This window comes from Hordeum vulgare, chromosome 5H (genome assembly GCF_904849725.1).
Source record: "Hordeum vulgare subsp. vulgare chromosome 5H, MorexV3_pseudomolecules_assembly, whole genome shotgun sequence".
NCBI classification, from domain to species: domain Eukaryota; kingdom Viridiplantae; phylum Streptophyta; class Magnoliopsida; order Poales; family Poaceae; genus Hordeum; species Hordeum vulgare.
Window position 1 is genome coordinate 123,445,391 of NC_058522.1, and position 72,089 is coordinate 123,517,479.

General features: G+C 43.7%; 1 long non-coding RNA gene across 4 annotated transcripts; it reads left to right on the forward strand.

The window, feature by feature from the left end:
• The first annotated feature begins 45,643 nt into the window (after positions 1–45,643).
• LOC123397205 lies at positions 45,644–48,347 on the forward strand. Of its 4 annotated transcripts, none has more exons than XR_006609941.1 (7): positions 45,645–46,029; positions 46,103–47,118; positions 47,208–47,372; positions 47,479–47,519; positions 47,598–47,841; positions 47,949–48,098; positions 48,240–48,347. It is a non-coding gene; the product is annotated as an uncharacterized LOC123397205 (long non-coding RNA). The 4 variants fall into 4 exon arrangements; XR_006609939.1 differs by having other exon boundaries at positions 45,650–46,029; positions 46,103–46,216; positions 47,036–47,118; positions 47,949–48,347; XR_006609940.1 differs by having other exon boundaries at positions 45,651–46,029; positions 46,103–46,192; positions 47,036–47,118; positions 47,949–48,347.
• Positions 48,348–72,089: the final 23,742 nt, after the last annotated feature.

Genomic DNA, 72,089 nt, shown 5'->3' on the forward strand with positions numbered 1-72,089 from the left:
TCAAGAGTAATTAACACATGCTTGAAGAGCATGGCTGACAAAGGCATAGGATACAACTTATCAGAAGGAGAAGACACAATTTACCAATGGCATTATGTATTAGGGGAACAATATCACAATAATTTTTTGAATGTAAAGGATGCCGTCGGATAATAACCCAGCAATGGGTCTATCAGTGCACAAAGGACCCGATGTGAGTATCGGTACTCAATCAGAGGGAGACAGGATGCAATGCATCGGGTTATAGAACATCTAAAAAATACCGATACTTAATTACCAAAGGAATTAGGATTTCCAGGTTGGTGTATCATAATCAGATGCTCCTAGCAAATACAAGTAATTTGAATGGACTTAGATGGACAACCAACCAAAGTTGATTTGTCGAGAACCAGCTCTGTCTAGAAGGATGTCTAAGCCGGAAAGATAATTTATGAGTATCAACAGCTGATTGTGTGCATTCACACAAAGGTAGAATCAATAAGATCACATGAAAATCACAAAGGATTTTAATGAATGCGGCTAAACATATGGATTTAACCATAATGCAAGCGGGTGGGGAAGGTCAACAGCAATAGGTTACCGGGAATTCCGAAAGATCGAATAGCAATTCGAAGAACTTTCGAAACCCATGACAATTGATGATGGGCGAATCCCCAATAAGATAATTCGTTGCATCTCATAAAACAAGAGCAATTGGAAAAGAAAGTATGAACGACATTTGTATGCACTCATCCATAAGGTTTGACGGAGGAAGGGAAATCACAGAAGCAATGAGCACCAGCTCTCGAGAGAACATCGGAGAGTATATTCGGAGTCTTCTGAGGAATCAAGCCATCGTCTGTAATTGTGGGGTTCTCCAGGAGGAAGTATTTACGAGAACCTAGAGTTAGAGTTAGCAAAATCTTTAACCCAAAAGAAAAGAGAGAGTAGAACCCAGAGTATAGAAAAGGAGTAAAAGATACTAATACCACCCAATTCAGATGTGGGCCCGTAACACACAACATCAAAGTTAGTAAGTTTTTCAAGTACTACACTCAACTTCGGCCAAAGAGTTGGAAAGTGGGCTACCTACAGGCAGACGACTCTGATACCAACTTGTGACGCCATCGGTTTGATCGTATGCTAATCATACACGCAAATGCGTACGACCAAGCTCAAGGACTCACGGGAAGATATCACAACACAAGTCTAGACACAAATAAAACAAACAAGCTTTATATTACAAGCCAAGGGCCTCGAGGGCTAGAATACAGAAGCCCGGTATACACACGAGTCAGCGGAAGCAACAAATATCTGAGTACATACATTAAACATGGGGTGCCTTAGAGAAGGCTAGCACAAAAGATACAACGATCGAACGAGGCGAGGCCTCCTGCCAGGGAGCCTCCTAACTACTCCTGGTCTTCGGCGGCCTCCACGTAGTAGCAGGCCCCGTCGGGGTAGCAGTCGTTGTCGGCGGGATACTCCATCTCCTAGGCTCCATCATCTGGTTGCAGCAACGGATCAAGGGGACAAAGGGGGAGCAAAGCATTGGTGAGTACTCATCCAAAGTACTCACAAGACTGACATTAGAACTATGCTAATTATGCATCAGTATCAAAGTAAGAGTTTACATGTGGACTGACTGCAACAATGCGTGAATAGAGAGAGAAGGCCTAGTCTTATCGAAGACTAGCATCTTGAGGGGTCTTGCAGCAATAGATGAGAGTAGAACAGGTAACACAATTAATAGTCCTATTGTTGCAACAATAATTAACATGACGTCACGCCCAGAGATTCTCCCTCGACTCCCTGCAGGAAGCAATCCCGGAGCAACTATTCTAGCTAAGTAACAGATGTAGTTGTATAAGATCAGGGCACAACTCCAAGTCGTCCTGTAACCGTCGACACGGCTATTTGAATAGTTAATTTTCATCCCTGCAGGGGTGCACCAAGTTTCCCACCATGCTCAATAACATTTTTCTGGGTCATGCCTGGCCTCGGAATATCGAAACGTCGCAGCCCCACCTAGACTCAACAGAGAGGCCAGCCCGCCGGTTTAAATCCTAAGCACGCAAGGGTCATTGGCCCATCACCCATTGCACTCCTGCATGATGCGTGGGCGGCGGAGGTCAGTCCTAGCACCCCTTATTACAAGCGCGATACATATCCTGACCACTCGGGCGCGCGCCGCTCCATTGCTGACGTCTGAAGAGCTTTGGCCGATACCACGACGCCGAGTACCCATAGCTTCTCCCGCATAGCCGGTTAGTGCGGAAAGGCTCCGACCAACCCAGATCAAATACCCAAATCCATTAACATTTTAATTAACTCATCGACACATCCATGCGGGAATCCACCCGCCTAACATTTATTCATCAACGTTCCCAGTATCATGGTCAAGTAACTGTGTGGTTGTAACATCGGGGGGATCTGAGGTATCATCCTCGTTGGATCCCGAACTATGTAATCGTCAAGGTGGACTTAGAGGAATCACCCTCGAGGGTCTCACACTTGAGGGGTTGCACGACAGAGTCAGCGTCGGGAGTGGTGAAGGAGGAATCACCCTCGATAACCACGACCGACTAGCTACACTACAAAGGTAACATCATGAATACTTCGCGAGGTGTCACCCTTGGTACCCGATAGTAGCTCCCCAGCGTCGTACAAGTAAGGGGTGTGTGAGTGCTCTGTCGGGTCTTCGCTCGTCGATCAGAGATCGAGACTCGATAATAAAGCGGGGCAACTGGACTAAGGGGTCAGAGGGGATGACTGCTCCACCTATACTAAGCAGTTTAAAAGTACGGTACTGAAAGTAGCAGTTCATCAAAAACAGGCTATGTATCAGATATAGGAGCTAACTACAACAGTAGCAAAATTCTGATGCAAGCATGAGGGAGAAAGAAATGGGCGATATAGTAATGATCAAGGGGGGTTTGCTTGCCTTGTTGCTGTGCAGCAAAAGGGTTGGTCATTAGGAGGGTAGATGTACCCGGCAACAACATCAGTCTCGAGGTCTACCGGTAAGAAGAGGGGGAAGAAACAATAAATAATAGCAACGATGCAACACTAATCATGACATGGCAAAATGCAGGCTAGGCATGAGCTAACGCGGTGCTATCCATCATAGACGGGTCACAAGAATATCTAATGATATTTTCCGCGTCTCTAGCTACTACCGGTCAGATGAAAACGATGGTAAAGTTCCACGTTTGCCATGATAGGGACGCGTGAGAGACGAACGGATAGCGTATCCGGGTTCGTCTCGTTTTTCTAATCAACTATCATGTACACAATATTTTCATCTGAGCTACGGTCTAATTTAAATTAACTTTTAAAGTTTTGTTCAATATACATAAATTCAAACATAATATATTAATTCAATTAAATATAATTATGACATCAACATGATGCCATGCTCACATCAACATGATGCCATGCTGACATCAGCATTCAACACGGTTTGACTGGTCAAATATGACCAGTGGGTCCCAAGTGTCATAGGCACAATTATTATTATGGTTAAATAATTATTTAATCAAATTAATTAGTGGGGGGGCCACTTGTCATACACAGTTTAGGCTGATTTATCTATCTTAATTAACATAATTCTTAATTTATCTATTTACTCTTAATCATATTAATAATACCTAATTACATAATTAATTAATTAACTTAACTAATTATTTATTTATTTACTATTAAACATTTTATTCCCAAAGGGGGGTTGTGGGGCCTCCCTGTCAGTGGGAGTGGGGGGGGTGGCCCCACATGGAAGTGGCCCATCGGCATCACCACAACACAACACACACACACACTGTGTACACCAAAACACACACATGCACCTATACACATTTTTACACACATCCATGTATACACAAGATACATTCATACGTATTTATACACAAATACATACATCACACTATGCACACATACATACATCTCTCACTATGTTTTATTTCCCTTCTTCTAACAACTCACAGGAGGCAACTCCTCCTCCTCCTCCTGGTTAGCTGGAGGGAAATGGTGTCGGGGCGAGGTGGAGGTCACTCGGAGGAAAGGAGGAAGGGGGGAGTCTCATCCTGCGTGTAGTCGAGCAGCGGCTAGGGGAAGTCCGTTGGGGGGGTCAACGTCGTGGTGGTCGGGGCCGGTGTCAGGCAGGTCCGGCCGGCGGTGGGGAATGACGAGGCAGGGCGGCCCGTCGGCGGACGGTTGCTGGGCGGTGCGGCCGGCCGATGGTGGTGCCGGTGGAGGGCCGGCCGGATCCGGCCGGCGCACGGCGGGGGGAAGGAGGGGTCCCTGGCATGATGGCGGCGCTGGCGATGCGGGGCTTGCCTGAGGAGGACCGGTCGTGGTGCGGTGAAGAGGAGAAGGCCAGAAAGCGTGGTGAGATGCCGGCAGCGGCCTGAGGTGGCGCAGGGCCAGCCGGTGCGGCGCCAGGGGGAGCTCGAGCGAGATGGACGGTGGTGGCGTGACAACGGCGTTGGAGCTCCGGGAAACATGGGGCGGGGCGATGGGCTCGAGGGTGGCCGTCGCAAGGGCGCCGCAGGGGAAGCACCGACCTGTGCCGGCGAGGGCGGAGAGGGAACCGACGAGGCAGGGCCAGGGAGAGGCGAGCGAGGTTCCAGGGGGCGAGCGAGGGGCTCGGTCCGCTGGGACTCGATGGGATCCAGCGCTGGGGGTCAGGAGGGAGCGGAGAGCGAGGGAGAACGAGGAGGCTCGTTGGGATCGAGGGGTGAGATCGATGGGAGTGGGTGGCTGGCGGCGCTAGGTGGGAGGAGTGGGAGGGAGAGGGGTAGCGGGTTAGGGTTTGGGGGCTTTTATACCACGAGGGCACGTGGGCCGGTTGGGGCTGGGGTGGGCTGGCCGGCTGGGCTAGATTAGGTGGAGGGTTTTCCTTTTTTTAGTTTTATTTTTTTATTTATTTAATTTTCTTTTAGCAGTTTCTGTTTTATTTTTGTTTTAGAAAATATATAACTAGTTCCTAATTTAGTTTTAATAATTATGCCACTGTCCCAAAAAGTTTGGCACAACAATAAATAAGTTTGTTTTTGTTTTGTTAATTAAAAGCATTTAGTTAATTGTTTTAGCTGTTGTTTTATTCATTTTAGGGTTTTTAACCACTTAATAAAAATGTGGTTTCAGCATGACAAATATCCAGAGAATATTTGCCAGACTTTGAACATTTTTTATTACATGTTTGAGAAAGTTGAATCTTGACTATTAAACTTGAATTTGAATTTGAATAGGGATGGATTAACGCGTGATTATCAACACTAACAATGGTGACATGGCATCATTAGCACATGATTACTGTAGCTTAATTACATACATTACTGTAGCAAAAGCTGGGGATGTCACAATCATGCATATCTAATTCCTCATATTATATGTCAAATGCATGCATGAATTGGAAGATACAAGGGGGGATCTCCATGATACAAATCGTCAGTGTGCATTTGCTGCTGAAAGCAAATTCCTCAAAATGTGCACATCTTCAGGGGGAGTTTCTCTGTATCTTCATTTCAAATTCCTCAAACTCAGTACTTACATTCCACATTATTATCCCCGTTGAAAACTTAACCTAATTGTCATCAACCACCAAAAAGGGGGAGATTGTAAGTGCATCTAGTGCCCCTTAGTGATTTTGGTGGTTTGAAGACTTATAGGTTAAGGGACTAATATGTTTGTGAGTGTACACATGCTCTATAAGTCGCTGAGGAGTTTGAGTTATTCAATGAATATCGACCCCTAGAAATGAATGTCTTTGGGTGAAGACTTTGGTCCTTTCTTGTAAAGAGGGCTTAGTGGAAGCAGAAAGAGGCATTTTCCTATAAAGAGGGCTACCAAAGGCACACAACTAGGTGTCGAATCCCACACATAGCAATGCAAGTCACACATACACACAACATGCATGATATGCATAGATTCAACATGACATCACAACAAAACTCTATGACTCAAGTGTTTATTAAAGACTCAAAAGAGCCAACATGGTGTGATATTATGAACAAAGGTCACGTGACGCAACACTCAAAGTCACACAAGCAACAAGCGGAAGCACAACATGCCTCCGTATAAACATCTACTAAAAGTGGTTGGAGGAGCGTGAAAAACTACAACGACCCTCCCAAAGGAGCGAGACCTCAGTATGAGATTCCCAAGATAATTCAGCCAATGTCGAACTTCACATAAAAATCATCAGTGGGACTAGGGTCTCCTCTGCAAAAACATAGTTAAGAAACCGGGAGTACAAACGTATCATTGTCAACAAAGGGGGTTGTGGAGTTTATTACAGCAAGCCAACTTTGACTCTTGGATAACCTTTACTATGACTACAAATACTCTCTTTGGGGTGAGAGAACTCACATGAGTCCACATATTTACCACATCAATACACTACTATGGATCCTCTCCCGTCTCCCTTCCATAGGGACATTCATAACACCCACATTTACCTAGCATATTTTAGAGTAGCCATTTCAAATCGTATATCAACCATGCAAGTCTCCAAGTAGTCCATATCCAAGGATGCAACAAATAGATAGTTTACCTGCACGGGTGTACTTCACCACACATGCTCCCACGTCATACCACCATATACATGTCATGTATTGTGGCAACCTTCAAGTGTAAGCCTGGCGTGGGCGTTGGCCACGTATGTTAACTTACAACAAAGTCACCTATGTGAGATGGAACCCATATTGGAAGTCCGGCCGAGGTTTCCAACATGGCCTCCAACGATGTGAGGAGGGACCCAAGATGATCTTGATTGGGCCATTCATCCACTTCGCAGGACTCTCCACAACCTATAAACATTTCTAACTACTACGACTCCAAGACCGAGAACATGGAAGTTAATAAGCCAAGAGAGGTCGAGTCACCGGAACCCAGTGTGTGGTAGTATCTTGTCTTGGAACACAAACACAAGATCTTAGTTCTTAAGGACGGTCTCAATGTGACAACCCACCATGTACTCCTACATGGCCTCTCATCGCTACCTTTACCACATCGGATTCACACACTTAGCTCTCACACAACAAGACATGAACACATCCATTCCAATTCATCGCGCAGATGGATCACACTCGACACGACGCTAAGCATAGGAGGCACAATAAGAAAGCATGGATGAGTAAGCACAATAGGGCTGAAGAAGTTCTTACTCATGCTAAGTTGTTTCAACTATTTACTATGAAAACAATAGGCCATGCATGGGAATGTGTTCAACTACCGATAACATGTAACAGTTAAATCAGTATTGTCCTAATGTAGTAATAGAGAGTAGGAGCGAGAGAGTGGGTTTATATCAGTATGCTCAAGGGTGGTTTCTTGCGTGGCACTTCTGAATATAGTATTGGTTCTTCATCAATGACATTGATCTCAACGTTGAAACAACGTCTACCGAGAGGGAACAACACCGATAAATAGGAAAAGAACAACATTTACTTCATGGAAATGCAACACTATGATGCATGGTCATGTCATGGCAATATGCTGCTCATTGAGCTAATGCATCTAGAAACGAGATTAAATAGAGTTGGTTTGAACCAAAGGTTCAAACTCAAACTCCATATAAGGCATTTTAAATGCCATTTATTTGAATTTTCATATACAACAACTTTAAGTATTCAAACATGCATGAAAATGTTACAAATGGGTTCTTCAAATTTTTCTCATCATCTTTCATATATAAATTATTTTCATCTGAGTTATAGATTATTTTATATGAATTTTAGAAGTTTTAAACATTTTTGTGAATTAATAAATCATATTCGATTTATTTTAATTATAGAAACTAATTACTACGTCAGTGTGACATCAACACTTCATCATTAGTTATCATCGTCAAAACTAAGAGTGGGGCCCGTATGTCATTGACTCGGGGCTAAATAGAATTAGTTTAAACTAAATTTGTTATTAACCCAAAGTTAATTAGAAGGTGGGACCTGATGTCAGTGGGTCAGGGGTTGATTAGTGGGCTTTAGCCAGGCCATGTCAGCACGGCCAGAGAGAAGTCGTCGGCGACCATCCGGCGTGGCAGAGACAAGGGATAGAGGAGAGGGGGAGAGGAGAGTGGCGGGAAAGGATGAGGGTGGTTCAACGCGTTTTATGGCATGGAGAAGATGAGCACGGTTAAACACACATAGGAGGTCGTTGTGTCATGCGTGCGCGCGGGACACACACTTGCTCCTACTCTCCGGAGGTGGGAGAAGACTAGTTCACCCGTGGTGGGCTGGGTTGGCTTCTTCCTTGTCCATGTAAGCGCAGGTTAGTTTCTTTCCATTTTTTCTGTTGTTTGTTTGGTTTAGTTTAAATATCAAACCATTTTTTGTAAACCTGAAAATATTTTTGGGTGCTAAATAAAATACTGCAAAGGACCTCAATAATTTTCAGGATTATTGGAACTATAAAATATATCTATAAAATCTATTTGCTCCAATACAAATACAATAGGGATTAATTCAAAAATCTAGAAATGTCCTAGAAACATGTGCATTATTTTTGGAAGAAGTGTTCACGTGTTTAAAAAATCTTGGACTTTTGTGATCGCCATTTTGGGTTCATTAAAAAGATTTTATTTGAACGTAATTCAATTTCATTTGGTGGTCGTTTTTATCAATCCCCATTTCAAATTATTTTGAATTTACCATGATGCATGAATGATCATGCAACTAATTACAAACAAAATCTAGGGTTGTGACAGGTTGCTTGAATTGCTTTGTCTTTTTAATGTCTTTCATGAAAATGATGGTTCAGAATTTTTTTCTTAATTGTTAGAGGAAGAATTTAAAAAAATACTTAATGTGAATTCCTTGAATGATGATCATGATAGTAACATTGTTAGTATGAATTCTGTGAATATCCATGATGCTAATGATATGCAAAGCCACAAGCTTGGGGATGGTATATTTGATTAAGATGATACTTTTAGTCCCGCAAGTTATGATTAACAAATTTATTATGATTATAGTATGCCTCCTATTTATGATGATTATATTGATGAAAGCGGGTTTGGATGAGTGTCAACTCTAGGAAGTAGTTATCCCACTATTTGGGAGGGTGTTTAATCTTATTATAATGATAAAAGTTGATTTGGATAGGTCATGATTTTATTTAGTAATGAGTCCACTATTTTTTAAGAGGTTTCAATTGACTATGACAACAAAGTTATTCTCTATGACGATTATTGTGATGACATGTATGCTATAAAGAATAATGATAACCATGAAACTTGTCATCATGATTTTAATTTTCATTTGGATTATATCAATCAAATATCTCATGATAGTTATTTTGGTTATTTTACTCCCAATATTATTAATGAGAAGAAATTTGGTTATGTGGAGAGTGACAAAATTTCTATGCTTGTTGATTATGAAAGGAATGCTTTATGTGATAGTTATATTGTTGAATTCCTTCATGAAGATACTGATAATTATTCTCACAGAGGAACATATGCTTGTCGATATTGCAATAATATCAAGTTTCCTCTCTATGTGTTGTTATAATTGTTTTGCCTTCCTATGCAAGTTGTTTCATGCTTTAATAAATTGTCTGCTTGCAAAATCCCCATGCATAGAAAGTGGGTTAGGCTTAAATGTGCTTCTCATGTGATCCATGATGATCTTTTGCATGTTTCAACTATTATTCCTATACGAGCATCATTGAAATCATAATGCCTAGCTAAAAGGCATAAAATAAAAATGCTTGTTAGGAGATAAACCAACACTTTCACTTTATGTGTTTGAGTGTTCACATGATTAAGCTACTGTATTAATCATGATTTGTGTCTTTTATTTCAATAGTGTGCCAAGTAAAGAATTTGGGATAGTGTGCACAGTTGTTGATTTGATTCTGTGCAAAAACAGAAACTTTTGCGTCCAGTATATGAATTATTCAATTTTACTGGAGAGTCAACAAATTCTAAAATTATTACATAGTTTTTCTACGAAAATTACATGCATTTTCCTTATTTTTTGGAATTTTCATAGATAGGGAAGTATGGTGTTCATTCACATCTTCACACACTAATCTGTTTTTGATGGATTCTGTTTTGCATGCATAGTTTGCTTGTTTTAATGTTTACATAGCTTATATTGAGTGATATATAATTATGTGAACAGTAGAGTATACTAGGTATTACGTGAGAACAATCATGAATCTTGTCCTCATAGTACCTAAGTTAATTATCTATCTTTATTACACTAACCCATCTCACGAAGTTCCTTTAAGTTTTATGTGATTCAAGTTTTCAAGTTTTGGGTGAGATATTGATATGAGGAGAATAAGGAGAACAAAGAACCTAATATTGGGGATTCCCAAGGAACCCCAACATAATATCCAAGGAAGACTCAAGTGTCTAAGCTTGGGCATGCCCCGGAAGGCATCCCCTCTTTCGTATTCCACATTATGAGTATATCTTACTTGGAGCTATATTTTATCCATCACATAATATGAGTTTTTCTTGGAGCATCATTTTATTTTTTGTTATCTAATATATTTTATTTATAATATTTTTTCCAATAAAAATTTCCAAGAATTGCCTTTAGAATGCTTAAATTGCATGTGTGATGTGTGTTGTACAAAAACATAAACTTATAATGTAGTACTGAAATTATGATATTTTACTTGAGCATTTAAAGTTTCTGAATATTTTGTAGAGTACTTTCATACAAATTATTTAGCCTCTCCTCAATTTTTAGAATATGTTGAGTTACATAAGTACACTATTTAAATAGATTTCCATAGATTGTTCTATTTCCACAAATTGTTGTCATAATTTTCTTATCTACTATCCTAGAGTTTTCATGGCTTATATTGATGGATATAAATTGTGTAATTTATAGTATGCTGTAACCAATGCTTGAACATTATGCAACTTGCCTTGGCAGTACATGAAGTGTTGATTTATCTTATGTGTACTAATCGATCTCACGAGTTCTTTTCACGTTTTGTGTGGATAAAGTTTTTGAGACTTAGGGGAAACTGGGATACGAGAGGTTTGAATAAGATACAAAAGCTCAAGCCTGGGCATACCCAAGGCACCCCAAGTCAATATTACGAGAAGTCTCAAGCATCTAAGCCTAGGGATGATATGCATCCCACCTCTCTTTATCAACAAATAACGGTTAGCCTATGTTGATCCTAAGTTTTATTTCGTTTACATGACATGTTCTACTCTTGGGATGTATTTTTGTTTTCACTAATGTTTGAAATAAATTGTAGATTTGAAAATATTTATTGAGAGAGAGTCCTCCCATAGCTACTTTATTGTTTGACTACTCATTGATCTTCACTTATATCTTTCGAGAGTCGTTTGATGTTTACTCCTGTGAGTCACTTATATCGTTAGTAAATTGTGAATGAATGAAATATAATATATCTGAAATTATCCATGTGCTTTATGCTTAGTAATAGTTTCACATTACGTTTAGATCGTAAAATCTATTAAAGTATGACAATCACAATATCGTTCATACAAGCAATTCATGAATGAGTAGTATAAGAAAGAGAAATTTCACATACAAATATATTATCTTGGACACCTCTTATTAATGTGAGTACCCATTAACTATTTTAAACATGATCAAATTATTGAAGTTTGATAAGGAAGACAGCATAATGGTTATCTTTGGGTATATTTGCATAGAAGTTATATTGGTATGGATCCTCCAACATATGGTGCTTGTTTGGAACCTTTTGCTAGACAAAACTTCGTACTAAGTAGAGATACTACTTGTAAATCCAAATCCCTGTGCCAAGTTTCTTACATGAGAGTCCACGGTACCTGCCTATATACAGTATTTCATTGCCATTCCAAGTAAATTTGCATGTGCCACCTCTAAAACCTTCAAATAAACGTTTGTTTTGTGTGCCAGAACCTCCCATGGAGCGATCGAGGCGGTCAATATCTTCCATGATAAGCTGGTTATTATTATGATGAGTGGTTATTCACTTGTCGTTGCACGAGACAAGCTGGTAAAATGATTCATAGTCCTGTATAACTCAAAAATAAATAAACAAGAACCCCCCCCCCCTAGAAAGTTGATTGTTTGGAGTGCACCCGTGGACACGACTAGCCATGGAAAGTGTTTGAATGGTTGAGGGGGAGTAAAATTTTAATTCTGTTTGGGAACAACAAATAATGTGATTAGCATGGAATATATTGAAATCCCTTGTTGTAATATTGACATGAAAGACACACCATCAAAAACATATTCATCTCTGTTTTAAATAATGAGCTCTGGTACCTCTCCAAATCCATGCTTCCCTCTGTGAAGTGACAATCTATTTACTTTCATGTTATTTACTTTAAATGTTGAGTCAACTTCCTATTCTAACCTCAATCTATTAGTTGGCAAGCATCATGTGGTGGGGAAAGATTGAAACACATATGTCCAGTCAAATATACTTGATCATGATTCATTATTGTTGACAATTATCTTCATGATAAGTACGTTGGGAGGAGAAACACTATACCCCTATATTTATCTGTGTTTGATGGATGTTGTTTGTTCTAAAAATATACATTGAGTATCAGCAATCATAAAATACTATATCATAATTGAGTATGTGGAGCTCTTACTTAGACTTGCTGATGCATTGAAATTGTTTGATGACTAACAACATATGTTGTTAAGTTTCAAGAGAATGGATTGTTTCAACCATGACATCTGAATTGATTGATACTCCATCATAATGAGTTTCATGAGAAAAATTTGATGGTTGTGATGCTAGAAAAGTGACTTAAATCATCAATGATCAAAACTATTCACTATACTAGCACTCACACTTCATAAATTACTTCTTCTATCATTTACCTTCTCGAGGACGAGTAGGAATTAGGCTTGGTGATGCTGATACGTCTCCAACGTATCGATAACTTATGAAGAATTCATGCCATATTTTCCTATGTTTAAAATACTTCTATATGGTTTTAACGCACTTTGTATGATTTCTTTAGAACAAACCCGAAGTGACGTTGTTTTCAGCAAAATTACGGTGGTGTTGCTTTTGTGCAGAAAATGAAAGTTCTCGAAATCGCCTGATTTTTTTATGATTTTTCTAGATAAAATAAGAAATAACAGAGTGAAGAACCACCGAAGGGGAGCCATTTATGGGCCACAAGGAAATAGAGCGTGCCCACCCAACCAGGGTGTGCCTTGTTAGCTTGTGGAGCCCACGTGGCCCCGTCTCATGTGATTCTAATGCTGAAAAATCCTATAAATCTAGAAACTCCCAAAAGTTAACCTAGAAATTCTACTCCACTGCCGCAAGCCTGTGTACCAAAGAAAACTCATCCAGCGCCATGTTTTGGAACCCTGCTGGAGTGGGCAATCGTCAACGGAGGCCATCTTTATCATCCAAGTGGTGTCCATGACGAGGACGGAGTAGTTCACCCTCGGGGCTGAGGGTATGTACCAGTAGCTATATGCTTGATCTCTCTCTGTCTCGTGTTCTTGAGATGTCATGATCTTGATGTATAACGGGCTTTGTTAATATAGTTGGATCATACTCCCTCCGCCCCAAAATAAGTGACTCAAAAATGACTCAACTTTACACTATTTTAGTGCAAAATTGAATCAGTTTTGAGTCACTTATTTTGGGACGGAGGAAGTATGATGTTGTTCCCTTGCTACCTTGTTGTGATGAATTAAATCTTTCTCTTTGGGATTTTTTTATGTGATATTGAATATTGGATTTGAGATCACTTGATCTATGTCTTGCATGTGACACCCGCAGTGACAATGGGGTGTTCTATTGATTCGCTAGATATATGTTTTGGTACTCAACTTGTGGATTCCTGTGGTGACAATTGGGCAATCTATGCATAGGGGTTGATACACGTTCTTGTCCAACTTTCTATGATAGATATCTTGGGGTACTCTTTGGAGTTCTATATATTGGATTGAATATGGTGAATCTGAAATTGTTTGATGCATGTCAAATAATTAACCCATGGATACTTGTGGTGACATTGTAGTATCTAGGTGAAATTACGGATGATTGTTGTGTATCATAGGTGTTATTCTAGTGCGAACTCTAGGGCTGTTTGTGACATTTATAGGAATAGCCCGATAGATTGACCAGAAAGGATAAATTTGAGGTGGTTCTACTACCTAATTTGTTTTCATCTTATTGTTCTCCGTTAGATAGGAACTTTGGAGTGGTTCTTTGTTGCACGTTGAGGGATGATCATATGATTATACTATGTTAGCATTGTTGAGAGATTGCACTAGTCAAAGTACGAAACCTAGGCCTTATTAACAAGCAGTTATATAATGTTTTGCTTGTTGTTTACCACTTTCCACCTTGCTGTTTTTATATTTTCAGATTAGAAAAACTTATATCTACTATCCATACTACATTTCTATCACCATCTCTTTGCCGAACTAGTGCACCTATACAATTTTCCATTGTATTGGGTGTGTTGGGGACACAAAAGATTTCTTTTATTTGATTGCAGGGTTGTTTGAGAGAGACCATCTCCATCCAACACCTGCCATTGATTGATAAACCTTAGACCATCCACTTGAGGGAAATTTGTTGTTGTCCTACAAAACTCTACCCTTGGAGGCCCAATAACGTCTAGAAGAATAAAGTTGCATAGTAGACATCAGTTCTCTAGTGGATTCTTTTTCGAAGAAGGCATAGGGTGGGTAAATAAATTAATGTTGGGCAATTGATAGAAAAGCTCATAGTTATGCAATATTTATTCACGACAATGATTGTGTTTATATAGGTATCACGCCCATAAGCTAGTAAACCACCTCCTGCCGGCATCTACTACTATTACTCCACCCATCTACCGTTGTCCAGCATGGATCTAATGTATTAAGTAAGACAAAGTAATGCTTGGGGAACAATGACATGATGTAGACAAAGTAAACTCAATTAATATGAATGAACCCCGTCGTTTTATCCTTAGTGGCAGCAATACAAATACGTGTCTTGTTCCTACTTTGTCACTAGGATATAGAGCACCACAAGATTCAAACCACTACAACTCACCCCTCTCATTGAAGATGGATCAATCTAGTTGGACAAACCAAATCAATAGATTAGAGAGATTTTCAAATCTATTATAATCATGCAAATAAGAATCATAATAAACTTTAGAGAAGACTCAAATATTTTTCAAGAATAATCTGAACATAAACCCAAAATTCATCGGATCCTAACAAATGCACTCCACAAATTGATTACATCGAATAGATCATTGAGAAGATGTGATGAACTTTGTATTGAAGAGCAGAGAGAGAGAGAGAGAGAGAGGGCAATCTAGGTACTAGATATGGACTCGTATATCTGTGGTAGACTACTCACACATCACCATGGGAGCAACAAGGATAATGTAGAGGCCCTCCATGATCAACCCCCTCCCACAGGGCACTGGAACAGGGCTCCAGATGGGCACAAGATGGAATAAAAGCTTGCGGCGGCAGAAAAAAAGTGTTTCAGGAGCTCCCGTAGGATTTTTAGAATATAAAAGAATTTAGAAGCCACGGAACAAGGTCGAGAGAGCCAGGGGGTCCCACAAGCTAACACAACACGACCACCCCCTGGTCACGCCCTATTGGCTTGTGGGGCCCTCGTGTGTCCCTCGGCCTTCTCCCAAAGCTTCCGGGTCTTCTTTTAGTCTAGAAAAATCATCACAAAGTTTCATGGTATTTGGACTTTGTTTGGTACTGTAAACCTGAAATCCAAAAACATGCAGAAAAGAACAACTTGCACTTGGCACTGGGTTAATAAATTAGCGCTAAAAATGATATGAATCAGCAAATAAATGGCCAAAAAGTATCCTAGAATGATAATATTATAGCATGGAACAAAAAAAAATTATAGATACGTTGGATACGTATGAGCATACCCAAGCTTAATTCGTGCTCGTCCTGAGGTAGGTAAATGATAAAAACAGAATTTTTTATGTGACATGCTACCAAACATGTAATCTTGTACAAGTATGGTCATTGATAAACGATGAATTAACAAACATTAACATAGTAATATACATGAACATAAGTAACATAATCAAGAACATTCAAACTATACGATCCTTAAAGAATGTTTACCCCCCATTCATTTTGTCATATTAGCATGGCATGGATCCATCCTCACCACATAAATACAAATGTCAAGCACCATGGTATTATCCAGGCAATTGGATCATACTTTTTAACATGCTTCAGCTTTTTATTACTCACTCAACACATGAGCGTGAACTATGGACATATCATATTGGTGGAATAGAATATGGTGGTAGATTTCAAAGGGGTAAAGAAAGTATCACATCAACTCGAGCTATCAATGGGCTATGGAGATGCCCATCAATAGATATCAATGCAAGGAGTAGGGGTTGCCATGCAACAGATGCACTATAGTTATAAGTGTATGAACGCTCGACTGAAGCTAAGTGGGTGGGCATCCAACTTGCTTTATCATGAAAAATTCCCACTAGCATATGGAAGTGACAAAACATGAGACTCTCTCTATATGAAAAACATGGTGCTATTTTGAAGCACAAGTGTGGAAAAGGAGGTAGTAGCAATGTCCCTTTTCTGTTTTCTCTCATTTATTTTTTCCTTTTTTCTTTTTGTTTTCTTTATTTATTTTCTTTTTTCCCCCTTTTCATTTTTTATTTTTTCTTTCTTTCTTTTTTTCATCCGGAGTCTCATCCCGACTTGTGAGGGAACTCCATCATACTTCCCTCACTAAGACAGTGTTGTAATAATGAATAACATTACACTTCTATTTACTTACAACTCCATATGAAAAACTACTAAAAAATATGACTTTATATGAATGCCTGTGTCGGTATACTAGGATGTGCAATGATCTAGCATAACATGTATGATAATGATAAATGGTGGTTTTGCCACAAATACTATGCCACATGATCATGCCAAGCAATATGAAAATGGGTGTACTAGTAATATTATGTGACGGTGGAAGTTGCATGGCAATATATCTCGGAATGGCTATGGAAATGCCATGATAGGTAGGTATGGTCGCTGTTTTGAGTAAGATATAAGGTGGCTTATGTGCAATAAAGCGTATCATGTCACGGGGTTTGGCTGCACCAGCGAAGTTTGCACCGATCCTCGAGATGAGAATGAGCAATGCACGGTACCGAAGAGGCTAGCAAATATGAGGTGGTGAGAGTATGTACATCCATGGATTCACATTAGTCATAAATAACTATCATACTTATCACAATGTTTTATAGCTCTCTCAAGCAAAGTACTACTCTCATGCCCCAGGGGGGAGGTTGGGAGGAGTTAACCATCGCGCGCCCGACCTAATCAGCATAGGATTTCAACAAGGAATAAGAATGCTCACACATAATCATCTTGCCATAATCAATAGTTAGATGAACAACAAATTAACATCCTTTAACTAATGATATTTTTACTAACCAACAACAGTGGACTCACACCCTTTCATATTACCACATCAATATCATTAACCCACAACATCTCTTTCATATGCTACATGTGGTTTTGATTATGCACTCTTTGAATACCTATTTTTTGGACTAGTCTTATAACCCATGAAAATTACTGTCACTATTTAGTAACTCTCAAACAAATTTAAGTGAACAATCAGAGTACAATTATTGCTATAAAATCTGTATGCCACCGTTCTCTACAAATATAAGTGAAGTACTAGAGCAACTTCTTAGCTCAATAGATATTGAGCAACTTATTAGCTCAATAGATATAGAGTATTCTAACAAATTATAGTGACCATGTCTCTCTCTCAATTGGGTGTGTCCAGCAAACAATGTTTGTGGAAAACTAAAACAAAATCAAACTGACGCTCGAAGCAAAAATCGTATCATGTGATGAATAAAAATATAGCTCCAAGTGATATACCTATGGATTGAGACGAAATAGGGGATGCCTTCGAGGGTATCCCCAAGCTTAGATACTTGAGTCTTCTTAGAATTTGACTTGGGGTGCCTTGGGCATCTCCAAGATTAGGCTCTTGCCTCTCCTTATTGTTGGGGAACGTAGCATGGGAAACAAAAAATTCTTACGCACACGCAAGACCTATCATGGTGATGATCATCTACAAGAGGGGAGATTGGATCCACATACCCTTGTAGATCGCTAAGCGAGAAGCATTGAGAAATGCGGTTGATGTAGTCGAACGTCTTCGCGATCCGAATCGCAAGCGTCCCACGAACTCCGTCCCGATCTAGTACTGAACAGACTACATCTCCGCGTTCAACACACGTATAGCTCGATGACGATCTCTGCCTTCTTGATCTATCAAGAGAGATGAAGAGGTAGTTGAATTATCCGGCAGCACGACGACGTGAAAGGTGGTGGTGGTGCAGCTACTCCGGCAGGGCTTCACCGTGCCGTATCAAACTAGCTACGGGGTGTCACGAAATGGTGGAGGGAGAGAGGGTTGCACTATGGCTTGGGGTGCCAAAAGCCTCTCTAACCTCCACTATATATAGATGGGAGGGAGGGGTGGCGCCCTAGGGGAAAAACCCTAGGATCAGCCGGTGCACGAGGAGAGGGAGGAGTCCTACTCCAACACAACTTGAAGGAGGAGTTCTCCTTCCCCAATTCGGTTTGGCATGCTCTCCTTTCCTTTCTCCTTCTTTCGGCCGAAGTGGCCTTCTTGGGCTGGCCACCAGCCCACTAAGGGCTGGTGCACCACCCTTGGGCCTCTTTGGTTCTCTCCTGGGTGGGTGGCCCCTCCCGATGGAACTCTGGAACTCATTCGTCACTCCCTGTACTTTACCGGTAAAGCCCAAAAACCTTCCCGAAGCCAAATGGATAGTTCCTATATATGAATCTTCATCTTCGAACCATTCTGGAAACCCTCATGACGTAGGGATCTCATCTGGGACTCCGAACAACATTCGGTTACCAACATCAATAATTCAATTATACCGAAACGTCACTGAACCTTAAGTGTGCACACCTTGCGGGTTCGAGAACTATGTAGACATGACTGAGACACCCTCCGGTCAATATCCAATAGCGGAACCTGGATGCCCATATTGGATCCTACATATTCTACGAAGATCTTATCGGTTGAACATCTATGTCAAGGATTCAGTTAATCCCGTATATCATTCCCTTTGTCCTTCTGTATGTTACTGGCCCAATATTCGATCGTTGGTATCTCTATACCTATTTCAATCTCGTTACCGGCAAGTCTCTTTACTCGTTCCGTAATACAAGATCCCGTGGCTAACTCTTAGTCACATTGCTCCCAAGGCTTGTTTGTAATGTTGTATTACCGAGTGGGCCCTCAGATACCTCTCCGTCATACGGAGTTACAAATCCCAGTCTTGATCCATGCTAACTCAACGAACACCTTTGGAGATACCTGTAGAGAACCTTTATAGTCACCCAATAACGTTGTGATGTTTGATACACACAAGGCATTCCTCTGGTGTCACTAAGTTACATGATCTCATGGTCATAGGAATGTATACTTCACATGTAGAAAACAATAGCAAGAAAATAACATGGTCACATGCTACGTTTATAGGTTGGGTCTTGTCCATCACATCATTCTCCTAATGATGTGATCCCGTTATCAAGTGACAACACTTGTCTATGGCTAGGAAACCTTAAACATCTAGAGACAACACTTATCAACGAGCTAGTCAACTAGAAGCACACCACTACTGGAATCCAGAAATTTGCCGTCTGCCTTGCCTTTGCCGTCTGCGGACCCATGGAAAAGAGCTTCTTTGCCGTCGGCTGGAAAAAAGCAAACGGCAAACATATTTTTTAAGGCAAAATTTCTGTTTTCCATCGGCCTTCCCTTTGTCGTCTGCCAGCGGACGGCAAATGAACCAAAGGCAGACAGCAAAGGGGAGGCAAACGGCAAAGGGGGCGCCACCGTAACGGCTGGAGCCCACCCCACCCCACCCACCCCTTTGCCGTCTGGCACCTAGCCTTTGCAAACGGCAAAGTGGGCTCTCTCTCTAACGGCGCACAGCCTCCCACCCCCTTCACTAACGGCTCTCGCGCCCACCACCTGCCCGGTCTCTCTCTCTCGCCCTGCCCAATCTCTCTCGCCTACCCACCCGCCGCCGCCGCCGCCGTCGTCGGAGCCGCTCCGGCCCACCACCCCGCAACGGCCGCCACAGCCGCCCCCGGCCACCCCAGCCCGCTCCGGCCCTCGCGGCATCCATACCGACCCCTTCCGTCGCCCACGCCGCCTCCCTGCCGCGCGCCCCCTACCGTCGTCCACCGCCGTCGCCGCCCCGCCGCCCACTGCCGGTGAGTTCTTCTTATTTTTCTTTTTTATTTACTTAATTAGTTTAGTTAGTTTATTAGGTTAGTTTTTTATTATAGGTTAATGTAGTTAGTTTATTAGGTTAATTAGGTTAGTTAGTTAGGTTAGAAGAAAAAAAGAGGAAAAGAAGAAGGAAAAAAATGAAAAAGAAAAAGGAAAAGAAGAAAATAATTAGAAGAAGAAGAAGGAAAAGCAAAAGGAGAAGAAGAAGAAGAAGAAGAAGAAGAAGAAGAGGAGGAGGAGGAGGATGAGGAGGAGGAGGAGAAAAAAGAAGAAGAAGAAGAAGAAGAAGAAAAAGAAGAAGAAGAAGAGAAGGAGGAGGAGGAGAAAAAAGAAGAAGAAGAAGAAGAAGAAGAAGAAGAAGAAGAAGAAGAAAGAGGAGACAGGAGAACAAGAAAGAAGAGGAAAAAGGAACCCCGGCACCCCGACACTGACCCTGGACCCTTGACCCCCGACGCCCGATGGCACTGACCCTCGACCCTCGACCCCCGACGCCATTGACCCCCGACCCCCGACTCCACTGACCCCCGACCCCTGACGCCACTGACCCCCGCACCCCGACCCCCGACGCCGCGGACCCCCGACCCCGACGCCAGTGACCCCCGACCCCCGAGCCTCGACGCCACGGACCCCGGACCCTCGACCCCCGACGCCACTGACCCTCGACCCCCGACGCCACTGACCCTCGACCCCCGACGCCACTGGCACCCAACCCCCGACCCCCGGCCCACGACCCCCGACCCCGAGGCCCGACACCACCAACCCCCGACCCCCGACACCACTGACACCCGACCCCGACCCCCGACGCCCGACGCCACTGACCCTCGACCCCCGACCATCGACCCCCGACTCCCGACCCCCGACGCCATTGACCAACGACCCCCGACGCCCAACGCCACTAACCCTCTACTCCCGATGCCACTGACTCTCGATTCCCGATGCCACTGACCCTCTACTCCAGACACCAGTGACCCTCGACTCCCGACGCCACTGACCCTCGACTCCCGACCCCCGACCCCAACGCCACTGACCCTCGACCCCCTACCCCCGACCCCCGACGCCACTGACCCCCAACCCCCGACCCCCGACACCTCTTCGGCCTTCACGTGCATTTTGTAAATTATGTGTTAGGTCACATATTTTTTCGATTATGTTATAAAACATCATATTTGTGTTGATCGGTTGAATTTCAATGTGCAGTTGTTCGACGACCTCCATGTGCGTTGGACAAGCTCCGCCCATGCGTTTGTTGGTGAGCACAAATGACTTCTCCTCCTACCCCCTTAATTTGCTCTCTTCCGGTCGTCGTCCAATGAAACTTGCCAGCTATAGGTTTCTTCAACCATGAGTATGCGTGACCAGTATGCGTCTCCCATTTGAAAGGCCGACATCTATAAATATGCATGTCTTTGCATATTTTTAGCCACCATCCTTTAGAATTGTCCAACGTTATCCATGTACAGCCCAAGTATGTGTAGATTGGGTTCGTTTTCCCGTATGCTGTGCTCCGGATTCGATGCAGAATTTTGTCAGTGCCTCCTTGCTGTTCTCCGGGTACACATCCTCTTTGCTTATTGCCAAGACGTGTATCAAGAGAACAACAGAGGGGTGCTGCGAAATTATGCATCAAATCTGGAGCAGAGCATGGGAAAACGAACCCAATCTACACATACTCGAGTGGGATTAGGACCTATCTTTACCTATTAGCGTGTAGGCTGCATGTACGTAATAAAACTGACAAACTTGATTAGCGGATGAATATAGATGATGAATTATATATTTATTTCTTGTGTGCCCATAGGTAGCTAGGCAAGATGAGTGGTCGTGCTTGGATGTACACTGGTCACCCTAGTCAGAAAGACATGACCCATGAACGGTTCACAAAAACCAAGGGGTTTGTGAGAGCCGCATTTGCAAATGGCCAGCAAAAAACATGGTGCCCCTGTCCCAACTGCGACAACTGGAAAAAGCAGACAAAGTTTGAAATGGGTAAACACCTGCAGAAGTGTGGTTTTACGCCTAATTATACGGTGTGGACTTTTCATGGTGAGTCGGACCAACGTGCTAGAGCTGAGGTGATTCGTCGTCGCACCGACGAGCATGGTACCGGGATCGAAGACATGGTGCAAGACTCTGATGATGCTCGGGATTCGAATGATGAGATGGAGGAATCCGCAAAGGCCTACTATGAAATGTTGGAGTCTTCAAAACGTCCTTTCCACGAGCACACTGAGCTTTGTCAGTTGGATGCCATCGCGCAAGTAATGGCTCTGAAGGATCAATTCATCCTAGGCAGAGAATGCTACGACGCGATGATCACGATATTTGGACACTTTCTACCCAAAGTCCATGTACTGCCTGCAAACCTGTACCAGTCAGAGAAAATCCTCCGTGTACTTAAGATGCCCTATGAGAAGATACATGCCTATGAGAATGGATGTCCCTTATTTAGGCTTTAGTATGCAGCCTTAAACTATTGCCCCATTTGCAATTCTTCCAGGTATATTGTGGTAGACAAAAGTATGGGTGAGAAGAATCAGACCAAAATCCCCACTAGTGTTCTTCGGTATCTGCCAATCGTACCAAGACTTCAACGTGTTTTCATGGTCGAAGAGACGGCCAGACAGATGACATGGCACAAATTGGGCAAAAGAACCGAACTAGATGCGGATGGGAACAAGATGCTGGTACACACTTCATATGGTTTTGCGTGGAAGCACTTCGATGCATTACATAAGGATAAATCGGAAGATCCAAGGCATCCTAGAGTTGCCATCAATACGGATGGGTTCAATGTGTATGGTATGACAGCAGCACAATACAGTTGTTGGCCTGTATTTGTCATTCCACTCAATCTCCCACCCAGAGAGATTATGAAAATAAAGAACATTTTCTTGACATTGATAATTCCAGGGCCCAACTATCCGGGGAAGAATATGAATGTGTACATGCAACCGCTTAAGGATGAGTTGCAAGAAGCCTGGGATAATGGGATCAAGATATACGACGCCGCTACCAAAACAAATTTCAAAATGCGTGTGTGGTACATGTACTCGATGCATGATTATCTGGTGTTTGCGCTATTCACTAGCTGGTGTGTGCATGGAAGGTTTCCGTGCACCACATGCAAGGCAGCTCTTCAGTTCCGTTGGCTGCAGGCTGGCCACAAGTTTTCTTGCTTCGACATGCATAGACAGTTCCTGGATCCTGACCATAAGTTCAGAAAAGACAAGAAGAATTTCATCAAAGGTAGAGTTTTCAAAAACACTGCACCAGCTGCGTTGATAGGCCAACAGACCCTTGATCAGTTAAATGCTCTCGAGCCTGATCCTTTGCGTCCAGGGTACTTCAAAGGGTATAATACGGAACACGCCTGGACTCACAAGTCATGCTTATGGGATATGCCTTACTTCAAAGACCTCCTTTGGCCACACAACATCGATGTGATGCACACTGAAAAGAATATTGCGGAGGCCATTTTTGGTACATTGTTCGGCATAGAGGGGAAGTCAAAAGATAATCCTAAGGCTAGAATCGACCAGGAGGCTCTATATGATATACTGTTACAAAACTTGCGACAACAGAAAGGAAAGCAAAGCATAGCGAAGAATAAGAAGAAGAAAAAGAGGAGATGTTGAAGAAGAATAAGCAAGGCATGGTTCAATCTTGAAAGGCCAGGTATGAGGGAAATGCTATGTGGGTGAAAATGCGGTTGATGTTCCCCGATGGGTATGCTGCAAATCTAAAGAGAGGAGAAAGTCTTGAGAAATTGAAAATATTTGGTCTCAAGAGTCATGATTGACACATATGGATTAAGCGGGTAATGCCGGTGATGTTGCGTGGCTTTATCCCTGAGGATGAATGGCTAGTATTGGCAGAGCTGAGCTATTTCTTCCGTTCTCTTTGTGCGAAAGAACTATCCCCTGGCGTGCTAGATGAAATGGAAGAGTTGGCGGCGGAGTTGATCTGCAAATTAGAAAAGGTCTTTCCACCGGGCTTCTTTAATCCAATGCAGCATTTGATTTTGCATCTCCCGATCGAGGCAAGATTGGGGGGCGTTCAAAATCAATGGTGCTACTCAACTGAGAGGATGCAGAAGACGCTTCGAGCTAAATGTAAAAATAAACGTAGAATTAAAGCATCGATGGCCGAGGCATTCATTACTGAGGAGGCGGCAAACTTCGTGACAACACACTACGAAGCCAAAAAATCATCATTTGCATAACCCGAAGCCTCGGTACAATGATGGTGATCCTAAAAAAGGTCGATCCAACCTCGGCCTATTCAAAGGGAAGCTCGCACCATCCAGTGCTTCGAAAGGGAAATAGTTGGATGTTGAAGAATGGCGGACCATTTTATTGTATATCTTCACCAACCTAACAGAAGTGCGGCCGTACATCGAGTAAGTTCTAGGTAAATTATTGTTCCGCAACTTCTAATTCCTTTGAACTACTCTTATTCCTGGATATTTGATATAGTCGATACGTCGCCGAATTCTCACATGGAGCGGTCATCGAAAAGGATTCCGTTGAAGAGTATGAGCTTCTCGCAAAGCATGGAGGCGACTATCCCGGTTTCATCTCTTGGTTCAAACGAAGGGTAATTAATTACCATTAATGGGCCATTTGGTTGTTTGGTCTAATTTGTGGCTAATGCATCAATTCTTTTGTATTAAACTTGTAGGCTGATGCAGAGTCTATGGACGCCGAGTTGAGACAAGTCGGTAATGGTTTTGACTATAAGGTCCGTTCTTTTGACAAATACAACATCAACGGGTATCATTTTCGTACCTTTGGCAAAGAGCTATCTATGCCCGACCTAAAGACTACAAATTGTTCTGTCTCTGCTATCGGCGAAGGAGGTACCGATTATTATGGAAGAGTTGAAGCAATTTATGAACTTCTATTCCATGGTGAAAACCCACCGACCGTCATAGTCTTGAAATGTTATTCATTTGAGACGAGGGAGACTAGAAGGACTCATGAACATATAGGACTAGTCGAAATCAACCAAAACACCCACTTAGATGTTCCCGATGTCTATATTATGGCTCAACAAGCGACACAAGTTTTCTATCTACCGTGGGCCTGCCAAACTGATCCAAATCTGAAAGTTTGGGATGTCGTTTGTGAAGTGCCGCCACATTTTAGACCACCTACTCTCAATAAAGAGGATTACGAACCTCACATTAACCCAGACACATATGAAGGAGAATTCTCTCAAGAAACACGTATGTCCAAGAAACGTTTCAAGAACCACTCTACTTCACCCCAGAACATTGAAGTAGACAGCGACAGTGAATCCGTCTTAACCCCTGAGCCCGAACAGGAAGAGCACGAAGAAGAAGAGGTTACTGCTGCGGATGACCTGTCACTTCTTGACCGATTACATAATGATGTCCTTCCACATGTTCTTCCTGATAGTGATGATGATGCTGCATTTATTGATGATAGTGATGATCATGATGCATTTATTGACCCCGAATCATATATAGACGAGCACGATTGTTATTAGTTCATGTCAGGTATTCAACTATCACTATATATACAGATATAAATTTTGAGTTCATATTAGGTATTCATTTTTTATTAGTCATGTTGGTATTTATGATGATGATACACTTAAATTATATACATTTTATTACTCATGTTGGTATTTATGTTGTACTAATTTCGTTTACTCTTTGTCATGACAGGTGTTGAAAGATGGTGGGAAAGGGTCAAAAGCACTCCGCGGCTCCTTCGTCAGTGGGTGGTGGGATGGGTACTTCCAATCCTGCCTCGCCTCTTCGGAGAGTTTTGTTCTCTACTCTGCATGGAGTGGCTGCTTCTTCGACTCTCGCGGCCCCCGTGAGAGGAGGTCGACCCCCCGCGAAGCCGAGAGCTACTAAAGGTACACGTGGTCGCGGGTGAGCTAGGGCGGTGGCTGCCACACCTTCCTCACCGCCACCCCAAGCTGATTCACCTGAGCACAGGACTGCTAGGGTGGATTCACGTGAGGTGGAGGCTACATGGTCTTCGGTTCACGAGCCTCGGGTCGACGAGCCTTCAACCCATGAGACTCATGTCCCAGAGGCTTCGTTCTAGGCAACTCCGGAGCAAAGCAGGGATGAGGGTACGTCCCAAGAGACCCAGTGGGATACCTGGCCTGATCTGGGTCAGCCTGAGCCAAGTGGTATTGCTGATAGCGACGAGGAGCTGGGTGAGGGGGACACCGTCTACCAGCGTGGTAGTTCGGGGCTCCCGCTCATGTCGGCGACCCGCGAGCAGAGGTGGTCGATTAAGCCAAATGGGGACAAGTACGTTAATTTACACTTATTTAACCTTTTGCCTTCACATTTTCTCAAATATCTAATGTTTTGGCTTTAATTTGTCATACTGCAGGTGTTGGATTGTTGCCAAGGGTGTGCGCAAGCCCAACAATGTCCTTGGTGTGCTTTGCCGGCAAAACTTCTCGGGGTTTGTTACGTTGCCCCGTCGGGAGCGAGAGGTAGGAATGACCTAGGAGCACTACTTGGGTGCCCCGGCCCCGCTGGAGGTGGAGATCGACAGTGTTTTGTGCCACACGAGGGCTGACATGGTGATCCGACAGTTCTGGGTAATTTCTCCTTTTCACAATTATAAATCAACCATAGCTAGTTATTGTACTAATCGGTGTTGTATCGCTTGCAGACCTTCTACAGGTGTGAGGAGGGATACGAGGAGGATGCGACAAAGGTTATCGAAACCGAATGTCGCCGCCTACTTCAAAACTTTCGGCACGAGGCTCGGGTGCAGGTTGTTCGAGACTACTATGCCTTGCGGCGTATTAGGAAGGAAAAGGCGAAGTGCCGCAATTCTAAGATGGAGAAGGAGCATTACATGAAGGTAATTACATATTATTAAGGCCTTGTAGTTAGTTTCCATGATTTGATTCTTACGCGTTGCACTCAAATTTCTCTTTATTAACTTAGGTGCCCCCAAGATGGTGTGTGGATAAGATGGATTGTTGGGAGGCCTTGGTGGATCAGTGGTGCTCCGAAACGTGGGAGGCCAGCCACAACAACGCCAAAGAGAGGCGTGGCAAAATGATTGGTGTGCCACACCATCAAGGGAGCGTCAACTTAATCCAATTTGGCGAGAACTGGGTATGTGGTTTGCTTCATGACTCATGCAATTCATTCATAATGCTAGATTGAGCCCTTTACTAATGCATTTTCCTCTCTCTCTCTTTTAGGTGCGTCACAATAAGACAGAGGTGCCACAAATGTATGGCCTCTATGCGATGGACCATACTACCTCGTACAAGAAGGTCAAAGCATTCTCTGAGTCTAACCTCGAGCATCCAGAAAAATTCACCAACATCTCCTCCCACCACAAGCTCGTGAAGTAGAGAGATCACGGGAAGGCGAGGAAAGGGGAGGACTTTAACCCGAGCCAGGGGCCTATTGATCCAGAGCTGGTGATGATAGCTGGCAACGGGAGGCCCCATGGCTCGATCGCCATTGGAGACGGCCTTATACATTGTCCTATCACTCTCCGGCAGATAAAGGCACGCCAAACGAGCTCCTGTCCTGAGATAACACCTCGTCCACGGCCAGTCGAGCTCGCCATCGAGGTTAGTTTAATGGACTCAACTATCTTTCCGCATTACGTTGTGCGTGCGAACAAATAAGATTACAGTGCTAACAATGAGTTGTGTTGCAGGCTGTTATTCTGAAAGAGAGAGAGAGGCAATGCAGGCACTTTTGGAGGAGAAGGATAAGGAGATGAAGGAGCTGGTGGAGAGGATGGCTGCGTTGGTGGAGGTGGAGAGGGCACGAAATGATGCGTCTAACAGGGCCATGTACGAGCTCTTCATGGTTCATTTCATTAATAACTAAAAAGTTTGACTTGTCGAAACCAATTGTACAATCTATGTGCGAGCAGACCGGCCACGTCCCTCCGGCGATGCCAGTCATTAACATGGCGGGGACGGTGAGTTTCATTTCAATGTAGTGATCTCAAGAGTTTCATCATGCTAACGACACATTGCAAACGATGTTTGGTGCAGAATATCTCCCGAAACGCATCGCACGACCCTTCTACAGTGGAGCCTTCTCTAGGGCAGCCTTCTCCAGGTGAAGCAAGCTAGAGCCACCGTGCTTCACTGTCGTGATGACAATAATGGTATGTTATTTCTAGTGTTTTTCTTAACAACCGCATAATGGTCTTTACTTACCTTACCTTAGCTCCAAAATGACCTATAATTAGCTAGGCTTCCACCTAAATGACATAATTAGCTTAGTTAGCTCCAAAATGACCAATTTAATAAAAAAATGACCTATACATAGCTAAGTTCTATCCTAAATGACATAATAAGGCTTACATAGCTCCAAGATGACCTATTCCCCCTAACTTAGCTATTAAATGGCCTATATTTAGCTTAGCTAGCTCCAAAATGGCTTAATAAGCATAGTTAGCTGCAAAATGACCCATTTTACCCAAGTTAGCTCCAAAATGACCTATAATTAGCTAGGCTTCCACCTAAATGACATAATTAGCTTAGTTAGCTCCAAAATGGCCTATTTAATATCAAATGACTTATACTTAGCTAAGTTCTCTCCTAAATGACATAATAAGGCTTACGTAGCTCCAAGATGACCTATTCCCCCTAACTTAGCTATTAAATGGCCTATAATTAGCTTAGCTAGCTCCAAAATGGCTTAATAAGCATAATTAGCTCCAAAATGACAAATTTTACCCAAGTTAGCTCCAAAATGACCTATAATTAGCTTGGCTTCCACCTAAATGACATAATTAGCTTAGCTAGCCCCAAAATGGCTTATTTAATAAAAATGACCTATACATAGCTAAGTTCTCTCCTAAATAACATAATAAGGCTTACGTAGCTCGAAGATGACCTATTCCCCCTAACTTAGCTATTAAATGGCCTATATTTAGCTTAGCTAGATCCAAAATGACTTAATAAGCATAGTTAGCTCCAAAATGACGAATTTTACCCAAGTTAGCTCCAGAATGACCTATAATTAGCTAGGCTTCCACCTAAATGACATAATTAGCTTAGTTAGCTCCAAAATGTCCTATTTAATAAAAAATGACATATACTTAGCTAAGTTCTCTCCTAAATGACATAATAAGGCTTACGTAGCTCCAAGATGACCTATTGCCCCTAACTTAGCTATTAAGTGGCCTATAATTAGCTTAGCTAGCTCCAAAATGACCTATTTTACCCAAGTTAGCTCCAAAATGACCTATAATTATCTAGGCTTGCACCTAAATGACATAATTAACTTAGTTAGCTCCAAAATGGCCTATTTAATAAAAAATGACCTATACTTAGCTAAGTTCTATCCTAAATGACATAATGAGGCTTACGTAGCTCCAAGATGACCTATTCCCCCTAACTTAGCTATTAAATGGCCTATAATTAGCTTAACTAGGTCCAAAATGGCTAAATAAGCATAGTTAGCTCCAAAATGACAATTTTTACCCAAGTTAGGTCGAAAATGACATATAATTAGCTAGGCTTCCACCTAAATGACATAATTAGCTTAATTAGTTCCAAAATGGCCTATTTAATAAAACATGACCTATACTTAGCTAAGTTATCTCCTAAATGACATAATAAGGCTTACGTAGCTCCAAGATGACCTATGCCCCTAACTTAGCTATTAAATGGCCTATAATTAGCTTAGCTAGCTCCAAAATGGCTTAATAAGCATAATTAGCTCCAATGACCTATTTTTACCTAAGTAGCTCCAAAATGACATATACTTAGCTTGGCTTCCACCTAAAGGACATAATTAGCTTAGTTAGCTCCAAAATGGCCTATTTAATAAAAAATGACCTATACTTAGCTAAGTTCTCTCCTAAATGACATAATATGCTTATGTAGCCCCAAGATGACCTATTCCCCCTAACTTATCTATTAAATGGCCTATAATTAGCTTAGCCAGCTCGAAAATGACTTAATAAGCATAGTTAGCTCCAAAATTACTTATTTTTACCTAAGTAGCTTCAAAATGACATATACTTAGCTTAGTTTCGTCCTAAACGATGTAGTAAGCTAAATTAGCTCCGAAATGACCTATACTTCTCTTCTTCATCTAGTCTTCTTCTTCTAACTTACTTATTTCCCATTTTGCAGATTACATTCACTTCACGGAAGCTTGGATTATATTGATGGAGTGCTTCAATATGGTTTCTTCTAAAATGGCTTCACGGAAGCTTGGATTGAAACTATTGTAGTATATGGATATGAAACATTGTATGTATGGATGAAACTAGTGTAATATATGGTTTGGTACGGATGAAACTTGTATAATATGTATGTATTATGGAAGAAACTTATTTTAATATGGTTATGAGTATGGGGCAGTTTGTGTGAAATATATTATGTATTATGGATTATGGATGAAATTGTCAAATATATATTATGTATTCTGGATGAAACTGTCAAATATATATATATATCCCTGATTTGTGTGAAAATTACTGGATATTATAAAAAATAAAATAAACAGGGGCAGTTTGGAGCCTTTGTCGTCTGCCCACCGATGGCAAAGGGGCTACAACAGACGGCAAAGGGCCCAAACTGCCCCTGTTGAAGCAAACTGGGTGCCCCCTTTGTCGTCTGCCATGCATGTGGGCTGACGGCAAAGGGTAAAGGGCAGATGGCAAAGGCACCGGGGCAGACGGGAAAGGATCCAACGAAAGAGTCTGGGTGCCACCCTTTGCCGTCAGCCCACATGCATGGCAGACAGCAAAGGAGTGTAGGGCAGACGGCAAAATATGTATGGGCCCAGCAGGCTGCCGTTAGCACTTGACGGAGGTGCCCGCGGTTGTGCAGTCCCATATTCTTTGCCGCCTTCCCCCTCAAGGCAAAGATCCTTTGCCGTCAGCAGATCCAATGCAGACGGCAAAGAGGCCCTTCAATGGTTTTTGTTTGCCGTTCAGTTTGCCATCTGCAAACGGACAGCAAATGCCTTTGCCGTCCGGGGTGCTGCCCTTTGCCGTCAGCCATGGCAGACGGCAAAGTATCTGATCCCTGTAGTGCACTAGGGACATTGTTTTGTCTATATATCCACACTTGTATTTGTGTTTCCATTCAATACAATTCTAGCATGGATAATAAACGATTATCTTGAAACAGGAAATATAATAATAACTATTTTATTATTGCCTCAAGGGAATATTTCCAAGAGTCTCCCACTTGCACTAGAGTCAATAATCTAGCTTCACATCTTATGTGATTTAGAATGTAACGAATCTAACACCCATACAGTTCTGGTGTTGATCATGTTTTGCTAGCGGAAGTCGTTTAGTCAGCGGATCTGCAACATTCAGATCCGTGTGCACTTTGCAAATATTTATGTCTTCCTCCTTGATGTAATCGCAGATGGCGTTGAAGTGCCGCTTTATGTGTCTGTTCCTCTTGTGAAACCTTGATTCCTTGGCTGGAGTAATGGCATCAGTGTTGTCACAGAACAAATTTACTGGGTCCAGTGCACTTGGCACAACTCCAAGATCTGACACGAAATGCTTCATCCAGACACCCTCTTTAGCCGCCTCTAAGGCAGCTATGTACTTCACTTCGCATGTAGAATCAGCTACGACGCTTTGCTTGCAACTGCACCAGCTTACCACACCCCCATTGAGAATAAGTATGTATCTAGTTTGAGACTTAGAGTCATCTGGATCAGTGTCGAAGCTTGCATCCATGTAACCCTTTACGACGAGCTCTTCGTCACCTCCATAAACGAGAAACATTGCCTTAGTCCTTTTCAGGTACTTCAAAATCTTCTTGAACGTTGTCCAGTGCTCCACTCCTGGATTACTTTGAAACCTGCCTCCCATACTTATGGCAAGGCTGACATCCGGTCTGGTGCACAGCATTGCATACATGATAGACCCTATGGCTGAAGCATAGGGGATGACACTCATCGTTTCTCTATCTTCTGCAGTCACTCGGCATTGAGTCTTACTCAAATTTATACCTTGTAACAGAGGCAAGAACACCTTCTTGGATTGTTCCATTTTGAACTTCTTCAAAATATTATCAATGTATGTGCCTTGTGAAAGTCTTATTAGGCATCTTGATCTATATCTATAGATCTTAATGCCTAATATGTAAGCTGCTTCTCCCAGGTCCTTCATTGAAAAACTTTTATTCAAGTAATCCTTTACGCGTCCCAAAAGTTCTATATCGTTTCCAATCAGCAATATGTCATCCACATATAATATTAGAAATGCTATAGAGCTCCCACTCACTTTCTTGTAAATGAAATTTCTAAAAAAACTTGTATAAACCAGAACGCTTTGATAACCTCATCAAAACGCCGATTCCAACTCCAAGATCCTTGCACCAGTCCATAAATGGATTGCTGGAGCTTGCACACTTTGTCAGCATTCTCTGGATCGATAAAACCTTCTGGTTGCATCATATACAACTCTTCCTTAAGAAACCCGTTAAGGAACGTTGTTTTGACATCCATCTGCGAAATTTCATAATTGAAATAACAGTTATTGCTAACATGATTCTGATGGACTTAAGTATCGCTACTGGTGCGAAAGTCTCAACATAGTCAACTCCTTAAACTTGTGAAAAAACCTTTGCCACAAGTCGATCTTTATAGACGGTCACATTACTGTCCGCGTCCGTCTTCTTCTTAAAGATCCATTTTTTCTGAATGGCCTTTCGGCCTTCACGTAATACTTCCAAAGTCCATACTTTGTTTTCATACATAGATCCTATCTTGGACTTCATGGCCTCTAACCATTTGTTGGTATCCAGGTCCACCATTGCTTCTCCATAGCTCGTAGGCTCATTGTTGTCTAACAACAAGATCGATTAGACAGGATTCCCGTACCACTTTAGAGCAGTAAGTGCACTTGCCGACCTACGAGGTTCAATAGCAAATTTATTTGAAGATTCATGATCATCATCATTAGCTTCCTCTTCAACTAGTGTAGCTTCGACATAAACTTCTTTTTGTCCCGTGCCACCATCTCGTTGGAGCAAAGTTTCTACAACCTCATCAAGTTCTATGTTCCTCCCACTCAATTCTTTTGAGAGAAACTCTTTCTCAAGAAAAGCTCCGTTCTTAGCGACAAACACTTTTCCCTCATATCTTAGATAGAAGGTATACCCAACTGTATCTTTGGATAACCTATGAAGACGCACTTTTCCGCTTTGGGTTCCAGCTTTTCACGACGAAGCTTTTGGACATACGTGTCACATCCCCAAACTTTAAGAAATGAAAACTTTGGCTTCTTCCATACCATAGTTCATATGGTTTCGCCTCAACGGATTTTGATGGTGCCCTATTTAAAGTGAATGCAGTTGTCTCCACTCTATAGCCCCAAAACGACAAGGAAAAATCAGTAAGAGACATCATAGAACACACCATATCTAATAAAGTATGATTACGATGTTCGGACACACCATTATCTTGTGGTGTTCCATGCGGTGTCAACTGTGAAACAATTCCACATTGTCTTAAGTGAGCACCAAACTCATAACTCATATATTCACCTCCTCGATCAGATCGTAGGAATTTGATCTTCTTGTTACCATGATTTTCAACTTCACTCTGAAATTTCTTGAACCTTTCAAACGTTTCAGACTTGTGCCTCATTAAGTAAATATAACCATATCTACTCAAATCATTAGTGAAGGTGAAAAAATAACGATATCCACCGCGCACCTCTATGCTCATCGGTCCACACACATCAGTAGGTATGATCTCCAACAAGTCACTTTTACGCTCCATTTTTCCGGAGAACGGAGTCTTAGTCATCTGGCCCATGAGACATGGTTCGCATGTGTCAAGTGATTCAAAATCAAGTGACTCCAAAAGTCCATCAGCATGGAGTTTCTTCATGTGTTTTACACCAATATGACCTAAGCGGTACTGCCACAAGAAAGTGGCGCTATTGTTATCAACTCTACATCTTTTGGTCTTAATGTTATGTATATGTCTGTCATGACTATCGAGATTCAACATGAATACACCCCTCGCATTGGGTGCACGACCATAAAAGATATTACTCATGTAAATAGAACAACCATTATTCTCTGACTTAAATGAGAAACTTTCTCGCAATAAACAAGATCCAGATATAATGTTCATGTTCAACGCAGGCACTAACTAACATTTATTTAGATTCATAACTAATCCCGATGGTAACTGAAGTGAGATCATGCCGACGGCGATCACATCAACCTTGTAACCATTTCCCATGCGCATCGTCACTTCATCCTTCGCCAGCCTTCATTTATTCCGCAGTTCCTGTTTCGAGTTGCAAATGTGAGAAACAGAACCGGTATCAAATACCCAGGCACTACTACGAGAGTTGGTGATGTACACATCAATAACATGTATATCAAATATACCTTGTTAGGCGTTGGCCGCATTCTTATCGGCCAAATACTTGGGGCGATTTCGCTTCTAGTGACATGTCCCCTTGCAATAATAACACCCAGTTTCCGGCTTGGGTCCAACCTTGGGTTTCTTCATCAGAGGGGCAAGAGCCTAGCCACTCTTCTTGGAGTTGCCCTTCTTGCCCTTCAAGTTTTTCTTGAAACTAGTGGTCTTATTCACACTTGATGTTCTTTCTGGATTTCTGACTCAACGACTTTCAACATCGCAAACAGCTCGGTGAGTGACTTATTCATCCCTTGCATGTTATAGTTCAACACTAAGCTCTTATAGCTAGGTGGCAGTGACTGAAGAACTCTGTTTGTGATAGCCTCTTGCGGGAGAGCAATCCCCAGTTCAGCTAGACGGTTAGAGTACCAATACATTCTGAGTATGTGTTCACTAACACACCCGTTCTCCTCCATTTTGCAAGCATATAACTTATCCGAAGTTTCATACCTCTCGATCAGGTCATTCTTCTCAAAGATAAACTTCAATTCCTGGAACATCTCATATACTCCATGACGTTCAAAATGTCTTTGAAGTCCCGATTCTAAGCCATACAAAACTGCACATTGAACTAATGAGTAGTCATCCTTATGCGACTGCCAAGCGTTCAAAACGTCTTGGGTCGCCGTTTCGGGTGGTGCATCACCTAGCATCGCATCAAGGACATATTTCTTTTGGGAAGCCATGAGGATAAGCCTCAGAATACGGGCGCAGTCAACAAAGTTGCTTCCATCACCTTTCAGCTTAGCTTTCTCTAGGAACACATTAAAATTCAGGGTTGCTATTGCGCGAGCCATTGCTCTACAACATAAAATTTTGCAAAGATTACCTAGACTATGTTCAAGATAAATGAGTTTAGCTAATCATATTGCTAATAAATTCCCACTCAAATTGACATCCCTCTACTCATTCGAGTATCGCATGATCCAAATTCACTAACTCAAGTCCGATCATCTCGTGAGTTGAGTTTAGTTTCAATGGTGAACATCTTCATGTTGATCATATCAACTATATGATTCATGCTTGACCTTTTCGTCTCTTGTGTTCCGAGGCCGTGTGTGTACATGCTAGGCTCATCAAGTTTAACCCGAGTGTTCCGCGTGTGCAACTGTTTTGCATCTGTTGTATGTGAACGTAGAGTCTATCACACCTGATCATCACGTGGTGTCTCGAAACGACGAACCGTCGCAATGGTGCACAGTGAGGGAGAACACAATTTTTATCTTGAAATTTTAGTGAGAGATCACCTTATAATTCTACCATCGTCCTAAGCAAAATAAGGTGCATAAAAGGATTAACATCACATGCAAATCATAAGTGACAAGATATGGCCATGAACTTGTGCTTCTTGATCTCCATCACCAAAGCACCAACATGATCTCCATCATCACCAGCGCCACACCATGATCTCCATCATCATGCTGCCATTGAGGTTGTTGCGCTAACTATGATGTTACTACTAAAGCTACTACTAGTGATAAAGCAAAGCATCACCAAGCGCAAAATAATTAAAGACAACCCTAAGTGTCACACCCTATTTTCACTATCACTTTTTTCTGTAATTCAAAAATCTGAGTTTATTAAAACTTTATCTAAACTAAGGTTGTGAGTGCCATGATTGTCATTGTGTGCTTGTATGCTTGATTATGTGATATCAAAAACCACATTTCTCATGACCTAATTATTTTCAAAACCTTTTTTTCTTATTTTTGGATAATTCAAAACCCTACCTTGGGTTGCACTACAAGTCCTTGATGGCAAGGAGTGCTCTTACCCAAAGTTGGTGATCTGGTTCTAGCACTATTTTTGTTCACCAAAACCATAAAATAATTATTTTATGAATTATTTTCCTATTTTATTTGCATGTCCATTTCTGAGGCCAGAAATGATATTCCTATATGGAAAAATACTTTTCTGCCTTAGAAAAATCTAAGAAAATTTGGACATACTAAGAAGGACATATATTTTCCATATATAAGATTTTCAACCCCTATTTATATTATTATTATTTGAGTAAAACCCTGAAAAACCTTTTCTGTCTGTTTTGACCTTTTGAAATATTTCCAAAAGAAACATTCTCAATAAATTCCTAGAAAATTCGAGTGGTATGCCTAAGCCATATTTGGTGCCCATATAAAATTTCACCTTGATCCAAGGTTGTTAAGGTCACCAAATAATTGCAAAACCCCTTCTGTCCAGTATGAAGTTAGAGAAACTCTACATAGCAAAGTTTATCCAATGGAGCTGAAACTTTGCAGGAGTGCCTTATACCTCAAATGAGGATTCCATGCCAAAAATGGGATTTGTGGGACTTTGTTTTGCCCACACTCTCTCTGGAAGGAACATATGTGGTCATTTAGGGATGTTTTCAAGTTTACAAAGCTAAACTTGTCCCATGAAGCTCAATCTTGGTGAAGCCCCTTGTTTTAGCACCAAACCCAATCATGTTAAGTTGCATAGCCAGTGGTGGGGTGCAACCACACCAAACCACTGTCGAGCACCTTCTCACAGTTGGGTAAAACCCCTCCTAACCTTAGCTAAACCCAATCCCTTTCTCCCAAACTCATAGGTTAGGTAGCTGACACAAATGCCTAACAACATTCAAGTGTCCCCTCTCTGGTTCAAACTAGATAAACTAAAATCTTCATTTTAAGCTTCAGCCCAAGGCTGACAAGACATGTTTCCTTGTCTCTCTTTGACCAGCCGAGGCTCCCACGGGACTCCAACGGCTAGGCATCTCCAAGCCAGTGCCCAGGACACGCTAGACACGTCCAAGGCACCCCAGAGCGCGCCAGCATGCCGTGGCATGCCAAAGCTGCGCTCTGGGCGCGCTATAGAGAGCAACCGAGGTGGGCACGACTCCCTCGGCCAGTTCCAGCCTCCCCGCGGTGTCTCTCCTCTCCCCTGATAGCCCGTCTACATCAGGAAGCCCTCAGGGCCCCTCCTTTCTCGCGCTAAGAGCCAGTGCGACGCGTGCCCGCGCGCACCAGATGCACCAGAGGAGCGCGGCCATGATAGCTCGCCTCTCCTCTCTCCCTCTCTCTTGTAGTGAGTCCTGGAGGTCCAAAACCACGTCCTGAGACCGTGGTTTCGACCCCAGCCTCTCTCTGCACCTCCATGGACGCCACGGTGGATCACCAGCGCCCCCGAGTCGGCTCATCGTCGCGGGCATATAAATAGCCCCTCCCCTCGCTCCAGAACCCATCACTCCACCTCACTGAGACCTCAATCACCTCCCTAGCCACCCCATTTAGCAAGCAGAGCCTCGGTGCTCGATATCAACCAAGGGCCCTTCGCCTTGGAGCTCCAGTCGATCTCCGGCTACACGTTTTCTCTCGCGTCCCTCTGCCCACCAGAGCACTCCCCGTGACACCAGGAAGCTTTCCCCGCTCTTCCCCAAGCAAATCTGTGCCCGTAGCTACCGCCTCCACCTTCACTCGAAACCCCTCCACCGCGGCTACCTCGTCGCTGGTGAACTAGAGCCCCTCCGCCGTCGACTCGACCAACAGCAGGTAGGCGATGATGAGCCGGACCCATTCTTGTTGTCATTAGGGCCCGATGACGTCCGTAGCCACGCCGCGTGCTCCTCCTCCTCTCTGGACAGAGGTAGGAGATGACCCCGACAGGTGTGCCCCACTTGTCGATGGCCCATCTCTCTCTCCCTCGCTGCCCGCAGCCACTGACCGCAGGGGGCCGTGTGTCAGGTTCAAACCTGACGGCACGCGTGCCTGGGCAGGCTGGTTGGCTGGCTAGTGGGCCGACCCAGTCCCATGCCATGCCAGGCCATGGGCTGTAGCCCTTTTTATTTTTATTTAAAACCTGATTTTAAATACTTTTTGTTAAAAGATTTAACCAGTGAAATAATATGATTCTTCCACTGTTATTTTTCTACAAATGTGTAGTATTTAGTAGAACCATTGGATGAATTTTTGCAAAAACTATTCTGTTTTACAATAATAAAAAGGGTTAAATTGGAATAGTTTTGCTTCTGTTATATGGATTTTAAAAATATTCTTTCACTAAAACCAGAGACAAATATTTTTAAAGTAACAATATGGATTTATCAGAATTAAACAACATTTTAAAGTGACTTTGTGATCTGTTTTGGAATGATCTACTTATTGCTTTTATTTATTACGACAATAAAAACCCGTGTGACGAAGGAGTTGGACTTGAATACCTCGAAGACCCCGGATACTTTGTCTGTAGTGGTGCACCGAGTATTTTGTGTGAGTATGGTTTCGGAAATGGGAATAGATTTATGATGTGTCGACCGTCCCAACCTTACATGTACGACCACGTTACCCCTTTATGGGACGGGGCTTTGTTGATTACTCTGGTCAGTGCTAGCAAAGAGCCACATTACTAGTGGCGGGAGTGATGTGTGGTCACACTCGTGATGGGGTCGTGCCAGGTAGGGCGACTATTCTGTTTTTACATGTTCCAGGCACACCGTTGGTCCCCGCATGGTTGATACTATCCAGAGTCGATGATCGTAAGACGTACAACATGTGGGTTGGGTACTAATCGAGTGGACCTCTTTGTCTAGTATCGTCAGGGGAAAGGCATTGATCGGGTACTTATCTCGGGTATGTTATATATCGCGAGTCATGGATGCCACAGAAGTTTCTCGAATCTTGTGGGTCCAGCATACTACCTCTGCAAAGTGTAGAACTATTCGAATAGCCGTGTCCACGATCAAGGACAGTTGGGAAAATCCTGCTTAAACTACATCTAGTCGTTTCCGCATAAACCAAGTGTGTGTGAGTATGTGGTAAAAGGTGTTTTATGAAACAGTTGATATGACCAAGTTTGGTCACTTGGCATATAGGGTGAACCCGGAGTGTTCAGCCCTTGATAGATATGTTGATAACTATAACCTATTCTTCAAATCAACATTTAGCTTATGCTGCATCCATGATCATTGTTTAATTCGCAACCAAGTTGTCATCCACCAAAGATGCATATTACTTGTTATCCTTCAATTGCATTGTTCATATCATGGGTTGTTTGCCAGTACATTCAAAAGTACTAATTGTTTTGCCACTAGTTATATTATTGACCACACATGGAAGGACCGGAGTTTGGAGAAGAGTACATCTTCGGAGACGGCCCTGCGAACTAGGACGCTCCTAGTCAGAATGCTTGTTGGTGTAGGCTGATGGCGTGGGCACCCACTTAGCCCTAAGATTTCCGCTACTAGTTGTATCCGTGTGATTTGTCCTTATAGGCCCTACCATGTGAACTTGAACATTCAGTGACGTGATGTAATAATTCGGTACTTGGATTTAAGACTCTTATTATTCAGCATCTGTGTGTTCGGTGAGCATTGATCTCTGGGATCACTGAGCACGTTCATTCGGCGATATCGACTCGTAAGTTGAGGTCCCCACACTATGCCTCCTGCAGGTTGCTGTAGCACCGACGTGCAAGTCAATATTCTAACTATTTCAACATGATCATCTCATACATCCAATATATCATATCATGTCTTTGGCCATATCACATAACTTGCATACCCTGGAAAAACAAGTTAGACGTCCTCTAATTTGTTGTTGCCAATTTTACGTGGATGCTCTGGGTATCTAGTATGATCGCATCTTACTTACGCAAAGCCACAACGGTGTTATGAAAATTGCTATTTAACCTTCTCCAAGAACCGCCTCGATCAAATCTGATTCAATAAAGTTGAAGAAACAGACACCCGCGAGCCATCTTTATGGAACAAGTTGCATGTTAGTCAATGAAACCAGTCTCTCATAAGCGTACGAGTAATGTTAGTCTGGGCCGCTTCAATCCAACAATGCCACTGAATCAAGAAAAGACTAAGGAGGGCACCAAATTGAACATCAACGCCCACAAACTCTTTTGTGTTCTACTCGAGATATCATCTACGCATGAACCTAGCTCTGATACCATTGTTGGGGAACGTAGCATGCGAAACAAAATTTTCCTACGCACACGCAAGACCTATCATGGTGATTATCATCTACGAGAGGGGAAATCGGATCCACATACCCTTGTAGATCGCTAAGCGAGAAGCGTTATGAAACGCGGTTGATGTAGTCGAACGTCTTCGCGATCTGAATTGCTAGCGTCCCACGAACTTTGTCCTGATCTAGTACTGAAAGCACGACACCTCCGTGTTCAGCACACGTACAGATCGATGATGATCTCCGTCTCTTGATCCAGCAAGAGAGACCAAGAGGTAGCTTAATTCTTCGACAACACGACAACGTGGTGGTGATGGTGGTGGAGCTACTCCGGCACGGCTTCGCCGTGCTGTACCGAACTAGCTACGGGGTGCCAAAAGCCTCTCTCACCTCCACTATATATAGTTAGGAGGGAGGGGTGGCTCCCTAGGGGAAAAAAACCTAGGGTCGGCCGGCGCAAGAGGAGAGGGAGGAGTCCTCCTCCAACACAACTTGGAAGGAGGAGTCCTCCTTCCCCAATTTGGTTTGGCCTCCTCTCCTTTCCTTTCTCCTTATTTCGGCCTAAGTGGCCTTCTTGGGTAGGCCACCAGCCCACTAAGGGCTGGTGCGCCACCCTTGGGCCTGTTTGGTTCTCTCCCAGGTGGGTGGCCTCTCTTGGTGGAACTCCAGAACCCATTCGTCACTCCGGGTACTTTACCGGTACAGCCCGAAAACCTTCCGGAAGCCAAATGGATACTTCCTATATATCAATCTTCGTCTCCGGACCATTCCGGAAACCCTCGTCACATCCGGGATCTCATCCGAGACTCCGAACAACATTCGGTTACGAACATCAATAATTCAACTATACTGAAACGTCACCGAGCCTTAAGTGTGGAGACCCTGCGGGTTCGAGAACTATGTAGACATGACCGAGACACTCTCCAGTCAATATCCAATAGCGGGACCTAGATGCCCATATTGGATCCTACATATTCTACGAAGATCTTATCGGTCGAACCTCTATGTCAAAGATTCAGTTAATCCCGTATATCATTCCCTTTATCCTTCGGTATGTTACTTTCCCAAGAATCGATCGTCGGTATCTCCATACCTATTTCAATCTCATTATCGGAAGTCTCTTTACTCGTTCCGTAATACAAGATCCCATGGCTAACTCTTAGTCATATTGCTTGCAAAGCTTGTTTGTGATGTTGTATTACCGAGTGGGCCCTGATCCATGCTAACTCAATGGACACCTTTGGAGATACCAGTAGAGCACCTTTATAGTCACTCAGTAATGTTGTGATGTTTGATACACACAAGGCATTCTTCCGGTGTGAGTGAGTTACATGATCTCATGGACGTCATAGGAATGTATACTTGACATGCAGAAAACAATAGCAACAAAATAACACGATCACTTGCTACATTTATAGTTTGGGTCTTGTCCATCAGATAATTCTCCTAATGATGATATCCCGTTATCAAGTGTCAACACTTGTCTATGGCTAGGAAACCTTAACCGATTAACGAGCTAGTCAACTAGAGGCACACTAGGGACATTGTTTTGTCTATATATCGACACAGGTATTTGTGTTTCCATTCAATACAATTCTAGCATGGATAATAAACGTTTATATTGAAACATGAAATTTAATAATAAATATTTTATTATTGTCTCTAGGGCATATTTCCAACACTTATTCCTTCATCCATTGTGATAACACCCAAAACTTGGAAACTTCAGCATACAAAATTCAACAGAAACCTTCATGTGATCCATTAGTAGGATAGGCGAACCATAAACATCAGGTACTATTATAAAGTGATTCGTATTTTATTATTGCATAAGGTACTATATTATAGCTTTTCCATGACTTATAGTGCCCGATATAATCCATAGAATCATCAAAACAAGCAAACTATGCAAGCAAAAATAGAATTTGTCTAAAACAGAACAGTTTGTAGTGATCAACAAAGACACCCTACTTTTGTAACTCTAAATAAATCTGAAAAATAAGGAAGACCTTATGAATTTGTATAGCAATACTGTGCAAAAAATTCACATCAAAAACACGTTCTTGTAAAATCAGAAAAATTATGCACTCAATGAAAAAGTTTCTGTTTAGCACCGTATCAATTCTACTTATCATTCAAATCATCCCAAGGCTTTACTTGGAAAAAACACTAAATTAAACAGAAAAACACAATCATTATAGTATAAATAATCATTTTATATCACACAAGCATAAAGTACACCAATAAAAATAAGATAACTATTGGGTTTCCTCCCAACAAGCGCTATTGTTTTAGCTAGGCATAATGCATATGATTAAGTGTTGCCATCCTTGACACTTGATACGTCTCCAACGTATAAATTTTTTATGAAGTATTTGTGCCATGTTTGCCTATGTTTGAAATACTTTTATATGGTTTTGATGCACTTTATATAATTTATTTAGGTCTAACCCGGAATGATGTTGTTTTTAGCAGAATTACCATGGTGTTGATTTTGTGCAGAAAATGGAAGTTCTCGGAATCGCGTGAAACTTTTCTATATTTTTTGAAGAAATAAGCAATGTTGGAGTGGAGAACCACCGAAGGGGAGCTACCTGTGGGGCACAAGCCAATAGGGCGCCCCCTAGGCTGCGCCCTGATGGCTTGTAGGGCCCATGTGGCTCCGTTCGGCGTGATTCCAACACTGAAAGTTCCTATATACACCAGAAACCCCAGAAATAAGGAGAGAACATCCCCTTTGCCATTGCAACTCTCTGTATCGACGAAAAACCCATATGGAGCCTTTCTAGTACCCCGCCGAAGAGGCAAAATTATCTCCGATGGCCATCTTCATCATCCCAACGGAGGCCATGATGTGGAGGGAGTAGTTCACCCTCGGGGTTGAGGGTATGTACCCGTAGCTATCTATTCAATCTCTCTCTCTCTCTCTCGTGTTCTTGAGATGACACGATCTTGATGTATAACGGGCTTTATTAATATAGTTGGATCATATGGTGTTCTTCCCTTCCCATCTTGTTGTGATGAATTGAATCTTTACCTTTGAGATCTCGTTATGTTGGATTTAATATTGGATTTGAAAACACTTAATGTTTGTCTTGCATGTGGATACTCGTAGTTACATTGAGGTATTCTATTGATTCACTTGATATATGTTATGGCATGAACTTGCGGATTTCGGTGACCCTCGGGATCTAAGGATTGGGGTTGATTGCATGTTTTCATACTACGTTCTTCGATAGAAAACTTGAGGTACTCCTTGAAGTTCTTTGTGTTGGATTGAATATGATGAATCTGAAATTGTTTGATGCATGTCATATAATTAGCCCACTGATATTTGAGGTGGCTTTGGAGTATGTAGGTGACATTTGGGTTGATTGATATGTATCATGGGTCTTATTCTAGTATGAACTCTAGGGTTGTTTCGACACTTATAGGAATAGCTCAAAAGATTGATCAAAAATAAATAAATTTGAGGTGGTTCTACTACCTACAATAATTTCATCTTATTGTTCTCCGCTAGATAGGAACTTTGAAGTGATTTTTTGTTGCACGTTGAGGGATCATCATATGATTCTACTATGTTAGCATTGTTGAGAGATTGCACTAGTGAAAGTAGGAAACATAGGACTTACTAACAAGCATTTATATAGTGTTTTGCTTGTTGTTTACCACTTTCTACCTTGCCGTTTTTATATTTTCAGATTAGAAAAACCTATATCTACTATGCATACTACACTTGTATCACCATCTCTTCGCCGAACTAGTGCACCTATACACTTTATCATTGTATTGGGTGTGTGGGGACACAAGAGATTTTTTTGTTTTTGATTGCAGGGTTGTTTGAGAGAGATCATATTCATCTCACATCTCCCACGAATTGATAAATCATAGGTCATCCACTTAAGGGAAAATTGCTACTCTCCTATAAAACCCTGCGCTTGGAGGCCCAACATAGTCTACAAGAATAAAGTTGTGTAGTAGACATCAAGCACTTTTCTGGCACCGTCGCCGGGGAGGTGAGTGCTTGAAGGTATATCTTTAGATCTTGCAATTAAATATTTTAGTTTCTTGTTTTTCACTAGTTTGGCATTTTAAAGAAAACTATAAAAAATGGAATTTAGGTTGCCTCATTTGCTTCGTCTCTATAATGTCTTTCGTGAAAATGGTGGTTCAGAAATTGCGCTCAATTGCTAGAGGAAGGATTTATGAAAATACTTAATGTGAAATCCTTGAATGATAAGCATGATAACTATATTGTTGGTATGAATTCTATGAATCCATGATGGTAGTGATATGCAAAGCCACAAGCTTGGTGATGCTATGCTTGATGAAAGTTATAATTTTAGTCCCCCAAGTTATGATGAGCAAATTTACTATGATTATAGCATGCCTCCTTGTAACAGCCCGAAACCAATGCTCCAGAAGATTCTCCTTTTATTCCGTTGCCGTTGTGTGATTTATTTGGTTGTCGCATTCATCATCGCATCATTTGCATCATCTACATAACATCAACACTCTATTGTCATTTGTATTCAAAACTTGCATTCGTTATTAGTTGTCGGTTCTCTCTGTTTTCGTCGTTGACAATTTTAAGTCCAATCACACACGCACGCGCCTGTGCCACTGTTTAAATATTGTTTTTAAAAGTGTGTATAAACTTTCTCGGATTGGGTTAAAAGTTAGCGTGCGGTCTTAATATAGTGTAGGTAGGTCGGCTGCCAAATTTGTTGCAATCGGAATTTGTTTGATACTTGAACCATTAAATATATAGTGACACTAACGAATCAGCTATTTTGCCGCCAGGTATCCTCTTTGCTGTCAACAAATCGTCAGGGGTAGTAAAGTTTTGCCATCAACTATTTAAACAGGATGTCGGCAAAGGTAGCATTTTTGCAGTCTTCTTACGCGTCGGCTGACGGCAAAAGGCTGCACACGGCTGCGCTTAACGGACCTAAAGAGACACATGATTTGCTGTCTTTTATTTGCGCCAGCTGACGGGAACAAAGAAAGCTTTTCCGTCTTCTGCTCTACTCCGAAAACGGCAAAGAGTGAAAAAATGAAAAAAAAACCAGCCACCCGAGACCGAAAACAGCTCCCCGCACCATGTTTCTCTAGCGACCTAATCCTCTCGCGACCTCACCTCTCGCGCGTAGAGCTAGCTAGGGTTCCCCACCACCGCCGCCCTCCCTTGTCGTCGCCACCAGACTCCCCGGTCGCCACTGCCGGCCTCCCCAATCGCCGCTGCCGTCGATCTCCGCTCCCTTCCCGCCCCACCGTGAGCGAGGAGACCGGCGAGTTCGCGCCTCCCTGCCGGTCGCCACCCGCTGCCCCCAAGGATCAGGGCCGGCCCCCCCCCCGTTCGTGTCGGTCGCCGCTACAGATCCTTGCCGCCCGCACCCCTTGACCCCGAGCCCCGCCCCCGTCTGGCAGGTACAACCTCTGCCTCTCAAAAATGCCATCTTCCCAGCCTCGTGCGTCTCATTTTCCTCTCCTCTTCCTGCAGAGTGGTGTCCTCTTCCCAGCCAAAGTCAGCTGAGTCGAAGCAGCACTTGCGAATCACAAGTCACCGGCCGTCAGCATTTTTTGGGATTTTGTATGTTCACTGCATCTCTTTCTGGTAGATGCTCACGCAGTCTTGCTTGACGAAATTCATCATTTTGATAATTTGGCAGTTAATTGACGAGATGGTTCTTTTCTTATCCTTATAGTATATGTTTCTGATGAATTTCTTGACTAACTCATTGGGGACAATATGTAGATATTCCTTCTTTCCTAAATACATATGCTGAAAGGAAAATGATTTTACTCCCTCCATCCGTGAAAGACTACACGTTTAGGCTTCACTTTTCCCCTAAAAGATTGTACGTCTGCGTTTTCTGGGATAATTTTACATTTTTCCCCTTGGTCTACACCTCGAGGTAACGCGGTGATAACAACTCAGTCCATTAATTTGGTTCAGGCTGCAAGCGAACCCCCAATCATCTTGCATTTTGCTTGTATTACTAATTGCTTTGGCCCACAGAATAAATGTGGTGGTGTGAATCCAAGAGTTCTCCTAGCTAGTGGAGTAGCGTAGATAGGGAAATAGGTGTTTCTTTGCAAAATGGTTAATCTGTCTTAGAAAATACAGAAGTGCAGTCTTTTGCGGAAGGAGGGAGTATATGAGATATTGACAGTAGAGATATTAAATACGTAGAATAAACATCAGATGGACCATACATATTTCTTGTAGAGATTGCCTTCTGGCACATCGCCAATGAATAGCAACGACCAATCTGATGGAATTCAAAACATGACCTGAAATAGACAAAAAAAACCAGTCTGATTAAATTTTCTTTAGGTTAGATGTTGAATTGCGAGATGATGTTGTTGATGTTGTTTATTAGATTGTTGTGTGAGTGCTTATGTTGGTTGTGCCGGTGCTTTTTATGTGGAGGGATCTTCTCTTCATTTTGAGGAGCACCGTCGGTCCAGTTGTCGTTGCCCTCGTCATTCAACTACTACCTCTACTGTCTAGGGGTGAGCTCGACTATCATCTCCTCCCCCTTCCCTATTTGCTCTGTTCCGGTCGTTGTGCTGATGCATCTAAATTTCTCTTTCATGTCAAGTCTCGTAACCTAGGCATCTCCCGTTCGAAGGGGCGGATTGTGGTGTACTGGTGTTCTAAAGAGTATATGTTGAAACACATAGATTACAAAAATCGGCGGAAGGCAATGAATTATCCACCACACCATCAAGGAAACTTGAGCCTTAAGGGATTCACGATACATTGGGTATATCTTTCCTCCAATCGATTTGTTCTACATAAGTTCTTTCTTGTCATACATGTTGCCAATTAATCCTTGTGATGAATTCCTAATCATGTTGGTTTGGTTGCAGGCGGCTCACCAGAAGGCTCTGGAGCCCAACCTTTTATTTAGGTATGCTTTGTCCCATAAGGCACCGTTCAGAAAAGCCACGCCTTACAATCCGGCTAACACATCGTCTGCATACACCAGCCAGACCGCCTACAATCGGCTAACCTAAGTTAGAGACGTGGCAACAAAGTTGAGAGGACCCGACTATGATGTGGCATCGGAGCCCCTTGACCACGAGTTGGTTATGATCGCTGGAGAGGGGAAGAAACATGGAAAGGAAGCTATTGCAGGAGACATGTTTCCTAGGTCCTCCACTCGCACTCTAGCTGAGCACAAGGCTCGGCTAGGTCTCCCAAAATCTTTTGTATGTGAACGTGCCACTCCGGTAAGGGCTGAGATGGAGGTCTTTTATACAAGTCCTTCTACATATGCTTTTTGTAATTCTTACATAATGTTGGATTTGAAGATGCGATTGTGATGTCATATTTGTAGTGCCTACTCGTGGAGAAGTTCATAGTGGAGAGGCGACTGGCGGCTGCGGAGAGGGCGGCGGAGAGGGCAGAGGAGAGGCGACTGGCGACTGAGGACTGGGCGGCAGAGAGGACGGAGGAGAGGCGACTGGCTGATGAGAGGACGCAGCAGGTGTTGTGGGCACAAAATACTCAAAACTTTCAAATGTTTATGGTTATTTCCTTAATATCCTAGCACAATTCCTTAATAGCCAACGCATGTACTCTTTTACTATCGGTGCTTAACCTTCACCACTCTTAACATAATTTGCAGGCTTATTGTATCCAGAATGGTATGCCTGCTTTCGGTTTTTCTGTCCTTACTCCGCATCCTATAGTTAGTTAACTGAATTATTTGCAAGGATCATTATTGCATTTCTTAGTCCGAGTGTCATTCTAACCATGTAAATACTTCATCCAGCATCCATCGACCCACGGATCGAATAATGTTGGATCTAAACATGCTCATGGTCCTGGCTTTGTTGGCAATAACCTTAATGGTTCTCCGCATCTTTGAGATCTGCTATGGTTAGTGCCTCCATATCTCATTTACAAGTAGAGACCACTTGAGATCTTCATAATTTAGAGACCACTTGAAGTTATATATTTACATAGAACTAGATGAGTCACCTGCACGTTTACGCGGCCTAACTGTCAACATATATCTACACATGCAATTTATATTTTAATAGGTCCTTCGGATAAATAGTTGGATCACGATTTTCATGTGAATATGCTTTACGAAATGTTAGTTCTGAAGTAAGTCATTGTATATGTTGATACTATTTCAACTTAAGAATCCAAAAATTATAAATTCATTCACACTAATTTCTAAAATACGACACATTTTTGTCAGTCTGTTTTTTCTTATACATCATCGGTTGGCAATGGCACCTAAGGAGGATAGTGGCGAAAGGTTTTAAACACTCACATAATATTTACTAATGTGACTTTTATATAGTAATCGATGGAGTATTTTTCTTCTTCATTCACATTTTAGACGCTTTCACAAAATATTTATATCCTGATTATTTTATTTATGCAATTTAAACTAGCTATAAATCAAGTTCATCGACCATACATGATTGGGATGTTCATAGGTATTGTAGAGCTTGTAATCTTTCCCTGATCGTTGTATGTGTCGCACTCTCAACTCTATGGTTCTGTTCTATAAATAAATTTTGAATAGATTTCTCTCCCTTTGCCCCCATTCAACATAAAAAATACTTCAAATTGAGCTCGTTGATCTTACATGATTGCAATATTAATAAGTTCTCCAAGAGATGGATGCCTTTTCCATAATGGTACTATCTGTCCTTCTACCTATAAACATATAAAACTGTTCCGTATATTCATAATTTTACCTAGGACTTTTATTATCATACGTCAAAAAGTTTGTAAGATGGCATCTGGAGGAAAAAGAGTTTGCGGTCAATACAACAATTGCTATTCTTATGTGTCCAGCCCATATAATTTGGCATATATTCGTGGTCAAAGGTTGTAAGTACGTACCGTATGTTTACTTTTGCGATTTAGATTACTTATTGTTAGAATATGTATTGATGCTTGCACATGGGTCCTTCCCATGACTATCTTTCATGAACAATAGTTCATTTAAACTGAAGCATATGCATGCCTTATGTCATTTTGCTATTTTTAGAATCTCAACCATTGAAGTTAGAACAGACATTTATATAATAGATGACATAGCAGAATATCAACAAAGCATAATTACAAAATGCTTAGCCTTAGTTCATGCGTACACATTCAAGAGAACACATTTATCTATTTTCCTGTAGCGAATCGATCCTAAAAACACATTTTACTTGAGCGTTATCTTTTTGGTGTTTCTTCCAACAAATACTGCTAGGGTGATACCTTGTTGATCTCTTGAGTGCACATATATACGCTCCATGCAAGTGTGCAAATTGTGGTATAAATAACCCAAATCATATTGGATCATTGGTTCAGAATAATTGGAAGTACAAGTACAGATTAATCCAAAAAAACACAAAGTTTTTGCTTATAAAAAACAAAGATAAGTAGACTGGACAAATCATGTAATGCTAAAATGACTTATGTGTTGATTGTACTTGCTGACTGGAGACCAAGTTATTTATTGTGTGCCAAAATTTGACATATGTGTATGATTTAATCTTGTAGGTTGCCATATGGATGCTCTTTGGACTACGATATTGACATGAAGACATTTATCGTGATGCCAAATATTATGTAGTAATGCCAAATATTATGACATGGATGTGCTATGGATTATGCTATATATATAGATGGATGGGATATGGATTATGTTATATGTTGTATGAATGTGCTATGGATTTGTAACGATTAAGACGCGGTCCTTTCCGATTTAGGGAACGAGGTCCCCAAAATGGAAAGGAACGCATCTAAGCGTTTCACAAACACGATAACATAGCATATACATAATAATAAAATGACAAATAGGGAATCGTTTGGCATCTCATAGATAAAATCATAGTTTACATCACACATTTATTAAGACAAGGTAGTTTCCCTATGGACTACATAATATGAGAAAAGGTTATGCTACCCTGCATGCTTGCTCACGATCACGACCATGCCTCAGCCTTCTGAATAGTTCACGTACAGGCGGTCGTTCTCCTCATCGTACTGCCACGTCAGCTGCGTGTCATCGGGATCACCTATGTCGGGCGTACCTGTACCTATTGGGGTGTTAAAGTAATCTGTGAGCCACGGGGACTCAGCAATCTATGACCTTGGTGCCAGAACTAGTCAAGTTGTTAGGTAAGGAAGGTTCAGTGTTTAGGTTCAGCATCCTAAGCATTTATGGTGGCTAACTTACGTAGGACAAGTTAATGATGATGGTCTATACTAGCGGGCGAAGACTAGCTGATCAATAAGTGATCCCGAACACCTACTTATGTCAAACATAACCCCACCATGTTCCCGTTCGAAGAGAGGTCTTCGAAGGGGACAATCACGGTTACGCACACAGTTGGCAATTTTATTGGAATTAGTTCAAGTTATCTAGAACCGGATGTTAACAAATATTCGAAGTTGCCAGATACCGCGGGCACGGCTTTCCGAAAGATTAAACCCTGCATGGGTGCTTCAACTAGTCCATCACAAATGGTCACGGGCCGCAAAGTAATCCTCTATCACGAATCTCGTGATCTCGTCGGATTCCTTAGAGGAAAACCTCGACTCTGGGGGGAACCAAAGCTTCACCGAGATTCCTATATGCAAGATATATCGCTAAGGTAAGACAAGACTAGCAGGACCCCCCGTCGTGTCAACGACCCCGATAAGAGCCGCGTATCTCAGTCTCAAGACACGACGGATGAGGGATGGTTACCACACCAAAACACCGAGTTGCCCCGGGGAGCCTAATAAGCTGTTGTGGGTTGGACCAACACTCATGAGGAGCACAGGCCCGGGTTGTTGATTAACTCCTCGGGGTTGCTATTCCCTATGCAGATTATTATTAAGTGATTAGCAGATTAAAACCAATGTTGGGTCCTGCTGGACAAGTCTTAACACTACACGATTTATTAAGGGGGTCCCCACAACAACCCCGAACGTGTTAGGAGCGATCAGTTATGGAATCAAACACCGGTAGCCGGAAACTATGGCGGCAATAACGGAACAAAACACCCGGTAAAAGGCTAGGCCTCCCGTCATATATCAACTATATAGGTGCATTAATTAAATAACAGATTCAACATAATGATATCAAACTCATGTTATCACATGAGACAAATTGCACCTGCAACTAGCAATGCTAACATTAGTAGCTGAGCAAGCCTACTTAGCCATTCAATATTTGCTAGGAGGGGAAAGTGTTTTGGTTTCATGGAAATATCAGGAGGCAATTATTTCAGTGTTAGGCAGCGAGCATATGACGAAGGAAACGTGAATCTAGGCACAACAAGACTAGAGATGGTATCAAGGTCATGTCATCTTGCGTGTGATGTCTTCACCTTGGAACTGCTCTTGTTCGTCCTGCACGTACTCTCCCGGATCCACGTACTCGCTCTTCGATCCCGGTGCTACCCAGCATAAAAATATCATTCAATGAACAACAGCAGCACATGATGCAACAAACACATGATGCATGAGATGAGAATGAACATGCATCTCTATTCTAGTCACCTGCATATGCATGAGAAGAAAATACAAACTTCTGGACAGAACTTCACTCTAAGCTATCTTGATGTGGGGACCCCGACTGGTAAGTCGAGATCGCCATGCCCAGTGATCCCAAGGATCAATGCTCACTGAACACAGATACTGCATAATAGAGTCTTACATCCAAATACTGAAATATTACATCAAATGACCGAAGGGTCAGGTTCCCAAACAGGGCCTAAGGCCAAATAAAACGGGTAAAACGGGTAGCGGAAACTCATAAGGGCTAAGCGGGTGCCCATGCCATCAAGCCTACACCGACAGGCATTCTGACTTGGAAGCGTCCTAGAGCGCAGGTTCATCTCCGAAGGCGTACTCATCGCCAAACTCCGGTCCCTCCTTGTCTGGTCAATAATATAACCAGTGGCAAGCCAATGAGTACTTTGAATGTACTCGCAAACAACCCATAATATGAACAATGAAAGTGAAGGATGACAATATCATGCATTTCTAGTATAACTCATCTGGGTGGATTGATCATGGATATGCATCAAGTTAAAGAATTACTTTTGAAGAACATGTTACAAATATCAACATATCTGCTAAGGGTTGAACCATCCGGGTTCACCCTACATGCCAAGTCATCGGACTTGTCATAACCTCAATGCATCAGTTGAGGGCTAAACCATCCGGGTTCACCCTATATGCCAAGTCACCGAACTTGGTCATATTATTATTATTATTGTAACAACACCTTTTTTAACACCACACACACTCATACTTGGTTTATGCGGAAATATCAGGACGTAGTTTAAGCAGGATTACGCAACTGTCCTTAACCGTGGACACGGCTATTCGAATAGTTTACACTCTGCACAGGTAGTACGCTGGACCCACGAGATCCGGGAAACTTTCGTGTCATCCACGACTCGTGGTATATCACATATACCCGAGGCAAGTACCCGATCATTATCTTTCCCTTGACGATACTAGACAAAAAGGTCCAATCGATTGGTACCCAGCCCACATGTTGTACGTCTTACGAGCACCGACTCTGGACAGTATCAACCATGCGGGGACCAACGATGTGCCTGGAACTCATAATAATGGCATAGTCGTCCTACTTGGCACGACCCCATCACGAGAGTGATGACAATCACTCCCGCCACTAGTAATGTGGCTCTTTGCTAGTACCGACCAGAGTAATCAACAAAGCCTTGTCCCATAAAGGGGTATCGTGGTCGTACTGGTAAGGTTGGGACGGTCGACACCTCATAAATCTAATCCCATTTCCAAAACCATACTCACACAAAACAAAGGTGCATCACTTCACCAAAAGTGACCACCAACTCATCATCACCCTCGGGCATTAGTGGCACCCGACAGGGTTTTCATAATCCTTTGATTTAACTCATCATCATGCTCATGATAATATGCTTCTATCTTTAGTTGTCAACATGGTATTAGCGTGACCCTCGAGGGGTAGGGTCAAACTCAATGCAATGGTCTTTTAACTCAACAAGTCAGCATCACACTAGCATGATCCTCATAGATGGTAGGGTCAATCTCATCATGCTTGTGCTCCGAGGAGCCATATGTATAACATCACCATCATGCAAGTGCTTCGAAGAAGCCTTCGGTACCATCACACCAATGATGAACCGACACTATGATCACATGCAATGAAAAGTACTTGCTATTCTAGCATGCATCAATTCATATGCTTAAGTCATGGTCAAAGGGCTGCTTGCCTTGGTCAGCTAAGTATCCGGGGTCTTCGAGGTCTTCCGCTCCGAATCCTTCGTCACTCGGTAATTCTATCGTCGAGAATAGAATAAATAAGAAATAGCTGACACAAAAACAGACCACAAATCACTTTTGAAAATGTTGCAAAACTTGGTTAAATTCAGGTTGTTATTTTGAAAAATATCTTCTCTTAGTTTTTACTAGCTAAGCATTTTTAATAAGTACAAAATAGGAGCTAACTATTGCTTTTAATGCCTTTATATTATTATAAAACAGATTCTGTTTTTGAAAAATATCAACAATGGCAGAATCAAATACTACTCATTTTTAGAAAAATATCAGTGGAAGAATTATATTTTTCCACTGGGTAGTTATTTTTACAAAAATCATTTTAGTCTCAGGTTTAAAAATAAAAGAAAAGGCCAAAGCCTAGCCTGGGAAGCAGGCCGGCCCAGCCAACAGGCTGCCAGGCGCGCGCGCGCCAGGTTTGAACCTGACGTGCGGGCCCGTGGGGTCAGTGGCTGTGGCTGCGCGTGGTGCAGCTCCAGGATGCCTACAGGTGGAGCCCACGTGTTGGGTTCTTCCCCTACCTCCGGCCAAGGAGGAGGATACGAACTCCGGTGAGGCTACCGTAGTCCATGGGCCTAGCTAAGGGCAGGAATGGGTTCAACATGCCTCCGCCTACCTGCAGGTGGTCGGGACAGCGCCGGAGAGGCTTGGAGTCGCCGGCGACGAGGTGGCCGTGGCGGAGGGGTTTCGGGATGTGGTTGAACTGGTAGCTAGGGGCACGGAAAAGCTCGGGGCTGTTGGGGGAAAGGTTCGTGGTGTTGAGGGGAGTGCTCTGGTGGGTCGAGTGTCGCAGGAGCCGGCGTGTAGCCGGAGATCGACCGGAGCTCCGAGGCGGAGGGGCCTCGGTCGATCTCGAGCACCGGGGCTCTGCGAGCTCGATTGGGTGGCTAGGGGGAGCTAGTGGTCGTGCAGAGGCTACTGGAGGGGTGCTGAGGTGCCGGGGAGGCCTATTTATAGGCTCGCGACGGTGAGCCGAACTCAGTGCGCCGGTGACTCACCGCGGCACGTGTGCGTGCACAGTGAGGAGCTGGCTGCGAAACCACGGTCTCCGGACGTGGTTTAGGACGCTCTGAAGCATCGGCTGCCGAGGGAGAGGGCGTGGGGTCGAGCTATAGTGTCCGTGCATGCTCGGCCGAGTCGGGTGCGCGCGGGCATGCGTCGCCCGAGCTCTAGCGCGGGGGAGGAGGGTCCGTGGCGGCTGCTTTACACTGAGGGGTTGTCGGGGGAGGTCTTGGACACTTTGGGGAAGGTTGGAACCGGCCGGGAGCGTCGTCCCCTTTTCGCTTGCTCCTTGCAGCGCGTCCAAACCGCAGTTTTGGCATGCCACGGCATGCTGGCGCGCTCTGGGGCACTTCAGACGTGTCCCTCATGTCCTGGGTGTTGCTGGGAGTGTATCTAGCCGTTGTGTGCTAGTGAGAGCACTGGCTGGTCAAGGGGGACAGGTTTTACTAGTGCTGTCAGCCCTGATCTGTGGCACAAATTGGAGTTCTTGTCACTTGTGATTTGAACTGGGGAGGGGCCAGTTGACTCGGTGTTTAGGTTGGTCTGGGGCACTAATACACCAAGTATGAGGCTCTGACATTGGGTAAAACAGTGGCTAGGTGGGTTTTTACCTTCCTGTCAGAAGGTGTTCGACAGTGGTTTGTGGTGCTTCCACTCCACCATTGGAACTGCAACTTAACAGGTTTGGTCTTGGGGTTAAAGTAGGGGTTTCCACCAATTTTGAGCTCCATTGAACAAGTTTAGCTTTGTAAACTTGAAAATGCATGAAAGTGGCCAGATCTGTCCTCTCCAAAGGGAGTGTGACTAAACAGAGTCTAGCAAATCTCATTTTTGGTGTGGAGTCCTCATTTGAGGTTCCAAACACCCCTGCAATGTTTTAGCCCTATTAGACAAACTTTGCTATGTAGAGTTGTTCCAACTCTATACTGGACAGAGAGGGTTTTAGGCTCATTTGGTGACCTTCCCCACCTTGGATCAAGGTGAGATTTTATGTGAGCACCAAATATGGCTTGGGGAGGCTCCTGTAATTTAATGGGATTTTATTGAGAATATTTCCTTTGGAAATATCTCAAAAGGTTAAAACAGACAGGAATGGTTTTCAGGGTTTTACTCAAATAATTATAATATAAAATAGGGTTGAAAATCTTATGTATGGAAAATATATGTCCTTCTGAGTTTCCATGATTTTACTCAGAATTTTCTAAGGCAGAGAAGCATTTTTCCTTGTGGGAATATCATTCCTGGCCTTAGAAACACACATGTATTTAAAATAGAAAAATAATGTTTTAAATCATTACATAATGTTTTTGGCAAATAATAATAGTATTTGAGTTCAGATCACCAACTTTGGTTGGGAGTGCTACTAGGCATCATGAGCTAGTAGTGTAACCCAAGCAAGGTAGAGGTGATCTGGTGTCAAAGGAAAGGGTTTTGGAAATTCATTTTTAAAAATAATAAATTTACCATGGGTTTTGGATCAACAAGCAAACAAGCATACATTCATACAAGGCATTCATAGCATTCACAACATCCTTAGAAAAAGTTTTAACAAGCCCGGATTTTTGCAACTTAAAACATTGGTGGTGAAAAACAGGGTGTGACAGACCTATCCCTCTTACAAGAATCTCGTCCCCAAGATTCCTAAGCTAGGCGTTAAATAGCTGTGGAAATTCTGATTGGAGATAGTCTTCACGTTCCCATATTGCTTCTGCTTCGGTATGGTTGCTCCACTGAACCTTGAAATACTTGATGGTGCGGCTTCTGGTGCAACACTCTGCTTCATCCAGAATGCGAATCGGCTTCTCGCGGTAGGTAAGGTCTGGTTGAAGGTCAACAGCTTGGTGGTCAATGTCCTTGCAATGATTGGAATGGTTCGACACTTGTAACACTTCCGGAGTTGTGACACGTGGAACACGTTGTGTACACCCGAAAGTTCTGGGGGTAGCTCCAACTGATAAGCCACTTCCCCGCGCCTTGCCGCAATCTTGAAGGGTCCAATAAACCTTGGGGCTAGCTTCCTCTTGACGTGGAAACGCTTGGTTCCCTTGAGAGGCGTAACGCGCAGGTACACCTGGTCTCCGGGAATGAACTCCACATTCTTGTGGTGGGAGTCCGCATAGCTCTTCTGTCGTGACTTAGCTGCCTTCAGGTTTTCTTGGACAAGCTGCACCTTTCTTTCCGCTTCCTGCAGCGCTTCTGGCCCAAAAACTAGTCCTTCTTCGGTTTCGGACCAATTGAGTGGGGTGCGACACTTTCGCCCATATAGCACCTCGAATGGAGTCATTTGAAGATTGGACTGGTAGCTGTTGTTGTATGAGAACTCAGCAAACGACAGACAGTCTTCCCATTTGGCACCATGAGCCAAGACACATGCACGGAGCATGTCCTCGAGTATCTGGTTTACCCTCTCGGTCTGTCCGCCCGTCTGCGGGTGGAAAGCCGTGCTGAAAGAGAGCTTGGTTCCGAGAGCTTCTTGAAACTTCTTCCAGAATCTTGAGGTGAATTGCGTGCCGCGGTCGGACATGATCTCCTTAGGAACTCCATGAAGGCTAACGATCCGCTCAATGTAGAGGCTAGCCAACTTGTCGCCCCCGTAGGTGGTGTTGACCGGAATGAAATGAGACACCTTAGCTAAATGGTCGATGATGACCCATATGGAGTCATGACCCCTGCTTGACCGGGGTAGTCTGGTAATGAAGTCCATGCCGACCTTGTCCCATTTCCATTCTGGCACTTGAAGAGGTTGTAGCAGCCCAGCAGGTCGCTGATGCTCAGCCTTGACCCGCTGGCATACATCGCACTTAGCGACGTAGGAGCCTATTTCTCTCCTCATGCCATGCCACCAGAATCGTTCTTGGAGGTCTTGATACATCTTGGTACCACCGGGATGGATGGAGTATGGCGTGTCGTGGGACTCTTGCAGGATCAAGTCCTCGAGTTCGGCCTTGTTGGGCACGAATAAGCATTTCCCGTACCACACCACTCCTTGATCATCAACCGAGAACCCTGGGGCCTTGCCTTCCCGAATCTTCCTCTTGAAACCTTCAATACTCTTGTGTCCCACCTGGGCTTCCTTGATATCATCAGCCAGAGTTGGTTTGACTTCGAGGTTGGCCAGGTATCCTGGTCCGACCAACTCCAATCCGAAGCTTTCCATCTCTGTTGGGGAACGTCGCATGGGAAACAAAAATTTTCCTACGCGCACGAAGACCTATCATGGTGATGTCCATCTACGAGAGGGGATGAGAGATCTACGTACCCTTGTAGACCGTACAACAGAAGCGTTAGTGAACGTGGTTGATGTAGTGGAACGTCCTCACGTCCCTCGATCCGCCCCGCGAACAATCCCGCGATCAGTCCCACGATCTAGTACCGAACGGACGGCACCTCCGCGTTCAGCACACGTACAGCTCGACGATGATCTCGTCCTTCTTGTTCCAGCAAGAGAGACGGAGAGGTAGAAGAGTTCTCCGGCAGTGTGACGGCGCTCCGGAGGTTGGTGATGACCTTGTCTCAGCAGGGCTCCGCCCGAGCTCCGCAGAAACATGATCTAGAGGAAAAACCGTGGAGGTATGTGGTCGGGCTGCCGTGGAAAAGTCGTCTCAAATCAGCCCTAAAACCTCCGTATATATAGGTGGGAGAGGGGGGGCCTTGCCTTGGGGCTCAAGGAGCCCCAAGGGGGTCGGCCGAGCCAAGGGGGGAAGGTCTCCCCCCCAAACCGAGTTGGACTTGGTTTGGTGGGTGGGAGTCCTTCCTTCCCTTCCCACCTCCTCCTTTTTTTTTTCTTTCTCTTTGATTTTTCTTCCAATGCGCATAGGGACCTTCTGGGCTGTCCTACCAGACCACTAAGGGCTGGTGCGCCACCCTCAAGGCCTATGGGCTTCCCCGGGGTGGGTTGCCCCCCCGGTGAACTCCCGGAACCCATTCGTCATTCCCGGTACATTCCCGGTAACTCCGAAAACCTTCCGGTAATCAAATGAGGTCATCCTATATATCAATATTCGTTTCCGGACCATTCCGGAAACCCTCGTGACGTCCGTGATCTCATCCGGGACTCCGAACAACATTCGGTAACCAACCATATAACTCAAATACGCATAAAACAACGTCGAACCTTAAGTGTGCAGACCCTGCGGGTTCGAGAACTATGTAGACATGACCCGAGAGACTTCTCGGTCAATATCTAATAGCGGGACCTGGATGCCCATATTGGATCCTACATATTCTTAGAAGATCTTATCGTTTGAACCTCAGTGTCAAGGATTCATATAATCCCGTATGTCATTCCCTTTGTCCTTCGGTATGTTACTTGCCCGAGATTCGATCGTCATTATGCGCATACCTATTTCAATCTCGTTTACCGGCAAGTCTCTTTACTCGTTCCGTAATACAAGATCCCGCAACTTACACTAAGTCACATTGCTTGCAAGGCTTATGTGTGATGTTGTATTACCGAGTGGGCCCCGAGATACCTCTCCGTCACACGGAGTGATAAATCCTAGTCTTGATCCATACTAACTCAACTAACACCTTCGGAGATACCTGTAGAGCATCTCTATAGTCACCCAGTTACGTTGTGACATTTGATACACACAAAGTATTCCTCCGGTGTCAGTGAGTTATATGATCTCATGGTCATAGGAACAAATACTTGACACGCAGAAAACAGTAGCAACAAAATGACACGATCAACATGCTACGTCTATTAGTTTGGGTCTAGTCCATCACGTGATTCTCCTAATGACGTGATCCAGTTATCAAGCAACAACACCTTGTTCATAATCAGAAGACACTGACTATCTCTGATCAACTGGCTAGCCAACTAGAGGCTTGCTAGGGACAGTGTTTTGTCTATGTATCCACACATGTAAATGAGTCTTCATTCAATACAATTATAGCATGGATAATAAACGATTATCTTGATATAGGAATTATAATAATAACTATATTTATTATTGCCTCTAGGGCATAATTCCAACAGTCTCCCACTTGCACTAGAGTCAATAATCTAGCCCTCACATCATCATGCGAATTACATTGTAATAAATCTAACACCCATACAGTTCTGGTGTTGATCATGCTTTGGCCGTGGAAGAGGTTTAGTCAGCGGGTCTGCTACATTCAGATCCGTGTGCACTTTGCATATATTTACGTCCTCCCCTTCGACGTAGTCGCGGATGAGGTTGAAGCGTCGTTTGATGTGTCTGGACTTCTTGTGAAACCGTGGTTCCTTTCCTAAGGCAATGGCACCCGTGTTGTCACAGAACAAGGTTATTGGATTCAGTGCGCTTGGCACCACTCCAAGATCCGTCATGAACTGCTTCATCCAGACACCCTCCTTAGCCGCCTCTGAGGCAGCCATGTACTCCGCTTCACATGTAGAATCTGCTACGATGCTTTGCTTGGAACTGCACCAGCTTATCGCACCCCCATAAATACATATCCGGTTTGCGACTTAGAGTCGTCCGGATCTGTGTCAAAGCTTGCATCGACGTAACCTTTTACGGCGAGCTCTTCGTCACCTCCATACACGAGAAACATCTCCTTAGTCCTTTTCAGGTACTTCAGGATATTCTTGACCGCTGTCCAGTGATCCACTCCTGGATTACTCTGGAACCTACCTGCCATACTTATGGCCAGGCTAATGTCCGTTCTAGTGCACAGCATTGCATAGATGATAGAACCTATGGCTGAAGCATAGGGGACGGTGCGCATATGCTCTCTATCCTCATCAGTTGCTGGGCACTGAGTCTTACTCAATCTCGTACCTTGTAAAACTGGCAAGAACCCTTTCTTGGACTGTTCCATTTTGAACCTCTTCAAAACTTTATCAAGGTATGTGCTTTGTGAAAGTCCTATCAGGCGTTTTGATCTATCCCTGTAGATCTTAATGCCTAGAATGTAAGCAGCTTCTCCTAGGTCCTTCATAGAGAAACTTTTATTCAAGTAATCCTTTATGCTCTCCAAAAACTCTACGTTGTTTCCAATCAGCAATATGTCATCCACATATAATATTAGAAACGCCACAGAGCTCCCACTCACTTTCTTGTAAATACAAGATTCTCCAACCACTTGTATAAACCCGAACGCTTTGATCACCTCATCAAAGCGTTTGTTCCAACTCCGAGATGCTTGCACCAGTCCATAAATGGATCGCTGGAGCTTGCACACCTTGTTAGCATTCTTAGGATCGACAAAACCTTCGGGTTGCATCATATACAACTCTTCCTTCAGGAAACCGTTAAGGAACGCCGTTTTGACATCCATCTGCCAGATTTCATAATCGAAAAATGCAGCTATTGCTAACATGATTCTGACGGACTTAAGTATCGCTACGGGTGAGAGTGTCTCATCGTAGTCAACTCCTTGAACTTGTGAAAAACCCTTTGCCACAAGTCGAGCTTTATGAATGGTCACATTGCCGTCAGCGTCCGTCTTCCTCTTAAAGATCCATTTGTTCTCAATAGCCTTGCGGCCCTCAGGCAGTACTTCCAAAGTCAACACTTTGTTCTCATACATGGATCCTATCTCGGACTTCATGGCTTCTAGCCATTTGTTGGAATCTGGGCCCACCATTGCTTCTTCATAATTTGCAGGTTCATTGTTGTCCAACAACATGATTGATAAGACGGGATTACCGTACCACTCTGGAGCAGCACGTGGTCTCGTCGACCTGCGTGGTTCGACAGAAACTTGAACCGGAGTTTCATGATCATCATCATTAACTTCCTCCTCAATCGGCGTCGCAACGACAGAGGTTTCCCCTTGCCCTGCGCCACCATCCAGAGGGATGAGAGGTTCGACAACCTCGTCAAGTTCTATCTTCCTCCCACTCAATTCTCTCGAGAGAAAATCCTTCTCGAGAAAAGCTCCATTTTTAGCAACAAACACTTTGCCCTCGGATTTGAGATAGAAGGTGTACCCAACGGTCTCTTTTGGGTAACCTATGAAGATGCACTTTTCCGCTTTGGGTTTCAGCTTTTCAGGTTGAAGCTTTTTGACATAAGCATCACATCCCCAAACTTTAAGAAACGACAACTTTGGCCTTTTGCCATACCACAGTTCGTATGGTGTCGTCTCAACGGATTTTGATGGTGCCCTATTTAAAGTGAATGCAGTTGTTTCCAATGCATAACCCCAAAATGATAATGGCAAATCGGTAAGAGACATCATAGATCGCACCATCTCTAATAAAGTACGATTACAACGTTCGGACACACCATTACGCTGTGGTGTTCCTGGCGGTGCCAACTGTGAAACAATTCCACATTGTCTTAAGTGAGCACCAAACTCGAAACTCAGATATTCACCCCCACGATCAGACCGTAGGAACTTGATCTTCTTGTTACGATGATTTTCAACTTCACTCTGAAATTGCTTGAACTTTTTCAAATGTTTCAGACTTGTGCTTCGTCAAGTAGACATAACCATATCTACTCAAATCGTCAGTGAAGGTGAGAAAATAACGATATCCGCCGCGTGCCTCCACGCTCATCGGACCACACACATCGGTATGTATGATTTCCAACAAGTCACTTGCACGCTCCATTGTTCCGGAGAACGGAGTCTTAGTCATCTTGCCCATGAGGCATGGTTCGCACGTGTCAAGTGAATCAAAGTCAAGCGACTCCAAAATTCCATCAGTATGGAGTTTCTTCATGCGCTTTACACCAATATGACCTAAGCGGTAGTGCCACAAAAATATGGCGCTATCATTGTTAACTCTAACTCTTTTGGTCTCAATGTTATGTATATGTGTATCGCTATCAAGATTCAATATGAACAATCCTCTCACATTGGGTGCATGACCATAAAAGATGTTACTCATAGAAATAGAACAACCATTATTCTCTGACTTTAAAGAGTAACCGTCTCGCAATAAACAAGATCCAGATATAATGTTCATGCTCAACGCAGGCACTAAATAACAATGATTTAAGTTCATAACTAATCCTGATGGTAACTGAAGTGAAACTGTGCCGACGGCGATTGCATCAACCTTGGAACCATTTCCTACGCGCATTGTCACTTCATCTTTCGCCAGCCTTCGTCTATTCCGCAGTTCCTGTTTCGAGTTGCAAATATGAGCAACAGAACCGGTATCGAATACCCAGGCACTACTACGAGAGCCAGTTAAGTACACATCAATAACTTGTATATCAGATATACCTGATTTTTCTTTGGCCGCCTTCTTATCTGTCAGATACTTGGGGCAATTGCGCTTTCAGTGACCCATACCCTTGCAATAGTAACACTCCGTTTCAGGCTTAGGTCCAGCTTTGGGTTTCTTCGTCGGATTGGCAACAGGCTTGCCGCTCTTCTTTGAATTACCCTTCTTGCCTTTGCCGTTTCTCTTGAAACTAGTGGTCTTATTCACCATCAACACTTGATGCTCTTTACGGAGTTCAGACTCTGCGACTTTCAGCATCACAAACAACTCGCCGGGAGACTTGTTCATCCCTTGCATGTTGTAGTTCAACACAAAGCTTTTATAGCTTGGCGGCAGTGATTGAAGGATTCTGTCAGTGATAGCCTCCTGCGGGAGTTCAATCCCCAGCTCAGCTAGACGGTTTGAGTACCCAGACATTTTGAGCATATGTTCACTGACAGACGAGTTCTCCTCCATCTTGCAAGCATAGAATTTATCGGAGGTCTCATACCTCTCGATCCGGGCGTTCTTCTGAAAGATAAACTTCAACTCCTGGAACATCTCAAATGCTCCATGACGCTCAAAGCGACGTTGAAGTCCCGGTTCTAAGCCATACAAGACTGCACATTGAACTACTGAGTAGTCCTCCTTACGTGCTAACCAAGCGTTCTTAACATCCTGATCAGCCGTAGCGGGTGGTTCATCTCCTAGCGCAGCATTAAGGACATAATCCTTCTTCCCAGCTTGTAAGATTAGCTTAAGATTACGAGCCCAGACTACAAAGTTGCTTCCATCATCTTTCAATTTAGCTTTCTCTAGGAACGTATTAAAATTCAGGGTGACTGTCGCGTGAGCCATGATCTACAACACAAATATATTCAAAGTGGACTTAGACTATGTTCAAGATAATTAGAGTTTAACTTAATCAAATTATTCGCTAAACTCCCACTCAAAAAGTACATCTCTCTAGTCATTTGAGTGGTTCATGATCCACTTGCACTAGCTCAAGTCCGATCATCACGTGAGTTGAGTATAGTTTCAGTGGTAAGCATCCCTATGCTAATCATATCATCTATATGATTCATGATCGACCTTTCGGTCTCATGTGTTCCGAGGCCATGTCTGCACATGCTAGGCTCGTCAAGCTTAACCCGAGTGTTCCGCGTGCGCAACTGTTTTGCACCCGTTGTATGTGAACGTTGAGTCTATCACACCCGATCATCACGTGGTGTCTCGAAACGACGAATTGTAGCAACGGTGCACAGTCGGGGAGAACACAATTTCGTCTTGAAATTTTAGTGAGAGATCACCTCATAATGCTACCGTCGTTCTAAGCAAAATAAGGTGCATAAAAGGATTAACATCACATGCAATTCATAAGTGACATGATATGGCCATCATCACGTGCTTCTTGATCTCCATCACCAAAACACCAGCACGATCTTCTTGTCACCGGCGCCACACCATGATCTCCATCAACGTGTCGCCATCGCGGTTGTCGTGCTACTCATGCTATTACTACTAAAGCTACATCCTAGCAAAATAGTAAACGCATCTGCAAGCACAAACATTAGTAGAAAGACAACCCTATGGCTCCTGCCGGTTGCCGTACCATCGACGTGCAAGTCGATATTATCTATTACAACATGATCATCTCATACATCCAATATATCACATCACATCGTTGGCCATATCACATCACAAGCATACCCTGCAAAAACAAGTTAGACGTCCTCTAATTTTGTTGTTGCATGTTTTACGTGGTGACCATGGGTATCTAGTAGGATCACATCTTACTTACGCAAACACCGCAACAGAGATATATGAGTTGCTATTTAACCTCATCCAAGGACCTCCTCGGTCAAATCCGATTCAACTAAAGTTGGAGAAACCGACACTTGCCAGTCATCTTTGAGCAACGGGGTTACTCGTAGCGATGAAACCAGTCTCTCGTAAGCGTACGAGTAATGTCGGTCCAAGCCGCTTCAATCCAACAATACTGCGGAATCAAGAAAAGACTAAGGAGGGCAGCAAAACACAAATCACCGCCCACAAAAACTTTTGTGTTCTACTCGAGAAGACATCTACGCATGAACCTAGCTCTGATACCACTCTTGGGGAACGTCGCATGGGAAACAAAAATTTTCCTACGCGCACAAAGACCTATCATGGTGATGTCCATCTACGAGAAGGGATGAGTGATCTACGTACCCTTGTAGACCGTAAAGCAGAAGCGTTAGTGAACGCGGTTGATGTAGTGGAACGTCCTCACGTCCCTTGATCCGCCCCGCGAACAATCCCGCGATCAGCCCCACGATCTAGTACCGAACGGACGGCACCTCCGCGTTCAACACACGTACATCTCGATGATGATCTCGGCCTTCTTGATCCAGCAAGAGAGACGGAGAGGTAGAAGAGTTCTCCGGCAGCGTGACGGCGCTCCGGAGGTTGGTGATGACCTTGTCTCAGCAGGATCCGCCCGAGCTCCGCAGAAACGCGATCGAGAGGAAAAACCGTGGAGGTATGTGGTCGGGCTGCCGTGGAAAAGTCGTCTCAAATCAGCCCTAAAACCTCCGTATATATAGGTGGGAGAGGGGGGGGGCCTTGCCTTGGGGCTCAAGGAGCCCCAAGGGGGTCGGCCGAGCCAAGGGGGGAAGGTCTCCCCCCCAAACCGAGTTGGACTTGGTTTGGTGGGTGGGAGTCCTTCCTTCCCTTCCCACCTCCTCCTTTTTTTTCTTTCTCTTTGTTTTTTCTTCCAATGCGCATAGGGTCCTTTTGGGCTGTCCCACTAGCCCACTAAGGTCTGGTGCGCCACCCTCAAAGCCTATGGGCTTCCCCGAGGTGGGTTGCCCCCCCGTTGAACTCCCGGAACCCATTCGTCATTCCCGGTAACTCCCAAAACCTTCCGGTAATCAAATGAGGTCATCCTATATATCATTCTTCATTTCCGGACCATTCCGGAAACCTTCGTGACGTCCGTGATCTCATCCGGGACTCCGAACAACATTCGGTAACCAACCATATAACTCAAATACGCATAAAACAACGTCGAACCTTAAGTGTGCAGACCCTGCGGGTTCGAGAACTATGTAGACATGATCCGAGAGACTTCTCGGTCAATATCCAATAGAGGGACCTGGATGCCCATATTGGATCCTACATATTCTACGAAGATCTTATCGTTTGAACCTTAGTGTCAAGGATTCATATAATCCCGTATGTCATTCCCTTTGTCCTTCGGTATGTTACTTGCCCGAGATTAGATCGTCAGTATCCGCATACCTATTTCAATCTCGTTTACCGGCAAGTCTCTTTACTCATTCCGTAATACAAGATCCCGCAACTTACACTAAGTCACATTGCTTGCAAGGCTTATCTGTGATGTTGTATTACCGAGTGGGCCCCGAGATACCTCTCCGTCACACGGAGTGACAAATCCCAGTCTTGATCCATATTAACTCAACTAACACCTTCGGAGATACCTGTAGAGCATCTTTATAGTCACCCAGTTACGTTGCGACGTTTGATACACACAAAGTATTCCTCCGGTGTCAGTGAGTTATATGATCTCATGGTCATAGGAACAAATACTTGACACGCAGAAAACAGTAGCAACAAAATGACACGATCAACATGCTACGTCTATTAGTTTGGGTCTAGTCCATCACGTGATTCTCCTAATGACGTGATCCAGTTATCAAGCAACAACACCTTGTTCATAATCAGAAGACACTGACTATCTTTGATCAACTGGCTAGCCAACTAGAGGCTTGCTAGGGACAGTGTTTTGTCTATGTATCCACACATGTAAATGAGTCTTCATTCAATACAATTATAGCATGGATAATAAACGATTATCTTGATACAAGAATTATAATAATAACTATATTTATTATTGCCTCTAGGGCATAATTCTAACAGTCTCCCACTTGCACTAGAGTCAATAATCTAGCCCTCACATCATCATGCGAATTACATTGTAATAAATCTAACACCCATACAGTTCTGGTGTTGATCATGCTTTGGCCGTGGAAGAGGTTTAGTCAGCGGGTCTGCTACATTCAGATCCGTGTGCACTTTGCATATATTTACGTCCTCCCCTTCGACGTAGTCGCGGATGAGGTTGAAGCGTCGTTTGATGTGTCTGGACTTCTTGTGAAACCGTGGTTCCTTTCCTAAGGCAATGGCACCCGTGTTGTCACAGAACAAGGTTATTGGATTCAGTGCGCTTGGCACCACTCCAAGATCCGTCATGAACTGCTTCATCCAGACACCCTCCTTAGCCGCCTCCGAGGCATCCATGTACTCCGCTTCACATGTAGAATCTGCTACGACGCTTTGCTTGGAACTGCACCAGCTTACCGCACCCCCATAAATACGTATCCGGTTTGTGACTTAGAGTCATCCGGATCTGTGTCAAAGCTTGCATCGACGTAACCTTTTACGGCGAGCTCTTCGTCACCTCCATACACGAGAAACATCTCCTTAGTCCTTTTCAGGTACTTCAGGATATTCTTGACCGTTGTCCAGTGATCCACTCCTGGATTACTCCGGAACCTACCTGCCATACTTATGGCCAGGCTAACGTCCGGTCTAGTGCACAGCATTGCATACATGATAGAGCCTATGGCTGAAGCATAGGGGACGGAGCGTATATGCTCTCTATCCTCATCAGTTGCTAGGCACTGCTTCTTTAGCTCTGCTAGCTCCTCGGATCCCATCATATAAGGCTTCTTATAAATAGGCCTTGACCCGAGCATGAGCTCGATGATGAACTCGATGTCTCGGTCAGGAGGCATTCCGAGTAGCTCGTCAGGAAAGACGTCCGGGTACTCACAGACTACTGGCACTTGGTCGAGCTCTACCTCGGATAGGTTGTTGATTCGAGGTACTTGAGCTGATACCGGCTCAGAGACATACTTGACCTTAACCCCTTGGTCGCTTGTCATGGTAATGGCCCTGTTGGCACAGTCCAAGAGACTCTGGTGCTTGGCCAACCAATCCATGCCAAGAATTACTTCTAAACCTTGCGACTTAAGCATAATGAGGTCTGCCAAGAAGCTCGTCCCATTGATAACTATCTCGACCCTTCTACACCCTAGATTGGACCTCAACACTGTTCCCAGGGTTTGAATTGCCATCTGCTCGCGAAGCAGAGTGGGTTTTAAACCACACTTCTCCGCAAACCTTTGAGTAAGAAAAGAATGCGAAGCACCACAATCAAACAACACTGTAGCTGGGGTGGAGTTGACGAGGAACGTACCCAGAATGCAGTCCGGGTCTTCCTGTGCCTCTTCGGCGGTGATGTGATTGATCCGACCCCTGCTGTTGAACTGCTGATTGCGGGGAACCTGGTTTCTTCCTGGTGCTCCTTGACCTGGGTTGGGTGCATTGGGACATGGTGCATCGGGCTTCTTGTTGGGACACTGCCTGGAATAGTGCCCGGTTTGACCACACCCAAAACAGGTGACCTAACCCGGAGGGTTGGTCTTGACTCCACTGTTGTTCGGCGGGTTGGAAACTGGCTTGGTGTTGACTTGAGGCTGATAATTCTGACTGAATACCAGGGTCTTGTACTGCTGCTGCTGATAGTTGGGCCTTGCAGGTGCTGACTGCCATGGTCTTGATCTTGCATTAGTGGGTCCTCCACTGCCTATCAGCTTGCGCTTGCGGGTGTCGTCCATCGCACGACGCTTGTCTTCAAGCATCAGTGCCTTGTTAACTAGGTCACTGAAGGTCTTGCAGTCACAAACTACCAACTGGTATTGCAGGGACTACTGTAATCCTTCCATGAAGCGTTCCACCTTAGCGGCCTCAGTGTTAACATCCTCAGGGGCATACCTCGACAAGAGGTTAAACTTCTGCAGATATTCCTTAACAGTTCCACTGCCCTGCCTCAAGGCTCGGAATTCCCGCTTCTTGATGGTCATCATTCCTGGCGGAATATGAGCCGCGCGGAATCCTTCCTTGAACATTGCACAAGTGATGACTTGTCCATCTCCCATGATCTGGATACCATCCCACCAAGCCCTGGCGGTGCCTCCGAGACAGTGAGAAGCATAAAGGACCTTCTCACGTTCATCGGTGCACTTGACCAGCGCAAGGAGGTCTTCAATAGTGCGAATCCAGTCATCGGCATCCAACGATTCAGTCGTCTCCATGAATATGGGAGGCGTAGTCCGCATAAACTCTGAGAGAGTAGAGCGGCCATTGCCATTCCCGTTCTACGGCGGGTTGTTCACTAGGACTTGAGCCAGCTGCTGAATAGCGACATTGTTGGCTTGATGCTCCTCTCGAAGAGCATGAAGGAACTGAGCCATAGTGAAGTTCTCGGGAGGAGGTGGCGGAGGAACATTTCCATGCTACTCATGGTGATCTCCAGTGTGAGCTTCTCCTTCGGTTCCCTGCGGCTGACCTGAGGAGGCGGTGCCGGGGTTGCTGAAGGTGTTGTTGCAGGTTGCATTCACCATCCTGTCATGGAAACAGACAGGTCAAAAATCCGCCTTGCTTGAAACCACAAGGGTTTGCCCTAGTAAGAGGGGGGTCCAAATGTGTGCTAGTGCGAGTTTAAAAAAATCAAAGTCTTGAAAACGGAATTTGCATTCATTGAAAACAAGTGACGTAGTCACGTACAAGCTGCCTAAGGCAAAATGGGGCTTACATCATACACACTCATAACTTAAAAGATCGGATACATGGATACCCTACGCTCAGGGGTACTCCTAGTTGCCTACGCTGAAATCCTACGCGGCGGACTGCTCGGTCTCAAAAGTGGGTTCGGCGGGATCTTCGTCTTCGTTGATGTCTTCTTCCTTCAACGGAGCGGAAGAAAGAATCCGCACATCACGGCGTCTCTTAGGTGAGGCGGCAAAGAGCTTAGTATATTCTTTCGCTGTCAGGCGGCGACTCTGAAGAGGGACGGTCCGGATAGGTAGCACACCACCTCTGGTGGCAACACCGGACCTTCCTTCAGGTGCGCCTGCTTTCTTCACCTTGCGATTCTTCATCTTCTCGGTGTGAAGTAGGCCCTTGACTTGGTGCAGTTCTTGGCGAAGCTTCGTTGATTCCTTAACCAGAAGGTGCGTCAGGGTGTCGGATGAGAGACTGAAGTAGGTCTGAAACCTTAATGGCATCCCGTCCTCAGACGATGGGGTGAGCGTCTAGCTCCCGTCCACTCCTTCCTTAAGAAAAGGTAGGTCACGAGTAGAGGGTTCATCAGCCATCACAGGGAGGATATTGCAAAGACGCACGAGCGCCTCTCATGCGGCTGTCTCCACTGCCATCATCAGTTCCGCCATTTGTGGTCCTTCGAAGAACCAGCTAGTCGGGGAGTCGTTAGCCTTCACTATGACGTCCACGTGATATTCCTTGGTGTCGGCGTTGACCTAGTTCTCGTGGTAGAGGAAGATGGGCGTGCGGCGTACGTGGCACTTCTCGAGACTATCCCCCAGGAGTAGGGGAAAGCCGGTCTCCAGAAGCGTCTCAGGTACGGCGGCCATCTACAAGATATAGGAGAGAGAGAATCAGAAGGTTTTAGGTGCAAAGTTGTGTAAGGCTGGTGTACTAATCGTTTTCGGCTAACGCCCATGCTACCTAAGGCTTCCTATAGCCAGGATGGCTCTGATACCAGTTCTCTGAGGACCCCGACTTGTAAGTCGAGATCGCCGTGCCCAGTGATCCCAAGGATCAATGCTCACTAAACACAGATACTGCATAATAGAGTCTTAAATCCAAATACCGAAATATTACATCAAATGGCCGAAGGGTCAGGTTCATAAACAGGGCCTAAGGCCAAATAAAACGGGTACAACGGGTAGCGGAAACTCATAAGGGCTAAGCGGGTGCCCATGCCATCAAGCCTACACCGACAGGCATTTTGATTTGGAAGCGTCCTAGATCGCAGGTCCATCTCCGAAGGCGTACTCATCACCAAACTCCGGTCCTTCCTTGTGTGGTCAATAATATAACCAGTGGCAAGAAAATGAGTACTTTGAATGTACTCGCAAACAGCCCATGATATGAACAATGAAAGTGAAGGATGACAATATCATGCATTTCTAGTATAACTCATCTGGGTGGATTGATCATCGATATGCATCAAGTTAAAGAATTACTTTTGAAGAACAGGTTACAGATATCAACATATCTGCTAAGGGTTGAACCATCCGGGTTCACCCTATATGCCAAGTCATCGGACTTGTCATAACCCCAATGCATCAGCTTAGGGCTAAACCATCCGGGTTCACCCTATATGCCAAGTCACCGAACTTGGTCATATTATTATTATTGTAACAACACCTTTTTAACACCACCCACACTCATACTTGGTTTCTGCAGAAATATCAGGACATAGTTTAAGCAGGATTACCCAACTGTCCTTGATCGTGGACACGACTATTCGAATAGTTTACACTCTGCAGAGGTAGTACGCTCGACCCACGAGATCCGGGAAACTTTCGTGTCATCCACGACTCGCGGTATATCACATATACCCGAGGCAAGTACCCGATCATTATCTTTCCCTTGACGATACTAGACAAAGAGGTCCACTCGATTGGTACCCAGCCCACATGTTGTACGTCTTACGAGCACCGACTCTGGACAGTATCAACCATGCGGGGACCAACGGTGTGCCTGGAACTCATAATAATGGCATAGTCGTCCTACCTGGCACGACCCCATCACGAGAGTGACGACAATCACTGCCGCCACTAGTAATGTGGCTCTTTGCTAGTACCGACCAGAGTAATCAACAAAGCCCCGTCCCATAAAGGGGTATCGTGGTCATACTGGTAAGGTTGGGACGGTCGACACATCATAAATCTAATCCCATTTCCGAAACCATACTCACACAAAACACCGGTGCATCACTTCACCAAAAGTGACCACCAACTCATCATGACCCTCGGGCATTAGTGGCACCCGACGGGGTTTTCATAATCCTTTGATTTAACTCATCATCATGCTCATTATAATATGCTTCTATCTTTACTTGTCAACATGATATTAGCGTGACCCTCAAGGGGTAGG